This window comes from Pelophylax lessonae, assembly GCF_965119305.1.
Source record: "Pelophylax lessonae genome assembly, chromosome: 3".
Lineage (NCBI taxonomy): Eukaryota > Metazoa > Chordata > Amphibia > Anura > Ranidae > Pelophylax > Pelophylax lessonae.
Window position 1 is genome coordinate 218218985 of NC_138770.1, and position 72089 is coordinate 218291073.

The window sequence follows — 72089 nt, forward strand, 5'->3', positions numbered from 1 at the left end:
TATACGTTGGGCTGTTTGCTTTCCAAAATGGGGTCATTTTATGGGGGTTTCCATTGTCCTGGTGCTCCAGGGCCTTCAAAAGTGCGATAGGTTGTCAGGAAATTATATGTGTAATTTGTGCTCCTAGAATACCGGACGCTGCTACTTGGATGTTAGGCCTCTGTATGTGGCCAGGCTGTGAAAAAGTCTCACACATGTGGTATCGCCATACTCAGGAGGAGTAGTAGAATGTGTTTTGGGGTGTAGTTGCAAGTATACATGTGCTGTGTGAGAGAAATAACCTGTTAATACGGCAATTTGTAAAAAAAAAAAAAATAAAAAAAAAAAATCTTCATTTTGCAAAGCATTGTGGGAAAAAAATACAACTTCAAAAAACTCACCATGCCCCTTATTAAATACCTTGGAATGTCTACTTTCCAAAAAGGGGTCATTTGGGGGGTATTTGTACTTTCCTGACTTTTTAGTGTCTAAAGAAATGAGATAGGCCTTCAGTACATCAGGTGTGATCAAGTGTGATAAATCTTCAATGATTCGCACCATAGCTTGTGGACTCTATAACTTTCACAAAGACCAAATAATATACAATTACTTGGGTTATTTTTACCAAAGATAAGTAGCAGTATAAATTTTGGCGAAAATTTGTGAAGAAAAATTACTAATTTGCAAAATTTTATGACAGAAACAAAGAAAAATGTGTCATCCGCTGACATCCGCTGACATCTGCAATGCCCATAGACATACATTATGTCCGTATATCATCCGCAAACGGATGGGACGATATGCAGACATACGGAGCGGATGACACAAGTGTCAACCGCTCCGTGAAAAAAAAAAAGTGCCGGAGCGGATCGCAATGCGGTCCGCTCCGTGTGAAAGAGCCCTAAGGTGTACGTTTATAGACTACTTGACCTCCCTAAGATCCCCCCCACTTTCCTGACCAGGCCATTTTTATTTGATAAGGCATTGCGCTACTTTAACTAACAATTAAGCAGTCGTGCGATGCTGTACCAAAATAAAATATATGTCCCTTTTCCCCATAAATAGAGCTTTCTTTTGATGATATTTGATCACCTCTGTGGTTTTTATTTTTTGCACTATAAACAAAAAAACAATAGTTTTTCTGTCTGCTCTAAAACACATCCAATAAAAAAAATTTAAAAAAAATTTAATTTCTTCATTAATTTAAGCCAATATGTATTCTGCTACATATTTTTGGTTAAAAAAAAATCCCTATAAGCGTATATTATTTGGTTTGCACAAAAGTTATAGCATCCACAAACTATGGGATATATATTTATGGAATTTTTATAATTTTTTTTTTTTACTAGTAAAGGCAGCGATCAACGACTGATAATGGGACTATGATATTGCGGCGGACAAATTAGACACCTGACACTTTTGATGCTTTTTTGGAATCAGTGACACTAATACAGTGATCAGTGCTAAAAATGTGCACTGTCACTGTATTAATGACACTGGCTGGGTTAACATTGGGGTGGTCAAAGGGTTAAATGTGTGTCTAGCTGGTGACTCAGTGTAGTGGGGGAGGTGCTTTTAATAGTGGAAGACATGGATCAGTGTTCCTACTTTACAGGAACACAGGATCCATGTCTTCTGTACTGACAGAATGGCAATCTGCCTTGCTTACATAGACAGATTTTTTTTTTTTTTAAGCCCGTGGTGTGTGAAACACACTCAAAAGACTTACACCCGGTGCATAAAAAAGTGCACACACGCAAAACGTGAGACACACAAAAAGTGCACAAGGCGTACACATGGCCCTCCTCCGAAGAGGAAGGGCCCTGACCCTGATCCCCCGGGGCGTGAAGCTCCTGACGGGGACTGAGGTACTCACTTAGGTCCGCCCAGCCGAAGCCAGGCAGACCCCGTTCTCCAGGGGGACTACCGAAACAGCCCACCCCAAGTACTAGGCGGGGCTCCCCCGAAGAGAGACCCCATGAGAGAGGGCGAACTAAGCCAGAAGGCCATATCCACCCCCTCCCAAGACTTTCAGGGCAGGCCCGAGGACCTACGCCCTACTAATCGTGCAAAGTGACAGTACAACCAAAAAGGGACAAACGTGAACACACGACAAAGAAAAACAGAGTGGGGAAAGGGGAAGTGGAGAAGTGCTGGGTAGTGCCAAAGTGCGAGACCTTGACAGGCCCCCCGGCCAAGAATAAAAAATTCCTCTGGTGCTGGCCAAAAGGCCCGCCCCAAGAGGCAGGTGCAGAAAAAGTGTGATGGTGCAGTGACCAAGGTGCCAAAAAACTCAGATGAGCTGCCCCTCACCAGTGAGAATTAAGGCACCCCTGGGCTGCCACCCCAGGGGCACGTACACCACGGGCTTTTTCGGTCTCAGCCCCCTTACATAGACAGATCGGCATTCTGCCTGTGTACAGAACAATCAGAGAGTCCCGGCAGATTTTGGTACCAGGGGACCCGTTGATCAGCTCCGTCTATGTAGACTCACAGCGGGAGCGAGCCGCTGGTGGCTATAGGGTGGTCGTTTAACTGAGAAGTTTTCTCTCAGTTCAGTTCCTGGCAGTTCTGAGAGGAAAATTATCTCCTCCGCAGCCTGTTTATGAAGCCAAGAACTTCTGTTCTCAGAGGGAGAACAGAGGAGAAGTTTTTCCTTTGAAAAAGGCTGAGATCTGAGTAAAAGCATGTAGGCTGCCTGTAATCCCGTGAGATATTGTGAGATTACAGTGCAGCCCAGTTTAAAAAGTGAAACCAATTTTAAAAAGAACACCTAATTACATATTAAGCATTATGCATTGTGTGTAGAGAACTATTTACCGTAGATTTAGGGTTTATGTGCATTTACCCTAGGACTCAGGTAGTATGTCATGCACTACCCCTCCGTCAAATTATGCAAGTTCCTGCTTGTGCGCCCACTGAGTGTTCTGTTTTACAGCCACGTTCTTGGAATTTTACCAGGGGTCACAGTGGGAGGCTCTTGCTTCTGTTATCAGTAACTTTTTTGTCCCATTTTAATTGGCTGCAACTATTAGGCCCCTTTCACACAGGCGGACCATTCAGATCCGCCTGTCTGTTTTTTTTTTGGCGGATCTGAACGGTCCCCCCATGCATCCCTATGGGGCATCGGATGTCAGCGGAGACATGTCTGCTGACATCTGATCCGATCCATCAAATCTTGACGGATGGAAACCCTATTCGTCCAGTGGACCGACCGTCCGTTCCCATCCGATTCCCCCATAGAGATGTATGGGGACCCGACAGCTGTGTCTCCGCACACAGCGCGGAGAACAGCTGTCATCCTCCTGCTCAGAAGGGGATCGGCGGATTGATCCCCCGCTGAGATAAACGGAGTCCGTCCGACGGTTAACCGGTAAGTACCTGGTATACCTGGTTAACCGGTAAGTAACCCTAAATAATACTTTTTTATACATAAACATTGTTTGCATTTTCATTTATTTTGTTCACTTGTTGCACCATGTTACAGAAAATATAAAAAAAAATATTTTTTTTTAAACTCTAAAATTACTTGATTTGTACCATAAACACACTTTGACTGTGATGCAATAAATGTGTCAAATCACAAAATGTATTTCTATACCGACGCTGTTCTTTTAAAACTGGGGATTCGATTTTAACCATGAATAAAACATGAAATAATTAGTGAATTCAATAATTTTAGAAGACAATACTACCAAACCATATACCGCTTAAAAATATATTAGTGTAGTATCATAAGTAATGAGTTATTTTACCATTAGATGTTAAAAAGTTGTTAAAACCCAACACAAGACATTGTGGATACAACTAAAAAGTTCAAATACCTCTGCCAAGTTTTTTTGTGACCCAGTTACAGAGAGTGTACTCCACTCTATGTCTCTGTGACAGCAGGACAAGAAATGAGAAAATTGGTTGTCACTGGCAGGGGTAAATTTACTAAAACTGGGGAGTGCAAAATCTAGTGTAGCTGTGCATGATAGCCAATCAACTTCTAACTTCAGCTTGTTCAATTAAGCTTTGACAAAAAACCTGGAAATTGATTGGTTTCTATGCAGAACTGCACCAGATTTTTTACTCTCCAGTTTTAGTAAATCAACCTCGCTGTCACAAAGGCAGGCCACACATGCACATGGTGCAAATTTCTTTCCTGCAACACATCAACAATACACAATTTCCTCATCAACACAGACCGTACTGACAGGGGAATCCCTCCTGCCAAACAATTGTCTGTTCCTGGCGGGGGCAGACACGGGAAGCTGTCCGCACCGAGAAAAGACATTGATTATTGCTAGCGGCTATAGCAGCCGCTAGTGATAATCGCAAGAGAATCCAGCAGGCTGGTTGTACCCAAGTTGATCGATCGATACATTCAGCCTACCCATTAATGGTTTGAATCTTGGCCGATTCCTGCTGAAAGGACCAAGATTCGAACCATGTATGGCCGGCAAAAGACAGGCAGTAGACAAATTGGGAGATGTTTCAACCTTCCCTTTGCTATTTTAAAGATAAATAAGTGTTTTGCTGCAGTCTGTGTCGCTACTGGAGACAGTTCTTTTTATTTCCTGTTTCAACAGAAAATTAGGGTAAAATTATTTTTTGGGGTAACAGTCTGCATCAAAAACCTGACATTCTATCTTTATCTATCCATACTATATCTATTAACATATATACAGTATCAACTTAAATTACCATGCATACGACATGGTAAAATCCTGGTATTTGTTGGGAACCAGATTAATTAACTGAGGGAGATATGTCATCCCAACCAGTCAATCAAGATGGCCACCGATAATAAACCCAGAAGAAAAATGGGCAATGATGTCTGGGGCAGCGGGGTAGCTTGTGGATATTGCATCATTGTTGCAGATGTAATATATATAAAAGTACATTTTCCCTTTAAAGACTTTCTTTGTGCACTTTGCACTTTGTCTCCACAGTATAGGAATTCTGTCCAACCAGATCCACTGAAAATACTGTTAGAAAGTAACTTCTTTATTACATCCTTCACACAGATACTGAAATTACCTGTGTTCATGTAAAATAGCTCTTAGAAGATTCCAGTGACAGAGCAATGCTGCAAAAGCTAACCATGCTATTTAGTGCTGCCTGAAACCTAAAGTGCCACTAGAACCTACTTGAAAAAATGATGAGACCTTTGTGGAGTAAAATAAATACAACCCAAATCATATGCATAAAGGTTATAAAACTGACATATCAAGAGCAATGTAAATGAATGTTCTACACAAGGGTGCTTTTAGAAGCTAGCTTAATCCACCCCCTGCATCGCGGTGAAGGCCCTGCATAACAATAGAGGAGATGGATTTCCATTAGAATTTCAGTCTGTCAGTTGTTCAAAGAAACAACTATTTCCTAAGCGAGAAAACTTCCTCAGAATGCCCCCACTAGTGTTGAATAATGGAGAGTTGACTTTGTTCTTCTTAAGGAAAATTGGTAGGAAGAAAGGTGGACTTAGGCCACAGGACCCCTACCAGTTTACCTTGCAGTGTATTACCCATGCAGGTGTTAATATAATTGAAGGTGTGGTAGCAGATAGCTTTTCCTATATGGAGATTACCTAGGTAGAGAATACCAGAGTACCTGAAGAATAGGCATGTGAGTACCTTATTAACATATCACCATTCAGAGGCAGCTGCATATCTGGAAAAAAAAAAACTCTTTAAAGAGCCTATTCATCTATGTTAATGGGCCCATTGCACAGCACATTGTGTGAGAAATTAAGTCTCTAGCTGTGAACTTCCTGTGCTATGCAAGCTGCCTTGACTCTTTTTTATTGCTTCAGTGTTATTATCTCCTCCTGGAAATAAAAACAATCATGTTCTCACATTTGAGAAGCCAAAACATTCCAAGATAACAAACTGGTAATGCTGGCTGAAAGTTTCTCTTTGTCTCCCTTATTAAGTGAAAAATATGTTTCCAAATTAAAGCAACCCCTAAATTACCTTCCAAGCACATCAAATTAACTGAACAGTTATGTGCATGACAATATTATTTTTTAAATATGCATTTAAGCACACATGCACACACACACACACACACACTACTTTGTGATATATGATGTCTTTGCTTAGAATTCATTTACTAAGCAAATATGTTAATTTATGCTAATGACTAAACCTTTTTAAATGCTTTACATGCAAATACTTTATTTTTTGCAGATATTATAAAGTATAAAAAACAAAAACAACTTGACTTATGGAACTGGGAAAATGCTTTGAAGGATACGCTGCATTTATACCACTGCATTCTGTGACATGAATACCATGTTAAAACAGTAGTAAGGTTCTATTAAAAGACTGTGGTTTGATGCCTCACAAAGTCTCGTTGTTACATTTTCATTAACCTAGGGTTTTCATTTGCTAATGAAACAGACTTTCTTCTTTGTCTGTACATTTAAAATTTGCCACACTGCATTATCATTATCATCATCATTATTTTGAGTCTAAGAAAACTAGTGCTTAATGCTAACTGATTACCAGGCAAAAGACAAAACAATAGTTTTAACAGCAATTTTAATAGTGTTTTTGAATGTATTTCCAATTTACATTTTTCAGAGTTTCAATAAGTTAAGTTTAATGTTGTTAATGCTGGGAATAATATTAACAATAAATATAATAATACTGTACCTAATACTATTTTTATTGTTAGTGGTAGTTCTATCGTTCTTTTTGTATCCTGTGATTGGTGGTGACCGTGGTGTTCTTTGGATTTTTGAATAATGTTTGTTAAGTTACTATCTAAAGCAAGCAATTAAAAAAAGAGGGATTTATGAATGCACAACTTAGACATTTTAAAAGACATGGGTATGGGCAAATTACCTAAATGCATTAATTCAGGTTCTACAAGGTTCATTTTTGTTTTACTGAATTTAATGAAAAGTGTGTCTCTGTGGATCTCCGTTTTTTTTTGTAGTTTTCTTACATCTATTATACCCTTTGTTATGAAAACTTAACAAAATAGCAAATAGATTGTATATGTGTGATACATAAAAAAAAAATAAGGAAATAAAAAAAAAACAAATTAATAAATAATATTATTAGTGATCAAAATATCAGTTACATTATGTGTGTGAGTGTGTGTGTGTGCGTGTGTGAGTGAAGCTTCACATAAACAAAAAGCCTGGAAGATCATGAAACCCATTTTAAACAGCTCATTTGCTGAATTATGTATTTGCCAGTGGGTTTTCCTTAATTTAGCCAATTAACGAAGAATAGCGTAAGTAATTTGGAATTGTCCTCTCTGCTGCTAGTGTGTTTCACTTAAAATTGCAAAAAAGAAAAAAATGTTTTCTTGAAAATTGAGTTATGCAAAAATCCTGTGGGTGACAATTAGGGTCATAATTGGGCAGCAGAAGAAGACAGTTCCACTGTTCTTAAATTTTACTTTTTCAGTTAGTGTATATATACATATATATATACAAAACCTCATGTCACTAAAATATAAATACATGTTTGCACCAATGAAAACATGTTTCATATGTACCCCTGATTAATATTAGATTAGATTGCATTTTCCCACAATTTTGGGGCTTTGTATTATGCATTTGTAGGATTAAAGTGTAATTTAAAGTGTAGTTTACTTTCAATATGTCCTCTTTGATGATACCTGTAATAATATAATATATAATTAAAAATATAAGAAATGTAAAAATCTTGCCTCTATTTTGGCTTGCGCTTACTAAGTAATTTGTACTTTAAAACTAACAGTAAGCTGTGAATGGTAAATGCAGAACCCATTTTGCCCATTACCTATTCTGTCTCGGTCTTGATTTTGGTGGCTATTGGCATGTGTTTAACTCTTTAGACAATCCCTCAAAGATTCACAGAAGTTCAGTCAAGGAGGTTGCTTAATATTTTCAAGGGGGTTTACTAAACAAAGAAAGTTCAATACAAATTGTGTTCCAATCAAACTTACACAATAAGTTAAAGTATTTTTTTAAAATGTTTGTTTTTATTTAACAAGCCGTAATTATCAAATACAAATTTGCTAGCCTGACATAAAACTGTTACCACTTTGTAAATCTGTCATTAATTCATCTCTCAATATATTCATGTACAATAATGGACACGTGAATAAGGGAAAGTCATTTTTTTCGAATGCTTTTAATTAGAATTAATTATATCAATATAGAAATTATGAAATTATACATTACATGACTTGTGTAGGTTATTAATGTAAAATATATATATTTGCTCTCATAAGGCATAATATTACTGTCAGATGTATAGAAATGTGTTTTACATAGGTGTATAGTGAAACATTCCTAAATGTCCCTAACCTCATTCTCTGGCTTCCTTAGAGTACTGCTTACTCTGTGACAGGAACTTTTTGATGAGAAGAGAAAATCCATGGCAATTTGATCTGGGCACCAAATATCACTAATTAGCCAGTGTAATCATTCATACAATTTGCTAATTGGATAATTGAACATGAGCTTTAATTGGACCCGTTGACATGAGTTCACAAAGACAAATACATTTTGGAATGATGAATCAGTTGAGATAGTCTAAATGGGTGACACTTGCTTAATTGTTTTTTTTAGAGTTCAAATTTGACCTTTTTGCATTTTTTTAAATTTTAATGGAATTTCTCAATGCACAATCTTATTAGATCTACATTTTGTGTATAGGTGTGGCTAGGCCTTTTGATAAAAAAAAAAAAAAATCTTAGAAACTGGTCAAAACATGACAAAGTATATAACATGCTGTGCCATTAACACTGAAAATGTAATTTAGACAATCAACATCAACACCATATTGAGATGCACAATGTGTGTTGTTTGTTTAATAAAAACACTTTAACAGAATGCAGGTCATTAAGCATCCTCAAAGTCAGTTTTGTTTCCACAAAGAAAACAACAGCATTATACAATGCACAGTGCTCATACATACACTTCTGTCTAGCTAGACTAGTTTAATTAATTCATTCTTTAAATAGTGTCTTGATGGGTAGAACCAAAAGAGACTCATGGATTTTTCCCAGAAGTGAGCTTGTGATTCCTAAATTACCCAGTGATAGATGGCTACCAGCTCTGTAGAAAAATTCTGAGCATGTTGAATGTTAAGCCCCGTGCTTACGTCCCGAATGTCGGCCGAACGATCGGCCATCTTTTGTCCGGTGCTGTCCTGTCGGCTCAAAACTGCAAAAGACTGCACATGAATTTTGTCGGCCAACAACAGCCGACTGCAGAAGTGATGTCATGTGATGGTTAACTTTCCATGTGTTATTTCTTTTCTGAGCATGCCCAGTCTTGCTAATCGGCTGTTTGTCGGCCGAATTCTGTACTGACTGGCGAACAATCGGCCGTTCTGGTGTTGGCCAACAAAAATTTTAATGCCTGCACAACAGATTCTGTTCGGCCAGAAAGTCGCTGTCGGTTGTCGGAAGCATCATACTAACAAGCCAACAATCGGCCGATCGTTCGGCGGCCGAATATTTACGGCCGACAATCGGTACGTGTGTACGGGGCTTTAGATTTCATGGACTGTTTTTCATCCAATTCTTTTTATTTTACACTATACACAAAGTGTACTGAAGAAACAATAAAGAGCATGTTTTTTAATCTTTTGCTTTAAACTCTGGACAATGTATTCATTTATGGTGGACATAAGATATATTTTATTGAGAATATTTAACTTTTTGTACATTTAAATTGAAGAGATCTGCCTTCTAAATCTAACATACAGGCCACCAAATCCCCAAATAATCAGCAATAGCTTTTTACAATAGCAATGGCTCATTTAATGTGAGTTCAGGGGAAAAATGAAGAGCTGAATTCAGAGAAAAGATGACAAGGCCAGATAGTAAGGTATAAGGAACAATGGAAGATAATGTACAGGAAATAGGGCAGATACACACAGATGAATGGAACCAGGGTTCACAGTTGTCATTAATTTTAAAAGAAGAAATATAAAAGATATATCAGTGGGATGAATCCCCACAGAGAGGTCCATGAGGATAAGAAGCAGTGACCTTGTACCAAAAAAAAAATGAAATGGAAACTCACTGAACGGACCCACCAGAAGTATTGCTGCATTATTTACATCTTTGGATCCAAACCTCTTCTGCGGATGCTGTAATTAAAATTAAAAAAACACATTTTTGTATCTACAAAGAATGAAAAAAAAAAATGAATGCAGCTAGAAATAATAACAACACAAATATATAATTAACATACAGTACATACAGTGGTCCAAATAAGTAAGGAAATCAATAAACAATTACATGAACACATAAATCTGATGGTAAAGAAATACAAAAATACTGTGGGCTCCATTCACAGAAACAGATCGCATGCGGTATTTACGTGTTTTCCCAAATACTGCATGTGATCCTGAAAATGTCAATTCACTACTGCTGTATGCGATATTTAGCACATAAAACACTTGGTTAATGCCACATAAAACAGGAAGGAAAGTCAATTTAAAAAAATAAAATAAAATAAAAAAATGCATGCAGTAACTAAGTAGTGGTTCTGGCATGCAATTTTGAAAGAACTGACATTTTTAGGCAAACTTGTTGTTAAGGAGCAGGCGGCCGCCGCATCCCTAACAGCGAGCCATCAGCTGTTTATCTGTCCTATTTCCTAAATATAATATATATATATTTTTTAAATGGCATGGGGTCCCCAAAAATCCATACAGCCTTTAACCGAGCCTTCAGCCTGGCAGGTCAGGAAAGGGAGGGGACGAGCAAGTGCTTCCCTGTCTTGAGTCATAATAGGCCACATGCCCTCAACAGGGAGGGGTGATTTAGGGCAGGGGGGCTCAGCCCCCCAAAGCACCTTGTCCTTGTGTTGATGGGGACAAGGCCCTCCTCCCCACAACCCAGGCCAGTGGGTTTGGGGGTCTGCAGGTAGAGGGCTTATTGGAATCTGGAAGCCCCTTTAACAAGGGGGCCCCTAGATCCCACCCCCCCCCCATTTTAATGAGTATGGGGTACATAGTAGCTCTACTCATTCACCAAAAAACAGGGGTAGTGTAAATAAAGAAATTATACAGTTTTTGACAAGTCCATAATTTAAAAAGTAAAACTAAAAAATAAATGTCCCCTGGTGTAGATTTATCGTCAATCAGAATGCCCGCCGCCACAGCTGAACTAAAAAAAGAGAAAAAAAAGCTCCACTCGCACCAAAGGCTTCCTCCGCCTGACAGTTCTTAAATACCTAAGGGGCAGGGTTACTCAATTATATCAACGGGTGATCCCGCCCCCTTGTGATGTCATCAGCCAGGGGAATGCTGGGTCGATAGCATCACAAGGGGGCAGGGTCACCCCCCATATTGAGGCCATGTGGCCTTGTATTGTTTGGGAGGGGGGCTGCTCACTCATCCCCTCCCTTTCCTGACCTGCCAGGCTGCATGTTCAGATAAGGGTCTGGTATTGATTTTGGGAGTACCCCATGCCAGTTTTTTTTTTTTTAATTTTGGCATGGGGGTTTCACATCAAAATTCATACTAAACCTGAAGAGTCGTTTTATTTACATATGTTTTAATTGTCTGCCATTTCTAGGTTGCTTACTGGTTGTTAGGGATGCCAGAGACTGCCAGTTTCTATCAGCGCCTATTTTTTAATGTTAATAAATATGCCGGCTACTGCATGTGTTCCCTACTAAAATACTGCAAAACTTCATAAAATAATGCATGTAATATTTTAGTAGCGTTTTTTAGTGAATACTAAAAAAACTTTTTTAAAAACACTAAGCAGTATCTTATCGTAAACTTTGATTCTGTAAGATCCCGCTTTGTGAATAGAGCTCTGCGTTATATGTATTTATAAAGTTCATCTCAAACTTTTTTTTGTTTTAGATTGCTATGCTTTGTGCTGGCTGATGGGGGTTTAGACACCCTTTTTGGGTTTTTATTGCTGTTTTTTTCTATGTTAGGAAAATGTACAATCTTGTCTGGTGATTATTTTCACTAAGACTGAACATCTAAAATATTCAGGTTTGGTGATAATGATCAACAAGGATGAACAGGAGTACAAGGAAAATTTTCCAATGTAGACAGGGGGTTATTTACTAAAACTGAAGAGTGATAAATCCAGTGCAGCTCTGCTTTGAAACAGATCTAATAGTTCTCGGTACTCATGCCAGTTGCTTCTTTTGTAGCTCTTGATTAGTTTGACAATTTAATTTCATGTATTTATATAGTGCAGATCATTTATGAAGCACTTTACATTCATATCAGTCCCGGCCCTTAAGGAGCTTACAGTCTAAGATCCCTATTTTACATAAATACATACATGCATACACACTATTCCCAACTTGGAAAGGAACCAAATAACATACTAAAGTGTAGTCAGAGTGTGGGAGGAAACTGGAGTACTTAGAGAAAACCTACTTAGAAACCAACTTGTTTGCTTAGAGCGGCACTAAGTATAAGCAGGTCATTTGGAGAAAACTCACACATGGACAGAGAGAACATGCAAATTCTAGGCAGATTGTGTCCTATCTGGGAACTCCAGTACTGCAAGGCAGAAATGCTAACCACTAAACTACCATCCATGAAGACTATTGTTCTGTACATCATATTATAGTTTATTCATTCAAAAAATGCTTCAATGCACCTTTATCAGTGTACATTTTTTAATGCAATAGCCTAAAACCTGATACACAAAATTATTTACTAAATTTTATCAATTTGTTTTTTTTTGTTTTTTTTTTCAAAAAAGTTTATTGAAGAAACATGGTATAACAATAACATAACATTACAATGTGAACATTGTGGTAAGTACTATCAACATAGATCATGGAAGTACAGATAGTAATATATCACGAAGGTTGACAATAATAATAATGCAAATGATTGAGTCCAAGATGAGATAAAGTAAGGGGGGGGGGTAATAATACATCCCTGTTACCAGCACAAGGAGGGAGAGAGGGTGGGAGGGAGCAATTCAAAAATCTGACATTCTTCATATTAAATATAAATTTCAGTTAATAAGAAGTGAAAGAGGATATACAGAATAAAGGGCCTTTGTTAAAAAAAATTCTTTGGCGGAAATCAAATCAATGCAATGGGACATCAATCAGGTTTTGAAAATCAGGTGAGTTACGAAAAGAGATCCAATCTTTCCAGGTAGCAGAGTAGCAGGTAGGGTTATCGTGTGCGGTGGCGATCAGTTCCTCCATTTCTGAAATCCGCTCAATTTGGAGTAGCCAGGTTTGGAAAGAAGGTATTTTGTGGGAACCCCATAATCTGGGGATACACAACTTTGCTGCATTAATCATTATCATGGGTAATGATCTGAAATAATTAGGTGGTGGAGCAGAAAAGTGATGCAGGAGGAAATGAGCAGGTAATAGTTCTATGGATTGTTATTGGTTATTTTTGCAATATGTTGACGGACCATGTTCCAGAATGGTTTGATGGACGGACACTCCCACCAAATGTGGAGCATATTTGCAGAGTGTGTTTTACAACGCCAGCACAGATCAGATATCTTGTTATCAAATTTATTTAATAAATATGGGGTGCGGTACCACTTTGTGAGGATTTTGTAATTATTTTCCTGTATGGAAACATTAATTGAGCCTCTTAGGATATTCCTATAAATTTTTTCCCAATGATGTTCTTGGATCTCTATATTTAGAGCTTTATTCCAATCATCACTCAGTTTGCCGAGGTGTGTAGGACATGTGTCCCAAAGAAGGGTGTGAATTTTGCTGTTGTGGAGAAGCTGCAACACATCATTTTTCAAACTTTGTGAAGATTGATGGAAGGGAATTTGATTTTTTCATTATTGGAGAGATGAAGTGATGTAGTTGGGCGTATTCCCAGAACGATAAGGAATTGTTTTGGAGCTTTTCTTTTAATTCAGGATGTGATATTAGTTTCCCATTATGTATTAAATGGAATATTCTTAAACCCATTTCACAAGAAGTTTTGTGTAGAGAGTGACGTGTTTGGCCTGGAGGAAATAGAGGGTTATGTAGAATCGGGGTCAAGGGACCAAGCTGTTGCATACTATATCTTTTTCAAACAATCCCTATCCAACTTCCCTCTAGTTTCTTCTCATCCGTCAAGAAAGCAATTAGAACATTCATTTGGCAACATAAATCCCCACGCATAAAATTCGCCACTCTAACCAGACCAAAGGCAAAGGGAGGAATGGGAATCCCTGACATCCTAATCTATTAAAAAGCATCGCACCTCCTAAGAATCGTTGACTGGCATACTCAAACACAAAAAAAAAGACTGGGTTGCATTGGAAAACACCTTCACTAAACTACCGATCCAAAGTATCCCATGGTTACCATACTCCGAATTAACAAACTTGTTAAAACTTCATCCTCTCATTGGTCCAAACCATACGCTGCTTTCATTCTTCCAACCCCAATCATTCTCTTACAAGACAGCTTGTTTTTTAATGTATTTTAAAATTGACACATCAGCCCCAAACATAATCTGTAACCCAACACAATTTGAGCTCAGTTTTAAATGAATTGGACATTTCTCATCCACATTATATGAGTTTTTCTCCTATCGAACTAATAACAGTAGCTGAGCACAGCAATATTGGAACTACTCTTAAGGACCCAGTGACATAGCCCGTGAGTAGGAGCTGGATGACATCAGTACGCTTAACCAGGAAGTAACAGGATCAACTATCAGGAGAGAGAGAGACAATCGCTGTATCTATACAGGGGGATAAGCAAGATGCATACCCCTGTGCCCCAGTTTGTGTACAGATCTACATTCAAGTGTGCCACATCACATGCAGATTTAGGACATCCCCCCAAGCATGTTAATAAAAAAATTGTGTATTTTTAATGTTGCTCTTTAAACTCTTTATTATAAAAAAACTTGCTCCTTCTTAAATTATACTTTTACACTTTTTCTTGGAGTGCAAAGCTACCTGTGCCCTTTTATAACAAAAGTTTGCAAATTGACCTTGAAAAAGTTCACTAAAACATAACAATATTTAACCTTTGATCACAATTAATTTAGGTGTTTCAAGTTTACAGATCTGAGTTTTCAGCAAACCAAACTTTCCTCACTTCATCCATCGTTACTATAGACAGAGCCTAGAGGAGACAAGCTGCACCCTCTATTGCCTATATTGACCATGGTCTAGATACCTCTAAATTCCCAAATTCTAAATACAGTTCACTGATTCCCTAAAGCATCAGGTGCTTGCAATTACATAAAGCCCAAGTCATTTTTCTGGTAAATACCAGCTCATCTTGCAAAATGGAAAATTTACACTAGTATTTAAAAGTTAATAGCTAAGTTAAAGAGGAAGTAAACGCACATAGAAAAATGAGGAAAAAAAACCTCGTTACTATGCAAAATGTTTTGAACCAAGTCGCTTTTGTAAAAGAAGAATGTAGATACTCACCTTTTTGTGACTAGTGCCACCAAACGCTGTGCCAATCCTACAAAGATTGCTTTTAAAGTCCTCAACACTTCTGGGAGTGTTTGATCTCCCTCAAAGCTCACTGGTTCATCTCTCTAACTTCCATTTTGTAAAAGATTAAGTACAACGTAATGACGTGGAGGTTAGCAGGCAGAATCTAAAAATCTGAAAGAACTATAGGGGATTTAGGAGATGGACATGTCATTAGATGAAGTATCACTTTCCTTGTGGACTTCAGCAGATCATTTCTCAGGGTTGGGGTTGTAGTTGGCAGCACAGGCAACAGGATAGGTGAATATGCACAATCAATTTCTAATACAAACAAAAACAACTCTTTGATGGTTTATCAAAAACATTTTGGAAGTATTTTTTAATTGCTGCATTGGGAGATACACTGTCACTTCCAAAATTATTAAGGATCAGAGGTTCCGGAAGTTTGGATAGCTTTTTCACTGTAGATATTATGTGTGTACATACCTGTGGGTGTGTGGTATTTTGTGTGTGTAATATTGAATTTTGAAAAAAACACTGCCTTATAACAAAAGAGACCCTAGCAATCTCTTATGTCATTAACACTTCTCTTTGCCTGTCAATGGTAATGTACACTGAGCTGCTCATGTGACGCAAGATATCGTTAGCATCAGTTAGCGTCAATCCCAGATAGCGTCAGTTTGCTCACCACATATTTACTATCACATTTTAACCCCCTGATCGCCCCCCCCCCAGTTAACACTTTTACTGCCTTGTAACAGTGTCATTAGTACAGTGTACAGATTTTTTTTACTGATCACTGTATTAGTGCCACGGGTGACGCAAGATATCGTTAGCATCAGTTAGCGTCAATCCCAGATATCGTCAGTTTGCCCACCACATATTTACTATCACATTTTGACCCCCTGGTCGCCCCCCCCCAGTTAACACTTTCACTGCCTTGTAACAGTGTCATTAGTACAGTGTACAGATTTTTTTTACTGATCACTGTATTAGTGTCACAAGTGAAGCCAGATAGCGTTAACATCAGTTAGCATCAATCTCAGATAGTGTCAGTTTGCCCGCCACATATTCACTATCACATTTTAACCCTTTGATTGCCAGTAACACTATTACAGACACACTATAAACCTCAATTACTAGTATAGTGTCTGAACAGATCAATGTCTTTGATCAGATCACAACTATACTAGCGTCCCAAATAGTGTAGTGTCCCAAAAAACACAGTGTTAGCAGAATCATTCCCAACACCTGCCAGCACCTGCATTAAGTCCCTCCGCCCACCCCCCAAAAAGTGCACTGTCGCATCTGATACATACAAAACCGCAGCATTAGCAAGATCAGACCTGAACTCTGGTAGCACTAGCAGGTACATTTTTTTAAGAAAAGGAGGAAGGGTGGGAGGCGCCAAACTGAGTGTAGTATTAGGGTAAGATTTTTTTACCACAAGGTAAAAAACACTTACAAGATTAAGGATTAAAGGTGCTCATAGATAGGTACTCTGCCGGGGGGTCTAAAAAGTGTACCTGTGTTTCAGCTCTGTAGCATGTCCAGAACTAGAAAAAAAAGTTTGTTTGTATTAGAATTAATATAGAGCAGGTTAGTAGCTTCGCTACTTTTACACCCGGCTTTTTGTTGCAGGTGTTTTTTTGGGCTTTTTTGAGGACATGTTTGGAGTCAGGCATGACATCAGAACTTCTGTGTAGGGGTATATATACACACACACATGTATGTATATATACACATACACATATATAGGTGTGAAAGTAGCAGAAACCTATGCTTGCGCTAATGAAATAATTAACAGGCATATGGCTTCTCTGCTATAACACCTATATGTGTATGTGTATAAATACATATAAGTGTGTGTGTGTATATATACCCCTATACAGAAGTTCAGATGTTATGCCTGCCTCCAAAGACCCCCAAAAAATGCCAAAAAAAAACGCCTGCTGCAAAAAAAAAACACCCAGGTGAGTTGTTGCAGGTGTTTTTTTGGGGAATTTTTTGGGGGTCTTTGGTAGGGTCAGGTAGGGTTTGGAAGGGTTTTGTCAACCTGCCATAGCAGTCAGAGTCAGTTAACCCTACACTACACTACGGTAACCTTTACACTTAACACTTTCCCTACAGAAACTAGATTATTAAATCTAACTATAGTGGAAAATAGTACCCTAACTACACTAGATATTCCTTTCCTCACACTAATAATTGCTAAATGACACTTTGAGAGCAGAAGTAACAGAACTGCTTCCACATCCCTGTATTAAAATGGTAGAGATTTGGCGGGGCTATCTTATATACTGGGGGGCGTATTCACTAATGATTGGTCTCTGGACACCCTAGTCACTCCAATCACATTCCTAGCATTCTCCTGCCCCCTCAATTGGCTTTTACTGATGGTTCTGGTCCAATCACGGGCTTTTAAAGCCCAGTTCCTGTCCCATTGCATTTTGGTCGGTTCTGGTTGACGAATTCCGAACTTTTTCAGCAAAAAGTTCGGAATTCGGCCAAATTTCGAACATTCAATGTTCGGGTCGAACCGTTCGATCATCCCTAATGCTTACCAGCGTAGAATGCAATAGCCAGTAGAAAGCGTTGTGAGTTCTGAGCTCATTGCCCTTGTCTACAGCCCTAACTTTCAATCCTCTGGTGATATCACTTCTACCTGTGCTTTCCACGCTGGTCAGCTTGAGACTTCAGAGAGCTGCAGAAAGTTCCTGTCTCCTACCATCCACGGCCACACTGCCAATGACCAGGACAGCCTGCAAAATTAGTCTACACCCTGGGCAGGGTACCTATCTATGAGCACCTTTAATCCTTTATCTTGTATGTGTTTTTTACCTTGCATTAATACAATTTTACTCTAATACTACACTTAGTTTGGCATCCACCACCCCCCCCTTCTCTTTCCTATGTCTTCTCAGAGTTAGACACACTCTTAGGATGGCTGCCACTCCCATGTTAATGATTCTTCAATGATTTTTTGATTGGGCTCTTGGACTGATTTTTCTTTTCCTTTTAACACAATTATTTAGAGACTACCTTTGTATTGGGACACACACCCTCTATGCACCAGAACCTAACACTATTTCTTAGGTACTTTTTTTTGTAGTGGTTCAAGCAGGCCCTGACAGCCAAATGATCTTTTTCCAGCGTTAGGCACCTGTAAATTTAGTGGCCAACATGTATAATGAAAGATACACTAGTGAAGAGGCCTACAGGATTCTGAGTATGTCAGATGAGAGTGAAGGGGAAGCTTCATTGAATCAGGGTCAAAACATGAATATGTAGAGAGCAGCAGCACCCTGAAAGATAACTCAGATGATGGAGAAGAGGTCTCTACTAAGGTGACCCCATGCCCAGGTTTTTGAGGTGCTACAATCGCAAGATGATTCTCGTATGCAGCAGAATGCCAGTAGTAGTGCCGCACCACCTTTTATTGAACTTGCAAGCACCGGCGGTCTAGTACATACTGATCTTTACACACCAGCACTGGAGTATCACTTAGTTGTGTGGTGAGTCCCATAAGTGCTGGTGTGGTGGCTAGCACAAGTAGTGTCCCGCAGCCACCAAGAATTTTAGAACACAAAAAAACTTTATTGAAAAGTTTTCATAATATAATACAAAACAAATAATGATATATATATATATATATATATATATATATATATATATATATATATATATATATATATCAATCTCTGTATATACTGTGTATGTATATATATATATATATATATATATATATATATATATATATATATATACGTGAGGAGTAAAGCAAGAACTTTTTTGTTTTGCTGGAATTCTAGGAGGAATAAGGGATAGTAATGCCAACAGGTGCAAGCTATCATAGGCAAAATACAGCACATGTACGGCAAAAGTGTTGGTAATGATAAATAAGTAATATTTTCCAATCTCTCAAGAAGGTCTGTTTCAGAGGTTTTTATTGGGGGGTATTAGGGGACAAAAGCAGATAAGGTAGGTATGGTTGATAGGAGGAACAAAGAGGGGCATAGAAGGATATAGAGGGTTGGATAGGGTGAGAAGACAATGAAGGGTAGGGCAACAGGGATCCTTTGTCAAAAAAGTGTTCCACATGAACCTGGGAGTAAGGCCAAGTCTCAGAAAGAAATTTGTCAGTTATTCCTGGGGAGAAGCCTGGATTATGACAAATTGGTGTTAAGGATCCAGTCAAGGGTCCGATCTGTCCGCCGCAATGTTGCAGTCCCGCAAAAAAAATCACAGATCGCCGCCATTACTCGTTAAAAAGAAAACAACAAAAATGCCAAAAATCTTTCCCTTTGTTAGTAAACGCAATAACTTTTGCGCAAACCAATCAAAATACGCTTTTTATGATTTTTTTTACCAAACATATGTAGCATAAACCAAATTGGCCGAAAATTTTAAAAATTTAGATTTTTACATTTTTTTGGGGGAATTTCATATAAAAAAATGTGAAAAATATTGTTATTTTTTGCAAAATTGACGCACTTTTTTTGTTTATAGCGCATGATCAAAAAATCGCACAGGTGATCAAATACCACCAAAAGAAAGCTCTGTTTGTTAGAAAAAAAGGACACCAAATTCGTTTAGGTACAGCGTTGCATGACCGCGCAATTGTCCGTTAAAGTCACGCAGTGCCGAATCACAAAATAGGCCCTGGTCAGGAAGGGGGTAAAATCTTCCGGGGCTTAAGTGGTTAATTACAATTAAACCATCTGAAAAGGGTGGGAATATTGTCCTGATGGATCACACAAAGTCTGTAACAATGTGCAACAAAATTCTAAAAAAAATCTAGAATGGTATCGTCGTATCAGTACAAATATAGTAGATAGGTGCAACAAGGAATACTATGAGCTCATAGATATGGCTTACTTAAAAGGTACCATCACAAAACCCACTTGGGACTTCATCAGGACAAATTTCCTGACCACTCCAATGTTTTGTGCCCTTTCCAAAACCCACAAAAATGCCTCCAACCCACCTCTTAGACCTATAATATCCAGCAGGGGAGCACTAACTGAAAATGGCAGTAGGTTAGTCGACAAACAACTCAGGTCACATGTAATATGTTTACCGTCATATGTACGGGTTACCATCCATTTTCTTCAAATTATAGATAACCTGTACATTACAGAAAATGCTTACTTAGTAACAAGAGATGAAGAAGCACTCTACAGTTCCATTCTACATGAGAAAAGTTTAGCAGTCATCAAACATATCCTACATTAATGAGGTGAGAAAGATTTGGCCTACAACAAATTACTTTGATCTCTTTTGGACTTAATTCTCTGACATAATATCTTTACCTTCAATGTGTCCCAATACCTCCAGGTACAGCGTGTAGCGATGGAAACATGTGCCCAGTGCTATGCTAACTTGTACCTGGGGAAGTGGAAATGCATGTTTCGCACAGGCGAGACCATTTCAATGTACAGGGACCATATATCCCTATGGTACTGATACATTGGCGATGTGTTTGCTGTGTGGGATGGACCACAATATCTACTACTACAGTGTGTGGAAAGAATGAAAAAAATTTATTCAACCTTACATTCACCATGTCAGACGAATTAATGCGCATTGCTTTTCTGGATGTGGAGGTATATAGAGGGGAAGACAATGCGCTCTGCAGCAACCTATACAGGAAATCAACAATAGTCAATGCCATACTGCATGCTTCCAACTTCCATCCTAAACCCTTAGTCAACTTCCTTATAGTCTTTAATTAGAATAAGACATAATTGTTCAGATGATAACATGTTTATGATTGAGGCAAACAAACTCTGTAAGGCTCGGTTCACACTATTGCGATGCGGGAAGGCTACGAATTCGCAGCCTGTTCCCGCATCGCACACGCACCCCCGGCAGTTCACACTGCCATATGCGATCCGCTGGGGGTGTCAATGTAATCTTAACGACACCCCCAGTTTGATCGCATATCGCAGTGCGATCGTGCAGTTCGCACAGGATCGGATCGCACAAGTGTGAACCGCTGTGCGATCCGATCCTGATGCGGCAGCAAAAATGCCTCCTGTGCGTCTTTGCTGCGGGTGCGGTGCGAATTTAGCCATACAAACTGTATGGCTAAACTCGCACCGCACAGCTGATCGCATGTCATGTCGGAGCAGTGCGCTCCGACATGACATGCGAACCCGGCACACGCAGAAGTGTGAACCGGGTCTAAAAGGCTGCTGTGGAGGGGATACTCCCGTACTTCCTTAAAAAAGGCATACAGACAGGCTTTTTCATAGACTAAACATGATCTACTATATTTAAAAAAATAAATAAAAATGATGATAACCAATTGAGAATAATTTCCAAACATTTAAATGAACATGAACGAGTAAAGGGGATTATAGGGAAGTATTGGCACATCCTAACCATGGATCTATCTCTTGGCCATTTTATTCCAGAAACCCCTTTCAGAAATCCATCTCAATTAGAGATAAACTTGTTAAAATTGAGTTTAAGGGGGAATCCTGGAAAGATCCTTGAAAATATAGGGGCACTTATACGTGCAGATCATGCAAATATTGTAAATATATGTATACCGAAAGAAAACCCTTCCTACCGAACAGTCAGGTTTTTAAACCAAAACATTTTGCAAACTGTATGACCTTTGGAGTCATCTATATGCTACTCTGCAATTGTGGATGTTATTTCATCGGCAAAACAAAGCTGGAATTCTAGAAGGCATACAGACATATGAGTAGTATGCAGACTTGTAATTCAGACCTACCTCTTGGTCTCCATACAACACTTGTTCATATAGGTAAATTTCCCAACATAAAATGTATAATCTTAGACCGCATCCATCCAAGCTCCAGAGGTGGGGGGCTGGACTAAGAATCCTCCTTCAGATGGAGCTTAGATAGATTAATAGTTCAAAAGCCACTCAACCCCCAGGATTGAATGAAGCAGTGTGTTTCAAACCTCTCTTAGAAGGGTTCTCATGGGGGGGGGGGGGGTGAAACAATAATCCAGGGATATGGAGAGCTATTATCTTTGCTTTTGGAATTGTCATCATTTATATGTATATCATGTATACCAAACAATGTACCTCATTTTTATGCCAGTATAGAGTTTAGACATATATTATTTTGCTGTATGTACACATTGTCTCAAAAAAATAATATAGCTTTGACCACTAGATGGCAGTCGGTATATATCTTTTATGTAAGACTGACTCTAGCTTGCTAACCAGGCCACCCGACATGGTCAAACGCCCCCGGATTCTTTCATGGCTGTTGTGAATTGAAGAGCAGGTCATTAGGACCTTGCAGCCAGCTCTCCTTCCCTCCATATTGCTCCCCATTGGACTGCCTTCAGGTGTCCTTTAGAGGTCCGGTTCGGACTCTGCTGAACAATTCTATAACTCTGATCAGCGGATTACAATTAACCTAAAATGTGACTGCCCCCCCCCATGCTGCCGCTTCTCTGTCCCCAGCCTCTATTCCTCCACTCCCTGTCACCCAAAACTACTCCCCTCACTCGCCTTTTCTATCCTCTTCACCCCCCTTCCTGCCCCCCAGCACTGATTCCCTCCCCCACACCTGACTTGACTTTAGAAGTCGGCATCCCTCCCTGTCACTCCCGCCAGCTTCAGGTGCTGCATGGGCTTAGAAGGGATCCAGAGATGTCCCACCTGCCTTTCTGATCACCCCTTGTACCAGCCCCCATATGGCGGCATCCCTCCTTCCCCTCATGCCACCTGCAGCTGCTGCCTGGCACTGAGCTCCAGTGAGCTGTCAGCCTGAGAACAGAGGGGGGGGGGTGTGGTGCAGGTGTAGTTAAAGCTGGGGCTTGGTAAACATGTGTTTGCCAGCCCCCCTCCCTGTAGAACAGTGGACCGAGGCAGCGATCGGTACCAATCGCTCCTAAGTCCACTGACAGCTGATCATAGTATAACGAGAGTTTACTATGTGTCAGACTGTCAGTTTATGAATAGATAAGTAGTCTCTATACAGACTCTTTATTTTATTTGTGTAAAGTGCTGCAGAGAAAGGGACTTTAAGTCCTTTCTCTGTCTCAAAAAAAAAAGGTCTGATTGGACCTCTGATATCTCACTAAAGACCCCCTGACCCCCCCCCCCTAAAAAAGGAAGTACCTCAGTTTTGTAGCAAGCAATAAAGACCCCATAAAGAGGGGAGGGACCTCTGTGTCCCATGATGTACTTCAAGAAATGGATTTTACAAGTAAGTCTGTATTAAAAAATCTATTTCATACATCACAGGACACAGAGCCATAAATCAAAATGTATGGGATGTCCAAAAGCAATGCATCTGACCCCAACAAAAAGGATTACACTGCTGCCTGCAGAACACTGTGACCAAATGCAGATTCCTCCTGGGTCCCAACATCCACTCGATAGAAAAGAGTGAATGTATGCACTGATGACCAGGTCGCGGCCTTGCAAATCTGAGCCATAGAGGCTTGATGGCGATGTGCCCAAGAGGCACCTACTCCTCTGGTAGAATGTGCCTTCAAAGGAAAAGGTGGAACTTTCCCTACTAAATCATAGATGAAATTAAATCATAGATTTAGATGCTGCTAACCCCTTTCTGGGGCCTTCTGGCAGCACAAACAAGCTCTCAGTTTTACAAATCCGAGATGATTTCTCTAAGTAAAACTTAAGTGCATGCATTACATCAAGAGAATGCAATGACATTTCCTCCTCTAAGTAAGGATTTGGAAAAAAGGAAGGTAGTCTTGATTCAAATGAAAGGCGGACACCACCTTGGGCAAAAAAACCTGGGTGTGGGCGTTAAATCACCCTAAATTGATGAAATATCAAGAATGGCTCTTTACAAGAAAGAGCTTTTAGTTCCGATACCCTTCTAGCTGAACTTTCTAGCTGAACTTATCGCAATCAAAAAGACCAGTTTTCTGGTCAAAAGAACTAGGGGAACTTGTCCCAGTGGCTCAAAACTGCAAAACTGCCAAAACCAAATTTAAGTCCCAAGGACATAAATGTGGCTTCACAGGCAGAAGCAAACGTAACATTCCCCGGACAAAGGTCTGAACCAATGAATGGGAAGCGATTGGTTACTGGAAGAAAACCGATAAGGACATGGATCCATCCAGAGACTGAACCTTTCTGTTCCAGGCAGACAGAATGTTTTTCTGTATAGGTCTGGCATGGAATTGAGCATAGGAAATTGCCTCGAATGCGGATACCATCTTCCCTAGTAACATCATGCAAAGGTGTATAGAAGGATATCTCAGCCTTACTACGGACTGAACCTGATCCTTCAGGTCTGTGACCTTTCTTGCGGGCAAGAATATCTTTTCCCTTGCTGTGTCCACAAGGAGACCCAGATATTCCAGATGCTGGACCAGCTGTAATGCTGACTTTACCAGGTTCAGTATCCAACTGTACTGTCTGATGGACATATTTTGGCTCAGAGCCGAAGCCGATCAATCTATTATTAATAGATTGTCCAGATATCCTATTATAGTTATCCATCTGGACCTTAGAACAGCCAATATTGGAGCTATGATCTTTGTGAAAACTCTTGAAGCTGTGGCTAATCAAAAGGGCAGGGCCACAAACTGAAAATGACGGTTCTCTATTGCAAAGCGTAGGAACCTTTGATGAGCCTGGAATATAGGCACGTGAAGAAATGCATCCTTGATGTCTATGGATGCTAGAAATTCCTCTCCCTGCAGGGAGTCCATGACTGAACAAATTGACTCCATATGGAAAGTACCAATTTTCAGAAACTGGTTTAAAGCTTTGAGATCCAGACTAGGTCTCACATCCCTGTTTGGTTTGGGGACTATGAACAGGTTTGAGTAAAAACCATTGAACTTTTCACCCTCTGGAACCTCTGTTATAATTTTTTCAGCCTTCAGCTGGTCCAGTGCCAGAACAAGAGACCTTCTTTTTAGGGGATCTGTCGGTAAACTTGACCTTATAAACCGGGGATATGGGAACACCCAAAATTCCAGCTTGTACCCCTGTAAAATGGTGGAGAAAACCCAGTTTTCAGGGATAATTTCTACCCAACCCTTTGAGAACTGCCGCAGCCTTCCCTCACCCACGTGAGTGGGGGTGCCTCTTCACAGAGAGGGCTTAGTAGAAGACTTGGCTGATTTCTGGGCCCAGGGCTTTTTCTGACTCTGCCCTGAAGGCTTGGTTCCAGATCCAGATGGTTGAGGCCGTCTCCACTGTCTGGAAGTAGAAGCACTGGTAGTATGAATGCTGGGGATTTTGAAAGACGCTTGCTCTTCCTTTTTACGGGTAGCAACGTACTCTTCCCTCCCGAGGTCTTTGGGATATATTTATCCAGATCATCACCAAAAAGGTGTTCTCCTTGAAAAGGGAAGCCAGCCAGTAATTTTTTACATGGTAATTCTGCAGACCAATTTTTTAACCAAAGGATTCTGCGCATATGCACTGATATTACAGCAAATCGTGACATTTGTCTTTATGGAGTCATCCAATGCAAAATATAAAGTGCAAGGTAGATCTGATAGATCTTCCACAGACTCTCCTTGAGAAGGAAATGTCTTGGCCACTCGCTTCATACGTTCTTTCAAAGACTGACAAACTCCTATGGCTGCTACTGCTGATTGTATCGCAGAACCTGCAACCACAAAGGAGGCTTTCAATAAAGATTCCAACTTCTTATCTGCTGGATCTTAAAAAAGCTGGTCATTATCCACAGGACAGGTTAAACTCTTGTAACAGCAGAAATAGAAGCATCCACAGAGGGTATATTCCATTTCTTAGTAATCTTTTCCTACATAGGATACAATAATGAAAACCTTTTGGGAGGAACAAAAATCCTATCAGGATGGTCCCAATCTTTATACATTTCTTGCTCCAAGTGCGGATGTATGGGAAACGTCTGCAGACTAAGAGTAGGGCGCAATGAGCCTAGAGAGGAAAAAGAGACTTCAGCTGTCTCTAGGGGAGGAAATTTGTATCCAGACCGGACCATTTAGTAAGAGACTGAATAAACAATCTCTGGGTCTGAGAGGTAGATAGAGACTCCTCTGACTCTGACCCCCTGAAACCTCAGCTTGACCTTCCATAGGGTCATCATCAGCTACTTGTTCCACATCCTCTGCCCAATCCTGAACTGACTCAGCGGGTGGCTCAAATGAGGGAGATCTATCACACTTCTTCCCTTGAAATTCTGCAATGATAACAGCAATCCTACCCTCAAGGCTAGCCAATGCCACAGCAAAATTGTCCTTAGTGAAGTAAGTTGCGGCGGAAGTACTAGGAGTAGCTACTATGCCTGACAACCGTAATGGCTCAGATTGGCAAGATGCCTCTGGCTCTTCAGGAGGAGTAGACACAGTGGAAACATGGCTAGGACCTTCAAGGCCTGGCGGAGGCATCACAGTGCCGTTTCCAACTGTGCCCCCTGGCCCTTTTTCGTTGCTTTAAAGCAAGACAAACTTGAGGTACTATCTTGAAGTGTACTCAAGGCTAGTGCCAAGCTTATACAGCCTAATGAACACAGAACTGATTATCCCCAGATACAGGACCTGTTTGTGCCAGTAACACAATTCCACAGTGACTCACGCAACCCAGCTGCTGCTGCTCTGTGTCCCTTTCAGCCTATGACAGAGGCTAGAGTGTTGGAGACAGTTCCTTAAAGAATGCCCCCATTTATGCATGTGCAGAATGGTATGTGGCGTCCACGTGCACGCCAATTGCGTTAGAACACGCCCTCCACGCAGCGTACGCCTGTACTTAAAGGCGAAGATACCTACACACGAGCAAATAGGCCTACGCCATAGACACGCGATCAAGGCAGAGACGAACATGCAGATGCTTATGCGCCAGGGCGAACACAACAAACATATGGGGTGAGAGCAGCTTAGGCTGAATCTTGTTTGTCACAGCTGATACTATTGAAGTGATCAGCTCAAGGTAAAACACAATGTGAAACAATAAGCAAAGAAATAATGATTTAAATCAAGCTCTGCAGCAATCCCATAACAACCTCAACAAGATGAAACTTGTAAGCATAACATCTATCTCATGGAGGGATACATATGGTACATGGTCTCTGTTATCTTTTTAAAAAGAACAGTGCATAAAATATTTACAATTTGCCATTTTGCCAGCTATTTTTACCTTTAAGGTTTGCTGAATAAGTGAATATTTTAAAATGGACTCACCAGTCCTGGAGCAGAATTCTGTTTTGAAACAGAAATCCAGTCTTCACCCATCATGGCAAGCTTTGTCTTGGTGACCTTGAAGGACTGGGTCACCTATATAAGAGGAGCCACAGCCTTGGACCTATAGAGCACCCTGCACAGAGCGCATTTGGGGTTTGGTATTCCAAGGGTCCAGATCCCAGGGTCCAGGGCCTAAAAAAGACAGCATTGCAGGCTAAACCCTGTATCTGCTCCCCAAGGCTCAGTGTACCATCTTTTTAGTCCATTGACTGTTTAGGATGGATCTGACTGATAGCTTAACCCCTTAGATTCAATGATCTTTGATCGGGGTAAACAGTATATCTTCTGTCTTCTTTGAAGAGAAAATAAGAAAAATGTGGAGAGACTCTCCACAGTGACCATCACCTTTAGGCTCCATTCACACCTGGGCGTTTTTGAGTGTTTTTCAGCTCCAAAAACGCTCAAAAAAAACGTTCCAAAACGCCCAACAAGTAAAACCCCATTCATTTAAATGGCCCCTGTTCACATCTGAGCGTTTTGCAAAACGCCTGTAGCTGAAAAAAGTACATGAGCTTCTTTTTGGGCTGATTACCAGCGTTTTTGATAGATGTCAATGCCTGCCTCCAAAAACGCCTGAAAAAAACGCCTGAAAATCGCGTGAAAATCGCGGTAAAAAACGCGGTAACATGCTACGCTCAAGTGTGAATGCAGCCTTAGACACAAACTGAGGTACTTCCTGTGGAAGGGTTATATAGGGGGGCATCAATTCTGATTGGTTACCAGTGTCCTTCACCTAAAGGTGGCTATATACACATATTTACAAGGTCTCAGATGTGAATTGGGAGCAGGTGTTTTCAATTTGGTGTTATCGCTATCACTCTCTCATACTGGTCACTGGAAGTTCAACATGGCACCTCATGGCAAATAACTTTCTAAGGATCTGAAAAAAAAAATGTTGCTCTACATAAAGATGGCCTAGGCTATAAGAGGATTGCCAAGACCCTGAAACTGAGCTGCAACACAGTGGCCAAGACCATACAGTGGTTTAACAGGACAGGTTCCACTCAGAATGGGCCTCCTCATGGTCGACCAAAGAAATTGAGTGCACATGCTCAGCATCAAATCCAGAGGTTGTCCTTGGGAAATAGACATATTGCTGCAGAGGTTGAAGGGGTGGGGAGTCAGCCTGTCAGTGATCAGGCCATACACCGCACAGTGCATCAAATTGGTCTGAATGGCTGTCGTCCCAGAAGGAAGCCTCTTCTAAAGATGATGCACAAGAAAGCCCGCAAACCGTTTTCTGAAGACAAGCAGACTAAGGACATGGATTACTGGAACCATGTCCTGTGGTCTGAAGAGACCATGATAAACTTATTTGGTTGTTATGGTGTCAAGCGTGTGTGGTGGCAACCAGGTGAGGAGTACAAAGACAAGTGTGTCTTGCCTATAGTCAAGCATGGTGGTGGGAGTGTCATGGTCTGGGGCAGCATGAGTGCTGCCCGCACTGGGGAGCTCAGTTCATTGAGGGATATATGAATGCCAAAAGAAGATGAGTGCTATATAGCACCCCCTTTTTTCCTGCGCTCGGAACCTGGTCCTCAGGCTGCCTCAATCCCGGAACTCGTGCTAATATTAGGCATCCATGATGGCTAGGCTTTGCTGCCCCTTACGACCAGGGCGGTCGACCAAACACTGAAAATACAAAGCAAAGAAGAGGGCGCACCAGCCTAGCGCATTATCCTCAGCGAGTTTATTTAAATAAAGATAAAAATCAGCTACTCACAAACAATCGTAAAATTCAGGCACATCAATTCCATACATCCGGCTCTTGCCAGAAGATCAACGTCCTTTACTGGAAGCAGAGGGCTGACGCGTTTCGAGGCCGTGCCTCTTCCTCAGAGCCTCAGAGGCTCTGAGGAAGAGGCACGGCCTCGAAACGCGTCAGCCCTCTGCTTCCAGTAAAGGACGTTGATCTTCTGGCAAGAGCCGGATGTATGGAATTGATGTGCCTGAATTTTACGATTGTTTGTGAGTAGCTGATTTTTATCTTTATTTAAATAAACTCGCTGAGGATAATGCGCTAGGCTGGTGCGCCCTCTTCTTTGCTTTGTATTTTCAATATATGAATGCCAACATGTCCTGTAATGTACTAAAGCAGAGCATGATCCCCTCCCTTTGGAGACTGGGACGCAGGGCAGTATTTCAACATGATAACGACCCCAAACACACCTCCAGGATGACAACTGCCTTCCTAAAGATGCTTAGGGTAAATGTGATGGACTGGCCAAGCATGTCTGCAGACCTAAACCCTATTGAGCACCTGTGTGGCATCCTAAAACGGAAGGTGAAGGAGCGCAAGGCCTCTAACATCCACCACCGTCATAAAGGAGTGAAAGAGGACCCCAGTGGCAACCTGTGAACTCCATGCCCAAGAGGGTTAAGGCAGTGCTGGAAAATAATGGTGGCCAGAATAAAATGTTGACACTTTGTGCCCAATTTCGACATTTTGACTTAAGGGTGTACTCACTTTTGTTGCCAGCGTTTTAGACATTATTGAGTTTTTTTGAGGGGACAGTAAATTTACACTGTTATACAAGCTGTGCACTCACTACTTTGCGTTGTAACAAAGTGTTATATATAATAAAATATTTGCAAAAATGTGAGGGGTATACTAACATTTGTGGGACATTATATATATATATATATATATATATATATTGTGACAGGAAGTCAGGTAAATCTGTGGATGTAGTCACAGGCAGGAGATACATTTCCACCTGATTTAGAAAGTTCACCAATTACTATAGGGTGTTGGCTACAGAGCTAGCCAGCAGGAAGTTGAACAGACTTCGGCTGTTCAGAATGAGGAAATGAAGGCCTCTATAATTTGTCCAAAGGAAGTCCTATTGATTGCTGCCTCCTGTCGCCGTGTGGGCTGGGAGAGGAGGACAGACAGATGTGTGCCTCCCGACGCTGAGGAAGCCTGGGAGAAGGACTGCTGCCTCCTGTCGCTGTGTGGGCTGGGAGAGGAGGACAGACAGACGTGTGCCCCCTGAAAGCTGTGTGAGCATGGGGAAGACCTCCTAAAGCAATGTGAAGCTGAGGAGGGTAACAAGTGTGAAGACTACTTGAAGTGAGGTCTTGGATCGTTTCTAGGTGAAAAGAAACCAATGGACATTTCCTGTGTGAAGGGGAAATTAAGTAAGACTGAAGACTTCTCAAAGGTGAGGACATGGACTGTTTTTCTATGTGGAGAGAAAACAAAGGGACATGTTCCATATGAAGAGGAAAAGGGACATGTTAAATGAACTGTTTGCTGTGTGAAGAGATTATAAATGGACTATTGATGGTCTGCTGTAGGATCAGCAAAGTCTGCCAACAGTAGGTTGGGGACAGACTCTTAGGTAGGTTCCAGTGTGAGAAGGTAGCCGCCCACAGAGGCAAGGATTTATTTAGTCTTTTATTTTATTTTGCTGGTTTTGACGCTTGCAGTCTGGTGAAGAAAAATGCATTAATAAACCACACTGTTGTTTGCAAGCATTTCTCGGCTATCTTCTTGTGAAAACGCACCCCCCCAAGGGGTCATCCACACTAGCCACCGAGCTAATCCCTCACATATGGTGGAGGATGCAGGCAGAAGCAGAGATCCCTGCAAGGAAGTGCATATGTTTGATGAACTTTATCTGGTGCATGAGATTGCACAATCTATGTGTACAGGAGAGAAGATCCTGAAAGAGAAAAAACGTGTTTTAAAGAGACAGCGGTCTCAAAATTTTTGATGAACTTTGTTGTGTCTGGTGCAAGGGACTGCACAAACTGTGTGCGCAGGAAAAGAGATCTTGCAAGAGAGAGAAAAACTACATGTGTTAAAGAGACAGTGGTCTGAAAATTTTTTGCTGGACTGTGAAAAATTTGTTTGTGGAGTTATTGAAGATGGGGCGATCAAAACGCCTGAAAAATGCAAAGATAGATGAAATGAGAGACCGGATTCTATGGATGGAGGGGATGTTACCGTCTGAACGAGCCCCATCCATGCCTAAAGAGAGTCTACTAAAGAGGAAGGTTGTTGTCCCTAGCAACACTGATGAAACTGCTATGGAGAAGCAGTGTGCTCAGATGAAAAGTAAACTCAAAATGGGGGAGATGCTGAAACAGCGGAGCTTTGCAGCTCAACAAAAGGCTCACCAAGAGAGCATGGCAGGCTGGAAACAGAGACGCCAGCAGCCAATGGAGGCCATCGGTTTGGAGGAAACCGAGTATGTGTGCAGGGCTGAGTTGGATACCTTGCAACGGAAAATGTAAGAAAAGGAACAAGCCTTGGAATTGCTTAAGATGGAGCATAGAAACTTGCAGGAAACAAATGAACTTCTCAAGTCTCATGTGTCACAGTGGGAAGAAACCACTGCTCTTCTTTTGGTCGAGTTGCAAAAACGTCAAGACGCTATAAAGGAGAAAGATACCATCCTTATGGAGAAGGAAATTGAAGTTAAGACTTTGCAGGAGCAAAGTATGTGTGAAATGTTGGAGTTGCGTAATCAGCTGGAAAAAAAGTCTTTAGTGTTTGGAAGCTACAAAAATAGACCTGCAGGGGGTGCAGGAACAGAATGTCGCTCTGAAAACGACATTGTCTCTCAGTGACAACGAGAAAAGTGAAAGAGAGGCTAAATTACTGAGTACTGTGTATGAGCTCACCACTTTGAGCAATGTGGTAGATGAATTACGTGCAGACTGTGGAAGTTGGAAAGGTGAAGCCCAACATTTCCAGCAGCAGTTAAAGGAGAAAGAAGCCTGTGTGGCAGAATTACAGTCTCATTCCCAGAAGCTAGCCAATGAGGTGAAAGCTCTTATGCAGGGAAAAGGAGATTGTGAACATAAGAGGGAAAAAGTAGAGGCACAGCTTCTGGAATCGCAAGTCAAGGTGTCAGAAGGTGACCGAGTGTGTGCTAAGCTGTCAGAGAAGGCAAACCGACTGCAGGTTGAGCTGGACAATGTTACAAATCAGCTTTCTCAAGCAGACAGCAAATCTAGAGAAATTGCGGAAGATTTTTCTATCTTGGAATCGCAGCTGCAAGACACGCAGGAACTCTTACAGGAAGAGAGGTGTCAAAGGCTGAGTTTTAGCATAAAGCTCAAACAAATGGAAGATGAGAAAAATGGCTTCCTGGAACAATTAAAAGAGGAGGAGGAAGCAAAGAAAAACCTATCAGAGCAAGTCGCAACATTGCAAGCTCAGATAGCGGATATGAAAAAACGCATGGAAGAAAGCGTTGGTTCATTAGAGTGTGTTGAAGATGTGAAAAAGAAGTTTGATCAGATGCTTGGTGAGGAGAAGACTGGGTCTGCAAAATATGCAGAAGAACGCGACCGTGCAAAAACGGAGGCGCGTGATAACGAGAGCAAAGCCCTGTTCTTGGCTCGCTCCTTGGAGGAAGCTCTAGAGTGTAAGGCTGAACTAGAAAGTGTTAACAAACAGCTGCGTACAGAAATGGAAGAATTGGTCAGCTCCAAGGATGATGTGGTGAAAAGCGTTCAGGAGCTAGAAAAGTCTAAGCGAGCCTTAGAACAGCAAGTAGAAGAGATGAAGATTCCGTTGCAGGAACTGGAAGAGGAATTACAGGCAACAGAGGATCTGTCCCAAAGAGGGGATAGTGTGCCTGATGCAGTTTTTAAAAGGATCAGTGTTTTGGGGTCTGTCCTGAGTGAGCCTCAGAAATGTGATGACATGTGGCTTGAATCACCCCTTTGGAATAAACCGTTCCTTCAAAAACTTCAAGCATTGGAAAATGTATCATTAGAGCTTCAGCAAACAAAGGAGCTGTGTAAGAAATGTGATGAGTTCTCAGTTCAGGCTGAAAACCTAGTGGAGAAAACTAAAGCGGAGAAACCTAAAGCAAGTGATATAAATCTGGGAGGAAAAAGCAAACACCACCTAGTGGAGAAAACTAAGGCTGTTGGTGAAAACGTGAAGCAAATGAATAAGTGCCTTTCAGGGAATATTTCCAAAATGGAACTGGTGAAAGACAGGTGGCAGAAGTTTGAGCGTGATCTTGAGATGCATTCCATGTGGAATTCAGATAGAGAAAAGGAACTAGGTGACCTTGAGCGGTCAAATAGTTCAGCAGAAAGTGCATTGAAGAAACCTGTAAAAGAATGTGTTGCAGTTCCATGCTTCTTCACTGATGCAGAGAGGAGGTCTATAATGGATACCACCCAGATCGCTGGGTTCAACTGTGTTGTTGCCTTTGACCCATATGTTGGTGGAAGGAAAGTTGATGATGTCGCTGGAAAAATGAACAGGGGTCACTTTGAAGAAATGTGTGACAGCCTGTTGTGGCAAATGGAAGGCCCTCTGCACAGCATCTTAGAGCAAGCTAAGCTCAAGAAACAAAGAGTCAATGATTGTGTACAGCTGTATGGAGAGGCAACTCAAGTCACAGAGGGACATCAAGAGTCCCTACTTGGAACAAAGCTTAGTGAAGCAGAGGTTCTCAAAGTTTTGGGGAAAACATTTATGGATTGCAGAGAGAGGCGGCTCAAGAATGTTGAAGACATTAAGACTAGCCCAATTGAGTTGCCTATGAATCACGGTCCTCCATGGCGGATAGGACAAACTTGTATGCAAGACAAACTTGAGAAGGAGCGAAATGATGCCAAAAATACAGTTGAGGAATGTGTATATGAGATGAGAGACAAACTGTTTGACATTTATGAGAAATCTGTCAATGAAGGTGACAGAAACAGTTTCATTCGGAAGCTTGAAGATACTAAGAGGCGTATCAGTGAGTGTCAAGAGCAGTGCCTGACACATGCGTGTCTGGAAATCTGTGTCCCAACCCGAGGGTTGAAACAAGAGGGGGGGGTATGTGACAGGAAGTCAGGTAAATCTGTGGATGTAGTCACAGGCAGGAGATACATTTCCACCTGATTTAGAAAGTTCACCAATTACTATAGGGTGTTGGCTACAGAGCTAGCCAGCAGGAAGTTGAACAAACTTCAGCTGTTCAGAATGAGGAAATGAAGGCCTCTATAATTTGTCCAAAGGAAGTCCTATTGATTGCTGCCTCCTGTCGCCGCGTGGGCTGGGAGAGGAGGACAGACAGATGTGTGCCTCCCGACGCTGAGGAAGCCTGGGAGAAGGACTGCTGCCTCCTGTCGCCATGTGGGATGGGAGAGGAGGACAGACAGACGTTTGCCCCCTGAAAGCTGTGTGAGCATGGGGAAGACCTCCTAAAGCGATGTGAAGCTGAGGAGGGTAACAAGTGTGAAGACTACTTGAAGTGAGGTCTTGGATTGTTTCTAGGTGAAAAGAAACCAATGGACATTTCCTGTGTGAAGGGGAAATTAAGTAAGACTGAAGACTTCTCAAAGGTGAGGACATGGACTGTTTTTCTATGTGGAGAGAAAACAAAGGGACATGTTCCATATGAAGAGGAAAAGGGACATGTTAAATGAACTGTTTGCTGTGTGAAGAGATTATAAGTGGACTATTGATGGTCTGCTGTAGGATCAGCAAAGTCTGCCAACAGTAGGTTGGGGACAGACTCTTAGGTAGGTTCCAGTGTGAGAAGGTAGTTGCCCACAGAGGCAAGGATTTATTTTGTCTTTTATTTTATTTTGCTGGTTTTGACGCTTGCAGTCTGGTGAAGAAAAATGCATTAATAAACCACACTGTTGTTTGCAAGCATTTCTCGGCTATCTTCTTGTGAAAACGCACCCCCCCAAGGGGTCATCCACACCCGCCACCGAGCTAATCCGTCACAATATATATATATATATATATATACATATATATATATATATATATATATATATATATATATATATATATATAATATAATTGTAAAAAAAATTTAAAAAGTGAAAAAAATAAAAAAATAAAACAAATATGGAGTGGACTCTGTCAAGCAGAACTGCCTGCTCAGCGGGGATCTGTCTGCTGATCCCCACTGAGCAGGCGAATGACACGCCTGCATCCGCTTCACTAATGCTGAGGTCCCAAAAAATAGATATGGGGGTCTGTTTAGACCTCTGATATCTCAAAGACCCCCCCCCCAAAAAAAAAATAAAAAAATAAAAAAATAAAAATAAAATTGTAAAAAAATTGAAAAAGTAAAAAAAAAAAAAAAAAAACATGGAGCAGACTCTGTCAAGCAGATCCACCTCCTCAGCGGGGATCTGTTTGCTGATCCCCACTGAGCAGGTGGATGACACATCTGCGCTAGCAGAGCAGACAGGGACACAGCCCGCTGCTCTCTATGGAGCGGTAGGATGGAAATGGAATGCCTGTTCATTTCCATCTGATACCATCCGATCCAATTTGCTAGATGGATGGTGAATGGGATCCCCATCCGTCTGTTTTTAATGTTTTTAGTGGACTGGATCTGATGCAGGTGGGTGTAAATGGACATATGTCATGTAAATTTAAAATTTACAAATATTTGTTATTTATTAACTCAATACAGGTTTAGCTTTTATATTTAGAAGGAACTTAGCAGGAATTTTGGAAATGTTCCTTTTTTGTATCTGCTAATAATGATTTTAGTGCATTTCTAGCGAAAATATTGTTTAGGTAAACTGTTGCGCAAATATAACGGGGCCTCTAAAATCAGTAGCACCTTCCATCTACTGGCCCTTTCTTTTCAGAAAATGTATAGCTTTGGGGGGGCTTTTAAAAACTCTGAAAGCTGAAAGTAAAAAATAAAAACCGAGAGAAATATGGTTATTTATAGTTTTGTGTACGTTCAGTTTTCACAATTTTCGCAAAAAGGTGCAATTTAAAAATTTAAAATATTTATTATTAATTAACTCAATACAGGTTAAGCTTTTATATTTAGAAGGAATTTAGCAGGCATTTTGTAAAATTTGCTGTGTTTGTATCTGCTAATTATGATTTTAGTGTATTTTTAGCAAAAATATTTCTTTGGTAATTATTTGCGCAAATATCGTGGGGCCTTAAAAATCAGTAGCACCTTCCTTTTATTCTACTGGTCTTATTATTTCAGAAAATATAACTCAATACAGGTTAAGCTTTTATATTTAGTAGGAATTTAGCAGGAATTTTGTAAAATTTGCTTTGTTTATAGAGTATCTCACAAAAGTGAGTACACCCCTCACATTTCTGAAAAATATTTTATTATATCTTGATGGCTGTGTTGACAAATTTACACTGTTATACAAGCTGTACCCTGACTACTTTACATTGCAAAGTGTCATTTCTTCAGTGTTGTCACATGAAAAGATATAATAAAATATTTACAAAATTGTGAGGGGTGTATTCACTTTTTGAGATACTGTATCTGCTAAAAATGATTTTAGAGAATTTTTAGCGAATATATTGTTTTGATAAACATTTGCGCAAATACCGCAGGACGTTAAAATCAGTAGCACCTTCTTTTTATTCTACAGGTCATGTTCTTTCAGAAAATATATGGTTTGGGGGGTGTTAAACAAACTCTGAAAGCTGTAAGGGAACAATGAAAAAGCAATGGATAGTTATGTTTAAAAGTGCACAGGGCCTGGCAGCGAAAGGGTTAAAAAATTAAAGAAATTTTTTAACAAGGGGGTCCCCAGATTCTGCCCCTCCCAAGTATACAAAAAAAATAAACACATGCACACAGTTTTTGACAAGTCCTTATTTAAAAAAAATATATACTGTATATAATGCCCCCCAATGTAAATCCATCTTCAATCATGCCACCCACCGCACCCGACAACCCTAAAAAAAAAGCTCCACTCTTGTTGAACGCTTTTCCCTGGTCTGCCTATTCGCTGTTTGACATTTCTTATATAGGAAATGGGTGGGGCTACTCCGGGGACATCACTAGTCATAGGCTGGTGCATTCTGGGTTGGAGATGTCATGAGGGGCAGGGACATTACCAATTTGGCCCCGCTCATTCCCCATATAAGAACTGTCAATCCGCAAATAGGCAATTACCCCACTCACATAAGGGGGGCTGGGATCTGGGGGCTCCCTTTGTAAGGGGGCTTCCAGATTGCGATAAGCCCCCCCAGACCCTGACAACCACAGCACAAGGTTGTCTGGAAGAGGCCCTTGTCTCATCAACATGTGGCCTGGAATGGTTCAGGAGTGGGTAGCGCTCACTCGTCCCTTCCCCTTTCATGACCTGCCAGGCTGCGTGCCAAGGAAAAGGGTCTGGTATGGATTTTGGCGTGGGGTTCCCCTTAAAACCCTTACCACACCCGAATTGCAACCACAAATCATTTTAAATGTGATTTGACTCACTTTTTTTCTCTTTAGAAATGTCATTTTTGCTGTAGTAAGATCTATACACGCTACAGATGCCCCACTTTACAGGCACATTAAGGGGACCCCCCAAGCACTATCTTTGAAGGAATTTTTCATTTTTATTGTTGAACTTTAGGCATCATTAAAATCACTGCTCCTGAAAAACGATTGTTTTTACAATTAGTTTTTTTTCCCATGTCCCCCAGGGCAGTACCCAGACCCCCATACCCTCTTTATGGCCAATTACTTGCATATAAGCCTTCAAAATTGGAACTTTTTTATTTTTTATTTTTCCTGTTTGGCTCCGATAGACTTCAATAGGGTTCGCTGTTCCGGTTAGAACATTTCCCCTGTTTGGAAGTTCTGCTGCGAACCAAACATCGGGGTGTTTGGCCCATCCCTAGCAATGTGCTGGGGAAGGCATAAATACCCTTTAGCCTTCTGTAAGATGTATTTAGAACTGGCCATGTTGAATGTACTTTTGACACTCACAGAAATACTACATTGGTTTCATGCCAGATGCATACTATTTTATGAATATGCTATTTTGTGGCATGTATGCACATATGGGTATTTTGTACATTGTGAGGTCGTTCCACCCCATAATGGGTTCAAAGATGCAGGTAGGCTTGATTATCTCCAAATATGTCTTTCATATATAAGCTTTAGAAATCCCAGGTCAAAATGACTACTTGATATCTCTTTGAATTATAGGACCTTGTCTGCTAGGTCTCAGCGTTTCCTCCTTTTTCCAAGTTAAGTGCAGCACTTCTTTTTATGCTCCTTTTCAATATCGACTTGCATTCAGGATAATACACATTACCTCCAAGGTTGGGCAGAAAGGCAGGAGATTTTGAGATTTTATTTTTAAATAATACATGGAATTATCACCGTTACACCATTTGAGTAATTGCAAGTTTGAGACTTAGTAATTCATATGTGTATGTATTGTTAATCCATGCATGTTTCTGACTTATGTACTTATATTATAGACAAATTATACCTCCTATACCCCTGATGAAAGAGTTGCATAGTCTCTGAAACACGTCGGGTAGAGGATACTAGTCTGTAATATCATTGCACACTCCAGTTGGTGTATTTTCAGCTACTGAAACCATGTATATTTTGTGATTCTTGTCTTTTTTTGATGATTTATAAATAAAATCTGTTTTCATGAATTTATTTGCTATATGAATAAAGTGCCTACAAAGTCCCACAATAGGGGAATTTCCATTTCTATATTCACCACCAAATTGAGGACAAGTGCCTGCTGTGCCAGCTGAACCACCAAATTGAGGACGTGACACATGCCTTTGCTATACTGTCATCCCTGTCAGTGGAAGCTGCTGAGAGGTCATGAGATATAGTGGGAGTAGACATGAAAGGTGAGGAGTGAGGAGGACAAGAATTGTATCCCTTGTGTGTGGCTTTCAGGTCTCTGCGCCAAACGGGCTGAGTGGTGGGAGATTAAATGCCTTATTAAACATGTAGTACCCAAATGGCTGGTGTTTTGGCCACACTTGATCTGCTTGCAGCAGATATTGCAAATTGAAATAGTGCAAACGACTGCACATGTGCTAAAAGATCCCACACAGCTGATCACTGGGAAGTGGGCTGGAAGACAACAGCTTCACAATTTGATGGAATAGGGTGGCTACTCTCTACTCTTCCATAATGGCTGCCTCTAGATGACAACCCGCCTCATTGGAGTTGTTTCTCCCCCTCACTTTCTTCCTCTGCTCTACCTGGCACCCAAGTCACGTCAGGGACCTCATCATCATCATCAATGAAGCCTACTTGGCAATTACTGAGGCTGGGGGGAACATGATGTTGTTTCTCAGTGTTCTCCCCTCTCTGTAGGCTCCTGTTCCTCCCTTCCTCTACCTCAGAACCAACATCAGACTCAAGTAATATCTGTGCATCCTCAAGATGCAAGTGGCTGATGCTGTGTTTAAATAATTAAGCTGACTCCTCTGTGCCTGGTGCTGGGGCTATAGCAGGAGTAGCTGTGAACAAGGAGACAGAATAAGCAGCTCTGGCAGCTGCAGTGGGCTATTCACTAGCGTCAGCTTGGGTCACTGGGGATGAGGAGAATGAGGATGGTTTAGTAAGCCAGTCCACCACCTCCTCTGCATGCTGTGGCTGAATAGTACGGGCATCACTAAACAGAGACAACCGTGCACTGCCGGAGGATGGACCACGTCCACCTTTGCCTGTGGACACAGAAGCTGCTGGCCCCCTCATAGTGCCATGGGAAAATCTGCCTCTCTGTGTTGACTTCCCAGACATTATTGAGGGGGGGTTATTACCCAAATGTAATAGAAACGTGTCCTTGGATGCATTTTATTGGATGAAAAGTGGTGTTTGGTGCACTTTAAATTGAGGACTGACGGTAACAGAAATGTAAAAACTATTAAAAAAAAGTAAAAAAGGGGAACACCAGTGTCGCAGTCAAAAAAACTGTGGCTGACAATTTAAAAAAGGGGGCAGGCAGGGGACAAAAAAAAAAAAACACAAAAAAATTCAGCAAAAAAAAAGAAAAGAAAAGGGTATACAGCACTGAATCTTATTTAATGCTGTGTTAAACACTGCACTGCACTACACTAACACACTACACTGACACTACACTATCCTGACACATATTTCACTCACTATATGGACACACTATACCGATACACTATACTGACATACTATACTGACACACTATACTAACACTATAATAACACTACATTAACACTCTGCACTCTGCGTTCACAATAAGGTAACACACTACCTCACTAGTAGCAAACTGAGCCTTGCTCTATCTAGCTCCACTCCAACAACACACTGCAAAAGCTTCCTATGGGATGGAACCTTTTATAGTGTGGGGTGGGACTACGAGCACTGAGCTGTGATTGGACAAAATAATCATCACTTTGTCCAATCAGGGTTCTGACAGTGCTCTGTGCTCTAATTGGCCAAGCCTTGCACCTGACCAGGCGGTCAGGTGCAAGGTTTCATCCAATTAGGCTCCTAGAATGCACTGTAACTTGTGCAGTGCATTGTGGGGCGCTCAGCGGGTGAACATCCCACCGAACACCCCCTAAATTTGGATGTTTGCCAGATGAGAAAACAGGCTTTGTTGGGGACCAACTTTTGCTTGGCCTGAATCGTTCACCTAACACTAGTGATAGACAATCAGAAAGTAAAAGCTGAGTAAATTCCAGTATATATACCAGTTTGTAGTTTGTAGAAGCTCTAACTTTCACACAAACCAATTATTATTCCCCTTTTAGGATTTGTTTTACCAAAGACATGTAGCAGAATACATTTTGTCCTAAAGATGTGACAAAATTCTAGTTCATTGGATATTTTTTTTAACAAAAACTAGAAAATATACTTTTTTTTTACATTTTCAGTCTTTTTTCATTTATATTGCAAAAAAAAAAAACTCAGTAGTGATCAAGTACCACCAAAAGAAAGACTTTTTTTGTGTTAAAAAAAGGACATATATTTTGCTTGCGCACAGCGCTGCATGACCACGCAATTACCAGTTAAAGTCACGCAGTGCTGAATAGCAAAAAAGTGTCCTGCTCAGGAAAGGGGTAAAACCTTCCGGAGTGGTTAATGAGGAGTAAGGGCATACAAAGGTAAAAAGTCATTGATAGCTGTAAGAGTTTTTATTGCAAGATAACACAATCAATAATGTAGCTTTTTATTTATGTTAGTTCCAAGTTACAGTTCACTTTGTGACATGCAGTGTATGTACTACTAATGCAGACACTCAGAATTTGAGAGCAATAGATACGATTTTTTTTATTATTAATATTTTGTGGATTGATTTGTCATCACTTTTGAATCTTACTTAAGTAGATTTTCTAAAAGATGTTTTATTAGATTTGGTATGTGTTAATTCTTTAGCTAGAATTCATAAGGTAATATAGCATATCATTATGTAAACCATTGCAAAATGGATGACAAAAGACAATCCTGAGCTTCATTTTTCTTGACAAAGGCCTAGGAATTTGCACAAGAGGCTTTCTGCAGTCCTATTAATATTTAAATAGTAGGTTCTTTGAAAATGTTCAACCTCTTTGTGACAATTTTAGGCCTGTGTTTTCCCCTATGAAATAAAACAGTTGCTAGATGCATCTGATACTGAAGGATCCAAGTTTCAACAAGTATAATGCAATGGCCATTAATCTTTATACTGGCAGTGGGATATTTATTATTTAATCTTTGGCACAAATACACTAGCATGGCTGCAGTCTGGTATGTTCTTTTAATACTGCTGCAGTTAGATCAGTTCAATTTTATATCCAGTGTAACTCTGATCATCTCAGTACAGACATTTCAAATTACCTATAATGAAAATATGAAGATGAGATTAACCTACTGCTACACAATTTAAAGAGTAACATGTAAAACACAAATCAGTATCAGGTCAATGTCTTTATTTTTAGTCCACAGCACAGAGTATGATTGTGTTAAGGACATATTTTGCAAGGCTTCCCAATAAGTAGAAAATTTCAATTTATATTCCTTTGGAGATAGCCTTGGGTATCTAATTAATGCACAACAATTAAGGCTCATTTATCTGAACTTGGAAACATTGAACTGTGTCTTTTCTTGCCAAGTTTGATATTTGTATGCGATTTCAAGTATAGGACAATCAGTATATGTAGTTCGGGACATACTGTATGTATTCTTTCTTTTTTTTTTTTTTTTTCTTTTTTTAAAGGCTCCAGGCAGCATACAAATAACACCAAAAGAGGAAACATCTAGATAGCTGTTTTTTTTTATTATTATTAAAAGCTCTCAGTGGAATACACTGGAATGGGTTCTATCAGACTATCTAACTGATAATTATTTAATTAGCAAATTACGATGATAATGGGATTCTACCCCCTACCAATTCATCTTATGTGTTAAAAAAAAAAAAATATGAGTAGATAACCTTATATATCAATATGTAGCCTGTGATTGCCAATAAATTTATGTCAGATCTGCTGAGTTATCTTGTATTACAAACACTACTAGTCTAGCAAAACCTAACTTTTTAATAATGAAATGAGAAGCTGTAATGTATAGATAGTGGTTGAATTTATTCAAATAGAAAATGGACCTAATGGGGGTAGACACCTGCTTGCCCTACATCTATTTAATACAGCTGTTCCTACCAACAATCTATGGCTGAGCAGCACATGATCGCAGTTAATTCTACACTGAAGACAATTAAAGAGCACTTTCCTTTGCTCACATTGTGGCTGCAAGAGATTCTAAATTAAGAAAATAAGATATCATGCATTTGGCTTCCTTCACCAACCTCTACACTCAATAAGTATGAGCACATGTATTGTCTTTTGTAAAGCCATTTCTCCTTTCTGGGCTACACTTCCTAAATGCAGCACATATGGAAGCTCCACAGGAGCTTTTAACAGTAGACATTGGATATTAACTGTATTGTGATTGCATTTTCCTATTGTCATTTGGTAAACTGAAAAGATGTGTCTTTTTTATGTAACTATATAGCTATAAGTGTGAAAAAAAATAACCAGACATTCCTATGCTATTGTTATATTTAAAGTTATCAATAATAATCACAGTGATGTAGAAAAAATTCTCCTTTCTTGGCTCCTTTCTTGGCTGTGCTTACTGAGTGAAGCACACATTAGCAACTCTCATGGATTTATGCCATATTGTAACTATATTGTTTTTCTAATTACAAAAACAAAATATAAGTGCCTATAAATATTTTTTAGACATGACACTGTAGTATGTACAGTAGATTTGGGAGGTATCCAATTGCCCTTGGAGATGAGGAAAGATGTTCTTTTTAATTGGAATGTTATTTATTAGGGTTTTTGCCTTCCTTTGTAGGTTTTTAATCAATAATGAATTTGTGACATTCGACATGGCTAAACATGACAACTTTTGGCTGTCAATGGTTGCTGAGGAAGCAGCAAGTGCTTGCACCTGTTGAGTCCTTACCAAACACTGATGTTGCTCCACTGTGACATCATTATGTCACACATGCAGCGTACCCACACAGCTGACATCATAACGCACACTGGCACCTGATGTGAGCACACCAAAGGCAATACTGTGTGTCAGGAACAGGTGTGACTAGAAATGTGTGCACTGCCACAGAGAAAATTAGGCACAAGTACAGTGTAAAATATTTAAATTTATTTAAAAATAAGTGAACAACATAAGTGTAAACACACCTCCAATATACCAAACTCTGTAAAACAAACCAGAAAACCCAACAAACAGTGACACACAATGAATACCTGCCCAAACCCAATATATACAGCAAGCAGGGAATGCAAAGCTTAGTCATAACAGAGCCAGGGTCATATAGAGGAGATCAAGCAGAGGGTGAAAAACAGGACAGGGAGAGGGTAAAAGGAGACAGAAAGAGCAGGTGGGAAGGGATCAGGCTGCAGGGTCTGGATCAGGGTCCAGGAACAGGAAGCAGGATGCAGGAACACATGTCAGGGGCACATGGAGACAGAACACCAAAGCAGAAATGGAGAGCATCAGCATGGATTAAATAAACATCCTGCAACAAGCATCAGGTGATGACTGATAACATGAGATGATCATCTTGCTGCTAAGAGACACCCATTGGTGGACACCAGAACGGAAGCCTACGGATCTCAGAGCCAAAGTGCCACAAGCAAGTGAGCCCTTTCCTGACAGTAGCCCCCTCTAAGGAGTGGCCTCTGAACTTTCCAAACAGCCATAGCTGAATGAGTCCATAAAAGATAGACATCTATTACACAAGTCTAGAGCAAATGTTTCTTGTAGGTTGAAGAAGTGCCGGGTTCCAAGTGAGATGCCTTACCGCAAAGATCCAACAATAGGCAAAGTGTCCCACCACCTGGGTTAGGTGACTGACTGTATACCCCACTGCTGTAATGCCTTACTCAGTAAACAGTAGTTGGATTACAAAGGGAGTGTTTTGGGAATGTTTCTAACCCTCTACTGAGGATAGCTAGGGATGGGGATAGAGTTGACAGCCAGTGACATGCGCTATTAAAGTGAACACTTAGTTCTAAAAACTTCTTATGTTTGAGCATTCCAATAAGATGTGGGGAAGAGATCTGATTTGTGAGCAGCCTCACCAGAATTTATTATACATTAGTGAACTTAGCTAATTGAACAGGAGTAAGGTACCATCTGTGGTGGAATTTCTGGGACAATTCCCAGTAATTGACAGATTTGGAACAACTGTGGTTGTAGTATATGGATATTTGCCTTTGAGTGTCCGTGAATGACATATATAGTTCTGTTCCCCCTTTTTTAAGGGCCTGGCTCTTCACAAATGTGTATTTAGATTGCATGAGGTTTTACAATAGCGTAATATCTTTCATTTTAAATGATATAGAAGTCCAAAAGGAATGAGCTTCTGGAAGATGCAAAGAATGAGCAACTTTGGAAGATGTAAAGTTGGGGAGAGATTTTTAAGTATATAAGAGGAAATTTGATTGTGAGCGAAAAGACCTTGTGTGGGTATATTGTATTGTGCTTGAAGATTTGAGAAAGCAGGGAGCTTATTGTTGTGCACTAATCGCGCTAGGGGAGTATGGGTGAGAGTAGTCCAATGATTAAGGGAAACCTTTGGTATTAGGAAATGTAATATTTCCAGAGGGTTGGGAACTTTTGTGCTGGCTGCCCTGTCTGGGTGGAAGTGATGAAATATTTCTACGTTGTCACTGCTGCAGCAATAGTTAGGTGAGGGTTCCTAAATTGGGAACTTAAGATGGAATGAGCGAGCAAAAGGGTGCTCGGTTTCTCTTGGGAAACAAAGAATTGTTCTATGTTTCACCATTGTTTGGCAGGAGTGGGTGTGAACTAGGGATGATCGAACGGTTCAGGTCGACCATCGGTTCGACCCGAACATTGGGTGTTTGAAATGCGGCCGAATTCCGAACTTTTTGCGGTAAAAGTTCGGAATTCCATCACCAGAACCGCCCAAAATGCAATGGGACAGGAACTGGGCTTTAAAAGCCTGTGATTGGCCCAGAAACGTCAGTAAAAGCCAATTGAGGGGGCATGAGTCTGCTAGGAATGTGATTGGAGTGACTACGGGGTCCAGAGGCCAATCAGGAGTGAATACACCCCCCCAATATATAACATAGCCCCGCCAAACCTCTAGCACTGTAATACAGAGGCTGTGGAAGAGAGTGGAAGCATTTGTGTTTCTCCTGCTGCTTGTAAAGCTTCAGTGTCATTTTGCAATTATCTTCTGCTGTATGGAGCTGTTCTTTTAGTGTGAGGAAAGGGATATGCAGCGTAGTTAGGGTACTATATACCACTATAGTTAGATTCAATAATCTAGTTTTTGTAGGGATACTTTTAAGTGTCAGGGTGACCGTAGTGTAGTTTAGGTGACCTGACTCTGCCATGTCAGGGTGACCGTAGTGTAGTTTAGGGTGACCTGACTCTGCCATGTCAGGGTGACTGAACTCTGCCATGTCAGGGTGACCGTAGTGTAGTTTGGGGTGACCTGACTCTGCCATGCCAGGGTGACCGAACTTTGCCATGTCAGGGTGACCGTAGTGTAGTTTAGGGTGACCTGACTCTGCCATGCCAGGGTGACCGAACTCTGCCATGTCAGGGTGACCACACTATGCAGATTCTGGGTCAGGGGTATACATATATATATATATATATATATATATATATATATATATATATATATATAATATATATGTGTGTGTATATATATATGTATATGTATATATGCACACACACATATATATATATATATATATATATATATACCCCTATACAGAAGTTCAGATGTCATGCCTTAAAAAAAAAACGCCCAAAAAACGCCTGAAACAAAAACGCCCAGGTGTGAAAGGAGGGTAACACCATCCCTGCGCTACTGAAATTCTAAGAAAAATAATCTGTTTTCTCTGGTTGTGGACATGCTACAGAGCTGAAACTTAACAGGTACACTTTTTAGACCCCCCCGACACTAAATCCAAAGAAATCAAATTTTTTTTTTTCAATAATTTTTTCAATAATTGACTCTCTATCAAAAACGACAATTTTTAAGAACTTTTTTTTGCCTGATTCATAGTCCCTGGGGCATGACCCAGAACCCTTGGCACTTTTTAGGGGCATTTATTGGGTTTTAGGGCTTCAAAATGGTGGTTTTTGATTCCCGAAGTTCGGGTCCCATTGATTTCAATGGGGTTCTGGAATCCAAACCGAACTTTTGGGAAATTCGGGTGTTCTGGTCGAACCGAACTTTTCAAAAGTTCGATCATCCCTAGTGTGAACCAGTGACATGCCAAAATCTGGAATAATTGCTCCACTCCTTGGTAACTTTTGTGAAGCATTAAAATCACATCACTGGTATGACAGGATCATAAAGGTAACGGGTTTCGCGCTAAATTCAACGCTTACTTAAACCTCATATACACATACATTACATGAAATATATATATGTATGATACAAGTACGCACGGTATGGCAATTAATCAATTGAACAATTAACCAATTAATCAAATGAGATGCACTCCCACTACACTACTGAGAGCCTATTCTCCTTGCCTTCCCATACTAACTGTCATATAACACATAAATCAAAAAAAAAAAAAAGGGGGGGGGGGCGTGGCGACCACCGATGAACATGGCCGCATAATTGCAGAGCTCCGCTCCACTCGGGATTAAATCAACTCACATCAAGCCTCCTGCTCCCGCCCAAATCACTGCTACTTGCTGCCGGACTCCCTCCATAGACCGCCGCTCCAGGCTATGAGGAGACGCCGCCTTGATCCACCGCCGGTCCAGAAGCTCTCAGCCTCCTTCCCCCCTATGCAGCGTGGACGCAGCCAAGATGCCGCCACGGCCAGGCCTCCACCTCCGGCTCCGCATCTTCATCCTTCCATGGACGGACCTGAAACCTGAGTGGATCAGGTGGAAGAACAACTCACAGATTTTGCCTCATCTTTTAACACTATGGTTGACGCTCACACGGCGCACTCAGGCGACATCTCCTGGATAAAGTCAAAATTGGCCGATCTCGTGGATCAGCAATACTGACGTAAGCTGATATAAACTAAAGTGCCTATATATATATATATATATATATATATATATATATATATATATAAATATATATATATATATATATATATATATATATATATATCTATCTATATATATATATATATATATATATATATATATATATATATATATATATATATAAATAACTTTGATCTCAACAAACTAAAAATCTCTTTCTCACTGCTTGGGATTCGATCTCACAACCCTTGCCATTGCGATGGTATTTTACCAGCTACACCACCACCAAGTGCAGATAGGTTGAATATACTTTCCCTGCCTAACTACCATATTTTTCGCCATATAAGACGCACTTTTTCTTCCCCAAAACTGGGGGGGAAAAGTTGGTGCGTCTTATACGGCAAATACACATTTTGCCTGCTGAGTCCTCACGTCGCAATGGGGGCGGTGCCGGTGCGTGCGTCAGTCACGCACCGTCACCGCCCAATCTCCTTCCCGCCAAACCGAGAGAGCCGCCGTCAAAGAAGACAGAAGAGGACGAGAGGAGCAGCGCCGTGGACGGTTCCCGGAATCCCACCGCCGTCAGAAGAAGAGGACGAGAGGAGCAGCGCCGTGGACATCTCGCAGGCAGCCCAGGAGAGCAGGTAAGTGATTGAAGCCGACCTGTGCCATGCCTGTACCATCATCTGTGCCATGCCTAAACCACCACCTGTGCCATGCCTAAACCACCACCTGTGCCATGCCTGAAACATCACCGGTGCCATGCCTAAACCACCACCTGTGCCATGCCTAAACCACCACCTGTGCCATGCCTGAAACATCACATGTGCCATGCCTAAACCACCACCTGTGCCATGCCTAAACCACAACCTGTGCCATGCCTGAAACATCACCTGTGCCATGCCTAAACCACCACATGTGCCATGCCTATACCCTCACCTGTGCCATGCCTATACTCTCACCTGTGCCATGCCTGTACCATCACCTGTGCCATGCCTGTACCATCACCTGTGCCATACCTATACCATCACCTGTGCCATGCTTGTACCATCACCTGTGCCATGCCTATACCATCACCTGTGCCATGCCTGTACCATCACCTGTGCCATGCCTATACCATCACCTGTGCAATGCCTGTACCATCACCTGTGCCATGCCTATACCCTCACCTGTGCCATGCCTGTACCATGCCTATACCATCACCTGTGCCATGCCTATACCCTCACCTGTTGATATAAAATATTTTACTGCAGTATTTGGTTCAGAATCTTTTTTTTCTAGATTTTCCTCCTTTAAAATTCGGTGCGTCTTATATGCCAGTGCGTCTTATACGGCGAAAAATACGGTAACTAACTCCTATCTCACCCTACACACAGTGAATGAGATAAAAGTTAGGAAGAGTATGTTTAACTTAAGCAGTCTTGGTGGCATAGGTGGTAGAATAACAGGCTTGTAATAATAAGAGCTATGAGTTCAAATCCCCCAGCCAGTGATTTACTTATTGGAATTCAGAAGTCAGAGAGTCCATGATAATGCAGGAACTCAAAGTTCCTGCGAAGAAGCCCATTTGTTCGTCATTCAACGAACAATGTTCGACTCAAACTCAAAGCTCATTCCTACTCCTGACTAGTGATGTTTCGAACATAAAATTTAATGTTCGCGAACGGCGAACGCAAACATCGGCAAATGTTCGCGAACCGGGCGAACCGCCATAGACTTCAATAGGCAGGCGAATTTTAAAACCCACAGGGACTCTTTCTGGCCACAATAGTGATGGAAAAGTTGTTTCAAGGGGACTAACACCTGGACTGTGGCATGCCGGAGGGGGATCCATGGCAAAACTCCCATGGAAAATTACGTAGTTGACGCAGAGTCGAGTTTTAATCCATAAAGGGAATAAATCACCTAACATTCCTAAATTGTTTGGAATAACGTGCTTTAAAACATCCAGTGTGTATATACGATCAGATATGATGTTGTATCGATCAGGTAGTGTAAGGGTTACGCACGCTTCACAGTGACAGACCAAACTCCCCGTTTAACGCACCGCAAACAACCGCAAACAGACCAGAACCGACCAAAATGGGACAGGAACTGGGCTTTAAGGGTTAGGGTTAGGTTTAGTGTTAGGGGCTAGGGTTAGGGTTACGGTGAGATACTTAGGGTTAGAGTTAGTAACCCTACCCCTACGCCTCTAACCCTAACAGTCTAACCCTAAGCACTAAAAATAACCCTAACCCTAGCCCTAACCCTAACCCTAGCCCTAACCCTAGCCCTAACCCTAATTCAAATTTTTTTTCTGGTTCTGGACATGCTACAGAGCTGAAACTTCACGGGTACACTTTTTAGACCCCCCAGACACTAAATTGCACAAAAAAAGTTCTTAAAAATTGTCCTTTTTGATAGAGAGCCAATTATTGGAAAAATTAAAAAAAAATAAAAATAAAAAAAAATAAAACATTTCTTTGGATTTAGCGTCTGGGGGGTCTAAAAAGTGTACCTGTGAAGTTTCAGCTCTGTAGCATGTCCGGAACCAGAAAAAAAATACGAATTAGGGTTAGGGCTAGGGTTAGGGTTAGGGTTAGGGCTAGGGTTAGGGTTAGGGTTATTTTTATAGCTAGGCTTAGAGGGTTAGGGTTAAGGTTAGAGGGTTAGGGTTATGGTTAGAGGGTTAGGGTTAGGTTTAGTGTTAGGGGATAGGGTTAGGGTTATGGTGAGATACTTAGGGTTAGAGTTAGTAGCCCTACCCCTACCCCTCTAACCCTAACCCTCTAACCCTAAGCACTAAAAATAACCCTAACCTTAGCCCTGACCCTAACCCTAGCCCTAACCCTAGCCCTAACCCTAATTCTATTTTTTTTCTGGTTCTGGACATGCTACAGAGCTGAAACTTCACAGGTACACTTTTAGACCCCCCAGACACTAAATCGCACAAAAAAAGTTCTTAAAAATTGTCCTTTTTGATAGAGAGCCAATTATTGGAAAAATTAAACAAAAATAAAAATAAAAAATTTCTTTGGATTTAGCGTCTGGGGGGTCTAAAAAGTGTACCTGTGTACAGCTCTGTAGCATGTCCGGAACCAGAAACAATTACGAATTAGGGTTAGGGCTAGGGTTAGGGCTAGGGCTAGGGTTAGGCTTAGGGCTAGGGTTAGGGTTAGGGCTAGGGCTAGGGTTAGGGTTAGGATTAGGGTTAGGATTAGGGTTAGGATTAGGGTTAGGGTTATTTTTATGGATACTTAGGGTTAGAGTTAGTAACCCTACTCCTGCCCCTCTAACCCTAACCCTCTAACCCTAAGCACTAAAAATAATCCTAACCTTAGCCCTGACCCTAGCCCTAACCCTAATTCTAATTTTTTTCTGGTTCTGGACATGTTACAGAGCTGAATCTTCACAGGTACACTTTTTAGACCCCCCAGACAATAAATCCAAAGACATTTTTTTTTGTTTTTTTTTTTAAATTTTCAATAATTTATTTTTTAATTTTTAAGAACTTTTTTTGTGTGTGTGATTTAGTGTCTGGGGGGTCTAAAAAGTGTACCTGTGAAGTTTCAGCTCTGTAGCATGTCCAGAACCAGAAAAAAAGATAATTTTTCAGTAGAGCAGGAATGGTGTGAACCCCTTTTACACCTATATGATCTTTTTTTTCTGGTTCTGGACATGCTACAGAGCTGAAACTTCACAGGTACGCTTTTTAGACCCCCCCCCCCAGACACTAATCCAAAAAAGTCATGCCTGCCACCGTATATATCAGTGGTGGGTGGGCAGTGGCACTGCAGTGGGCACAGTACACTCTGTGGACCTGACAGTCACTGGCACCCAGGCAACTGCAATTATAAAAAATATATATATTTTTTTAATTTGCAAGCTGCTGTGCCACCGTATATATCAGCGGTGGGTGGGCAGTGGCACTGCAGTGGGCACAGTACACTCTGTGGACCTGACAGTCATTGGCAGCCCAGGCAACTGCAATAATAAAAAATATATTTTTTTTCAATTTGCAACAAGATGCTGTGCCACCGTATATATATCAGTGGTGGGCACTGCAGTGGGTACAGTAAACTCTGTGGACCTGACACAGCACTCACTGCAATTATGATAAAAAAATATTTTTTAAAATGCAAGGTACTGTGCCTGTACCACCCAAAATGTGTGTGGTGTGCACACAATACAGTCTGTGGTGGGTCTGTGGCCTCTCACACACAGCGGGCAGGCAACTGCAGTGCACAATATATATATATATATATATATATATATATATATATATATATATATATATATATATATATCACAGAACAAGAAAAATTACACAAATACCAGCCCTAAACAGGGCTTTTTGGGGACAATATATATATATATATATATATATAAAAAAAACTCAAATACCAGCCCTAGGAAGGGCTTTTTGGGGTGCTGTCCTTACAGCAGGAGTGTACCAAGAACACTGACTAACAAGACCGGGAACACTGACTAACAACTGCCCCTAGCTATTAACAGCAGCAGCAGCACTCTCCCTGCTCTCACTAACACACTGCTTCAGAAATTATCTAAGATGGATGCTGCCCTTGCTTATTTATAGGAGGTGGGAGGGTCTGGGAGGGAGGTATGCTGATTGGCCTGGAATGTGTCTGCTAACTGGGAGGTTCAGGGTCAAAGTTTGCCTCAATGATGATGTATAGGAGGCGGACCGAACATCGCATATGTTCGCCCGCCGAGGCGAACGCAAACATGCGAAGTTCGCCGGGAACTGTCCGCCGGCGAACAGTTCGGTACATCTCTACTCCTGACCTTGCACTCTTAACCCTCAATATTGACACTTTCCCAATAAACGCTAGATGGGTGGTAGCACATATACTAATGGCGGCCAGAGCCACTATCACTAGACGATGGAAATGCACTAAAGCCCTTAATCTTTCTGAGGTAGTTACTTCCCTCAATTTAAATAATTTTTTTTTTTTAAATCAGAAACAAAGTTTATTAAAGAAAACAAGAATTTACAGGCTTCACAAAACATAATCTTTTGCAAAAAGAAAGTAGACAATCAAATATCCTGAGTAAGGCACTCCCAAAAGAACACATTTTCAGCAAAATACAAGCAACTATGCTGTGAAGTTTCCAGGGCCCACCATGTAATCCCCCCTCCCTCGTCACTCACCCGACAGCAATTAAGGCAGTGCATTACTGTAACAGACGGTCAAGAATCAGGTCTGAGGGGGTCAAACCCGGCTGTGCCAGCCACCTACCCCAAATTTTTTCGTATCTGAGTGGTACGCCTCTATGTTGGTAAATCATGCATTCACATCACAAAGTAGCACCCATGGCATGCACCCACAGCTCCAGCGAGGGGGGGGGGGATGGGGATGTCCAGTGCTGCAAAATAAGCTAAAACAGTGCCCTAGACACTGCCAATCTAATGTTGACATCTGGCGAATATTCCTCCACCATACCTAAAAGGCACGGCTTTGGATCCACCAGTACAGACAGGAGGAAGGCAGCATTAACGGTCTGAACCACCACCGTCCAATACCTGTGCAGCTTGGGGCATCGCCACAGGAGGTGAATGAGATCCCCACAATCCCTGTTACACCTGGTACACAATGAGTCCGTCCTTAGGCCCATCCTATGAAGTCGGAGGGGGGTGCGATGCACCTGAGGAGTATGTAAAGTTGGGAGAGTCGCTGCGCAACGCTTAAAGAGAAATGTCGCACCGACTCTAGCGATTTGTCCCACTGATCGTTGGTAAGGACCCCCACATCTGCCTCCCAGTGCATTTTAGCCGGGCTAAGAAATTTATCCAAATAGTCACTCAATAGCATGGAATAGCACTCAGAGATGAACTCCTTAGTAAAATCATAATATTTCATCATGGAGAAAATTGAGGACAGTTCCGGGCACAGCAAAGAGGGCTGGGCCCGAACTGCATGCCTCAACTGTAGGTAAGGAAATAGCATGCCCGGGGGTAGGTTAAACCTGGCCCGCAGCTGTTCAAAGTCCAGCAACCGGCCATGTTCAAACACATGTCTAAGGTGGGTAACCCCCCTCGCCATCTATTGACCCGCACACTGCAACTTGGCCAATTCCGGATATGTCAGGTTATGCCAGAGCGGACTGTATTCTGTGAAGCCAGTAGCCTTCTGGAGCTGTTTTACCTTAACCCAGACATTATGTATTAATCTATAAGTGGGAAACAGTTTGGAGGACTTTAGAAACAATTGTGATTCCAGGGCCCCAGGCAACCTCATGAAGCAGGACTCGCAGGGTAGAATCCCCACCTCCCCGATCCTGCACCCTGAGGGTTCCCAGCAGGTGCTGCATCTGCGCCGCCAGATAGTAAATCCAGGGGTTGGGGAAGGCAAGCCCTCCCCTATCCTTGGGCCTGTACAGTTGTTCAAACCTAATTCTAGCAATGCCTGACCGCCACAGCAAGGAACGAAAGATGGAGTTCACCAGCCGAAACAATTTCAGTGGAATAACCACCGGCATATTATGGAGAAAGTACAATAGTTGGGGCATTAAGATCATTTTCACCAAATTTGCCCTCCCAGCCACGAGAGCCATAGTTTAGACCAGATAGCGACCTTGTCTCTAAACCGCGTCAGCAGTGGGAATATGTTCAGGCGACAATAGTCAGAAATGGTGGCCAAGATCACTATACCCAGGTATTTAAATTGCTGCACCACCACTAGGGATGATCGAACTTTTGAAAAGTTTGGTTCGACCAGAACACCTGAACTTCCCGAAAGTTCGGCCCGGATTTCAGAACCCCATTGAAATTAATGGGACCCGAACTTCAGTAAACAAAAAACACAATTTTGAAGCCCTAAAACCCAATAAATGCCCCTAAAAAGTGCCTAGGGTTCTGGGTCATGCCCCAGGGACTATTAATCACACAAAAAAAGTTCTTAAAAATTGTCGTTTTTAAAAGAGAGCAAATTATTGAAAAAATTATTGAAAAAAAAAATGAGATTTCTTTGGATTTAGTGTCTGGGGGTCTAAAAAGTGTACCTGCAAAGTTTCAGCTCTGTAGCATGTCCAGAACCAGAAAAAAAAAAAAGTTTGTTTGTATTAGAATTGCAGTAGAGCAGGGATAGGGCTCCGCTATTTTCACACCTGGCCGTTTTTGTTGCAGGCGTTTATTGGGCTTTTTTGTGGACGTCTTTGGAGGCAGGCATGACATCTGAACTTCTGTGTAGGGGTATATATACGCACACACATGTATGTATATATACACATACACACATATAGGTGTGAAAGTAGCAGAACCCTATGCCTGCGCTAATGAAATTGTTTGCAGGCATAGGTCTCCGCTCCTATCACACCTATATGTGTGTATGTGTATAAATACATACAGTGCCTTGCAAAAGTATTCGGCCCTCTTGAACTTTTCAAACTTTTGCCACATTTCAGGCTTCAAACATAAAGATATAAAACTGTAATTTTTTGTGTAGAATCAACAACAAGTGGGGCACAATCATGAAGTGGAACGAAATTTTTGGGATATTTCAAACTTTCTTAACAAATAAAAAACTGAAAAATTGGGCGTGCAAAATTATTTATCCCCTTTACTTTCAGTGCAGCAAACTCTCTCCAGAAGTTCAGTGAGGATCTCTGAATGATCCAATGTTGACCTAAATGACTAATGATGATAAATAGAATCCACCTGTGTGTGATCAAGTCTCCGTATAAATGCACCTGCACTGTGATAGTCTCAGAGGTCCGTTTAAAGAGCATAATGAATAACAAGGAACATACCAGGCAGGTCCGAGATACTGTTGTGGAGAAGTTTAAAGCCGGATTTGGATACAAAAAGATTTCCCAAGCTTTAAACATCCCAAGGAGCACTGTGCAAGCGATAATATTGAAAGGGAAGGAGTATCAGACCACTGCAAATCTACGAAGACCTGGCCATCCCTCTAAACTTTCAGCTCATACAAGAAGACTGATCAGAGATGCAGCCAAGAGGCCCATGATCACTCTGGATGAACTGTAGACATCTACAGCTGAGGTGGGAGACTCTGTCCATAGGACAACAATCAGTCGTATACTGCACAAATCTGGCCTATATGGAAGAGTGGCAAGAAGAAAGCCATTTCTTAAAGATACCCATAAAAAGTGTAATTTAAAGTTTGCCACAAGCCACCTGGGAGACACACCAAACATGTGGAAGAAGGTGCTCTGCTCAGATGAAACCAAAATCGAACTTTTTGGCAACAATGCAAAACATTATGTTTGGCGTAAAAGCAACACAGCTCATCACCCTGAACACACCATCCCTACTGTCAAACATGGTGGTGGCAGCATCATGGTTTGGGCCTGCTTTTCTTCAGCAGGGACAGGGAAGATGGTTAAAATTGATGGGAAGATGGATGGAGCCAAATACAGGACCATTCTGGAATAAAACCTGATGGAGTCTGCAAAAGACCTGAGACTGGGACGAAGAATTGTCTTGAAAAAAAAAATGCCCAAAAAAAACGCCTGCAACAACACGCCTGGGCGTTTTTGTTGCAGGCATTTTTTTGGGCATTTTTTGGGTGTCTTTGGAGGCAGGCATAACATCTGAACTTCTGTATAGGGGTATATATACACACACACATATATGTATTTATAAACATACACACATATAGGTGTGATAGGAGCGGAGCCCTATGCCTGCAAATAATTTCATTAGCGCAGGCATAGGGTTCTGCTACTTTCACACCTATATGTGTGTATGTGTATATATACATACATGTGTGTGCGTATATATACCCCTACACAGAAGTTCAGATGTCATGCCTGCCTCCAAAAACGTCCACAAAAAAGCCCAATAAAATGCCTGAAACAAAAACGGCCAGGTGTAAAAGTAGCAGAGCCACTACCCTGCTCTACTTCAATTCTAATACAAACAATCTTTTTTCTATGGCGGTCACCCTGACATGGAAGAGTTTGGTCACCCTGCCATAGCAGTCAGAGTCAATTCACCCTACACTACACTACGGTCACCCTGACACTTAACACTTTCCCTACAGAAACTAGATTATTGAATCTAACTATAGTGGAAAATAGTACCCTAACTACACTAGATATCCCTTTCGTCACACTAATAATTGCTAAATGACACTTTTGAAGCAGGAGTAATAGAACTGCTTCCACTCTCTTCCACAGCCCTGTATTAAAGTGCTAGAGATTTGGCGGGGCTATCTTATATACTGGGGGGCGTATTCACTACTGATTGGCCTCTGTACCCCCTAGTCACTCCAATTACATTCCTAGCATCCTCCTGCCCCCTCAATTGGCTTTTACTGATGGTTCTGGTCCAATCACGGACTTTTAAAGCCCAGTTCCTGTCCCATTGCATTTTGGTTGGTTCTGGTTGCCGAATTCCGAACTTTTTCAGCAAAAAGTTCGGAATTCGGCCGAATTTCGAACAGTCAATGTTCGGGTCGAACCGATGGTCGACCCGAACCGTTCGATCATCCCTAACCACCACTACAGGGCAAAAGGTGGCTAACTGGGGATCCAGCCCCTGGTCCAGTGGCAACAAGGCCAATTTAGACCAGTTGATGGTTAGATCAGAAAAGCCACCAAAAGCGGTAATGACATGTATCACTGTCCGCAAAGAGGGTCCCGTGTCTCCCAAGAGCAGCAGCATATCATCAGCATACAACAGTATCTTTGCAGGGTCCCATACTGAAAGCCCACCATGAGGCACTGGCTCTAATCTGTGCCCGCCAGGGGCTCTATGGCCAGGGCAAACAGTAAAGGGGACAGAGGACATTCCTGCCTAGTCCCCCTATCCAGATGAAATGGTGCAGATTGCCTGCCCCCCTCCCGAATCACTGCCCATGGAGCCTGGTAGAGGAGGTGAACCCATGCAATAAACATGGGACCAAAGCCAAATTTTGCTAACACCGCCCATAGGTACTCCCATTCCACACTATCAAAAGCTTTGTTAGCGTCGAAGGACAAGAGGGCTCTGGAGCCCACATTGTCGGCCCTAGTCTGCATATTAACATACAATCTGCGGAGATTGACAGCCTTTGGACTTGTTGGGCATGAACCCCGCTTGATCATCGTGGACAATGGTAGCAACCACCTTGTTCAGCCGACGAGCAAGAACCTTGGCCCGGATTTTAATGTCTGATTGCAATAGGGAAATCGGTCTATAGGAGTTAGGGTCCAGGTGGGGCTTGTCCGGTTTCAAGAGCAGAATAATACTAGCCGCAGACATAGATGGAGGCAAACGACCACAACGAAGAGCCTCATTAAAGACCCGCAACAGTCGCGCCAGTAAAGTGTCGGTAAGGTCTGATATACCTCCATAGGTAGCCCATCATCCCCCGGGGCCTTAAAGGTAGGAAAAGAGCTGGCCGCCTCCTGCAACTCCTCCAGTGTAATGGGAGCATCCAAGTTAGCCCTATGTGCGGCCGACAGAGTAGGGAGATCCACCCCTCGCAGGTAGTCAGCCAGCTCCTGGGCACCATAGGTGACACTGGAGGAGTATAACTCAGTATAAAAGCGAACCAACTCTGCCATAATCAGCTCCGAAGTGTTGACCAGGGTGCCTGAGGGCAGTCGTAGAGCTCCTATAACTGGAGCCGCAGGGCGCACATTTACAATTTTCGCCAGGAGACGACCAGTCTGCTCCCCCTCCTCATAGAAGGTAACCCTAGAAAAGAACCGCTTACGTTCCGCCCTGCATGATATAAAGCTAGTCAACGCATCCTGTGCTGACAGCCATGCAGCCTTAGATGCTTCAGTGGGCTGGCCCACATACTCCTCCTCCCGGTCCCTCACATGTTTATTCTGGCGTTCCTCCCACTCCGGAGTAGAGGCCCTAACCTTATTGATGGTATCAATAAACACTCCCCGCAGATAACACTTAAACACATCCCATTGGGTCAAAATATCCGGGTACATGTCATTGTCTAAAAAGAAATGAGCCATGGCTCTAGGTATATTACTATCAGAGGGGAGAAGTTTAAACCAGTATGCATTGAGATGCCAAGGGACCTTGGGCAGGGATGAGGTAGGTCTCAACTCGATCCAACAGACTAGGGGGAGTGGGCAGAGACAACCCGAGGGGCGTACTGAATCTTAGATACTGTCTCCAGAGACTGGGGGGTATCAACACACAAGTCTATGCGAGACAAAGACCCATGTGTCTTGGAGTAGCAAGAGAATTGGTTTGCAACAGGTTGTCGGATCCTCCACACATCCACCCAGGACATTTCTCCCAGAAAACGGGCCAATGGGGTGCCACGGGCACCCGGCCCTACACTAGGAGGCGGATGTCTATCTCTAGAGGGATCCAGCACCCCATTGAAATCCCCCATGACATACAACAGTGCATGAGGCTTGTCCAACGTAAACTTAACCAGCTCCCTCAACACAAACAGTGAGAAGGGAGGTGGGACATATATCATAGCCAACACACACAGATACGTGAATACAAGGTACAATGCAAGAACATAAATCTGCCTTCCGGGTCACACAGTTTTGACAGTTCATGATAATCCACAGACCTATGGACTAATACACACACCCCCCTAGAAAAAGAGGTATGCGTGGAGTGATAGATCTGTCGTGCCCAAGTATAACGAACACATCCAATCGTGTCTGCCGTGAGATGAGTCTCCTGGAGACCAATAATGGCTGGGTGGTACTTGCGCAGAACAGAGTTCACCATAGCCCTTTTCAAGGGATCACCCAACCCCCGGACATTCCATGAAACCAAGGGTACTTTAGACATAGTCCACATTATTCGCAATCACATATAGGGTAAGGAAAGCAAAATTGCGACCCACAGGGGTGCAAGGGGACAGGGTGCCTCGGTCCACATCCACATCAGGGGACTGTCCTCCTCTGGGTAGTGCAATCAGAAAAAGATGAAGCAAAGCCTGTGTAAAGAAAGGGATAAAAACGAAAACTCCCGGAGTCTGGACATCCGGGACAGGGTAGAGGTATGTCAGAGCAAAAACAAAACAGTGTCAATGGGGCAAAAAAGTCATCCACAGTTCAGTCAACTTGTGGGTGAACTCCTTCAAGCAACACGCTAGGTGCTGGGAAGCACATTTAGGTTCCACCATCGCATGCTAGTTGGAGCCAACCAGCCTTAATAGGCAAACGTTAAAAGTCTCTGGAAAAGTAGATGAGGGCACCCCCAGTATGAGGGTACACAAGTAGAGAGACAAACTGACATCAAGCTCAGGGTTAGCGACAACTGGGGTCTTCAGGGGTCAGCCACCTCACGCTGCCTCATCCTCAGGGACGGCTCGTTGACATCCAGCCAGTCCACAGCCTCTCCAGCCGTATTGAAAAAGTGAGTTTGACCCCGTGCAGTAACCCGCAGGCGGGCAGGGTATAGCATGGCAATTGTATAGTATAGTAGGGCGATTGGACCCTATGCAGGCGCTGCTTGACCTCCTGGAAGTTGGCCCTTTTCTTCTGCACCTCCGCTGAGAAGTCCCGGAAGATGGACACCCGGACTCAATTATATTTAAGTGCAGCCTTCTCCCTAGCTAGCCGCAGGGCCTTTTCACGGTCACGGTAGTGCAGCAAACGAGCCAGCATAGGATGGGGCGCATTGCCAGAAATAGCCCGCGTAGGGGTACGGTGTGCCCTCTCCACAGCAAATAGAGGGGAAAATGCCTCCCTGCCAAAGGTCTCCATAAGCCAGTTTTCAATGAACTCCATGGGGTTCCTGCCCTCCACCTTCTCAGGAAGCCCCACAATTCTTATATTGTTGCGCCTAAGGTGATTTTCAATGTCACTGGTTTTATCCCGAATGGCCCTGGCCAGGGATGATAGAGGGCAATCTATCTTCCACCTCACTAATGCGCCCCTTGACAGCTGTAGTGCGTTCTCGCATTTTTTGGAGATCATGTTGCAGCATGGAAACCTCCTCTGTGAGCCCCCCTGCCTCTCCTTCACTGTATTAACCGATGCTGTGCACTGCTGCACCGCTGCAAGTATCTGGCTCAGGGTGGGTTGAGGGCCTCCCTCCAGCATGTCCCTCTCAACACCCGTGTCCATTACGTCAGGGGGTGCACAAAGAGTTAAATCAGCATCCATGCCTGGTTCCGTAGACTGCACAGCATCGCTTCCCTCCATCCCCGCAATTATGAGCATTGGTCACCTGGGCGTATGTGAGCTTCTGGGCATAGTACAACATGTCCTTAGTGCCCTCCTTGCGGGTTTTGCCAGTCTTACCTCCTTGCTCCTTTTTCTTGACCGAGGCACGCGGCGCCCCCTTCAGCCCGCCATCTGCGGCGCCATGTTGGGCCTCCAGGGCCGCACCTTCTTCCTGGCCTTTCAGGGTCATCATGGCTCAGATCAGTGCGCTAAATGTATCTGGCAGTTCCCCGGAGGGTGAGGAAGAAGTCTGCAGCAGGCAGTGGTGAATCGGTAGCCGGAGAAAGGATCAGTGAAAGGGTGACACGCGGGAGCTCCGTGATGCGCGTCTGCTCACATGCCCTGCTTGGCCACGCCCCCCCCCCTCAATTTAACTTTTGAATGTGAGAAATCACTGGCACTTCATACCAAATCTCTCCATAAATTCAATCAACTCTGGGAACTGTGGTCCCTTTGGACCAGACGCTAATTGTTTTTGTGAACGTTTATCACATTTATTTCTCTATATGTTCATATACTGTTACACCTTTATGCTCAATGATGTTTTTGGCAAGTTGAATGCCTCTTATATGTACGTGTTTTCTAAAACTAATAAAAACTATTTGAAAAAAAAAATATGGATAAAGAATCAAAGAAAGATCAAAGTAATTCAACAAAAAAACAGACCCCTGGGAACCCCATACACAAAAGGTACAATTGGGCAAAATAAATGGTACAGCTGGACAAAACTGGGTGTGAAACAGTACCTATGCTGATCTAGTACGTCTGCTGAATAAGAATCCTGTATATCAGGGTATCCCATGCCCCCTGCTCGCTTATGGCGTATGAAGGTAGTGTATTTGCAACACGAATAAACCAGATCTATTTAAATGAACTAACATCAAAGGTATAGACAGTAGCGCGCTTAAATAAATGATACAAATGATGATTAAGAAACGTTATAAATACACCCATGACAGTGTGTTAAAAATGTATTAAATAAAAAGTCCAAAAAACAAAAGTTTCCAGAGTCTTGCTACACTTCCACCACACCAAGTGATTGATTGTGACCGCTCCCCTTCAGCTGGGAATTCACCAACTGCAGATGCCTAATACTTTCATATATAGGCAAAAAGTCAGGTATTCCCAAAATGGGTTAAATGAATCCACGCTGAACTCCTGGAGGCAACACCGTCTCAAAGGTCATAAGCATGTATATGCGGAAGAAAGGAGAGTATCCATAGCATAACTCAGTTTAGACAATTTATTAATAAATCAGTTCACACATAATGCACTCACATTTAAAAGCATAAAGGAAAGCATGTAAGCCAGTCTGGCAAGAAATCCGTCAGATCCTGGTTGCGGCGGACCTAATGATAAACGTTATAATCTCCCCCGACTCCTCTGAGCACTTCAGAGCATCACTTCCGGTGGGCGTGTATGAAGAAAGGAGGAGTTGCTGTGCAGCCACGTCCCAACGTTTCATCTTCACGACTTAATCATGGGAATCAATGGGCATCATTTATTATTTGCAACACGGTTTCTTATTTGACTAGACATACAGTATCTCACAAAAGTGCGTACACCCCTCACATTTTTGTAAATATTTGATTATATCTTTTCATGTGACAAGACTAAAGAAATTACACTTTGCTGAAATGTAAAGTAGTGAGTGTACAGCTTGTATAACAGTGTACATTTTCTGTCCCCTCAAAATAACTCAACACACAGCCATTAATGTCTAAACCACTGGCAACAAAAGTGAGTACACCCCTAAGTTAAAATGTCCAAATTGGGCCTAAAGTGTCAATATTTTGTGTGACCACCACTATTTTCCAGCACTGCTTTAACCTTCTTGGGCATTGAGTTCACCAGAGCTTTACAGGTTGCCACTGGAGTCCTCTTCCACTCCTCCGTGGCGACATCACAAAGCTGGTGAATGTTAGAGACCTTGCGCTCCTTCACCTTCCATTTGTGGATGTCCCACAGATGCTCAGGGGTTTAGGTCTGGAGACATGCTTGGCCAGTCCGTCACCTTTACCTTCAGCTTCTTTAGCAAGGCAATCGTAGTTTTGGAGGTGTGTTTGGGGTCGTTATCATGTTGCAATACTGCCCTGCGGCAGCCCACTCTCTGAAGTGAGGGGATCATGCTCTGCTTCAGTATGTCAAAGTACATGTTGGCATTCATGGTTCCCTCAATGAACTGTAGCTCCCCAGTGCTAGCAGCACTCATAAAGCCCCAGACCATGACACTACCACCACAATGCTTGACTGTAGGCAAGACACACTTGTCTTTGTACCAGTGGCATACAAACGGGGGGTGCGGGGGGTGGTCCGCCCCGGGTCCCGCACACTGGGGCATCAGGCCGGCCCGCATCTCCATGTGAAGACAGCTGCAGTAGCTGCACCTTCAGTCCACGCTGCTCACCCGTGCTGCTCACGGGGGAAGAAGGTGAGTGCCTGACTCCCGAGCAGTGGGGCAGCTGCATATAGAGGAATTGAACTTTCCATATTCCTCCTGCAGCTGCTGAATGCCTGATTCTCCTCTTCTCCCTCCTGCAGGCATTCAGCGGCTGCAGGAGGCATATGGAAAGATCAATTCCTCTACATGCAGCTGCCCCACCTCTCCTCCTATCCAAATTCTTTTGGTGGCCCCCCAGTGCTGTCCAGCCCCCCTCTCCAGCCCCCCATTCTCATCAGCCCCCCTCTCGAGCCCCCAAGTGCTCTTTAGCCCCCCACAGTGCTCTTTAGCCCCCTCAATGCTCCTTAGCCCTCCCAGTGCTCTTCAGCTCCCCACAGTGCCTTTCAGCTTCCCCAGTGCTCTCCACCCCCTGTGATCCCTGGCTCCCCACCTCAGTGATCTCCAGTTCCCCCCCAGTGCTCTCCAGCCCCCCCCTCCCCCACAGTGCCATTCAGCTCCTCCAGTGCTCTCTGCTTTCCCTGTGCTCTCCAGCCCCCCAAGTGCTCTTCTATCTTCTATCATGTCTGCAGTCTCTGACCATCTCTTGCATCATGTCTGCAGTCTCTGACCATCTCTTGTATCCTGTTCGACATCTCTAACCATCTCTTGTATCATGTCTGCAGTCTCTGACCATCTCTTGTATCATGTCCACAGTCTCTGACCATCTCTTGTATCTCGTCCACAGTCTTTGACCATCTCTTGTATCATGTCCACAGTGTCTGACCATCTACTGTATCATGTCCTCAGTCTCTGACCATCTCTTGTGTCATGTCTGCAGTGTCTGACCATCTACTGTATCATGTCCACGGTCTCTGACCATCACTTATATCATGTCCCCCTTCTCTGATCATCTCTTGTATCATGCCTGCGGTCTCTGACCACCACCTTTATCATTTCCTCGGTCTCTGACCACCTCCCGTATCATGTCCGTGGTCTCTGACCATCTCCTGTATCGTGTCCGCAGTCTCTGACCATCTCTTGTATCATGTACGCAGTCTCTAAACATCTCTTGTAAAATGTCCGCAGTCTCTGATTATCTCTTGCATCATGGCCTCAGTCTCTGACCATCTCTTGTATCACGTCAGCAGTCTATGACCATCTCTTGTATCACGTCTGCAGTCTCTGACCATCTCTTGTATCACATCCGTAGTCTCTGACTATCTCTTTTATCATGTTCGCAGTGTCTGACCATCTACTGTATCATGTCCTCAGTCTCTGATCATCTATTGTATAATGTCTGCAGTCTCTGACCATCTATTGTATCACGTCCTTAGTCTCTGACCATCTCTTGTATCATGTCCGCAGTCTTTGGCCATCTCTTGTATTTTATCTGCAGTCTCTGACCATATCCTGTATCATGTCTTCAGTCTCTGACTATCTCTTGTCATGTCCGCAGTCTCTGACCATCTCCTGTATCATGTCTGCAGTCTCTGACTAGCTCCTGTATCACGTCCGCAGTCTCCGACCATCTCCTGTAGCATGTCTCAAATCTCTTACTCAAACTTAAACACATTGCTAATAGTATTAGATACAGTATCTGTTTATGCCGAACGTAGGACTGTGCAGGGGAGGCAGAGAGTGAAGAGGGGGTACTGTGATTAGAGAGAAATGGGGGGGGGGCAGACTGCGAGGGGCACTGTGATGGGGGGCTGTGAAATGTGTGCAATAAAATTTTTTTTAAACATTACAAATTTGTGTGGGTGTTTTTACATTTTAAAGTTTGAGGGGGTGCCAGATATGGGATCCGCCCTGGGTGCCAAATGCTCTAGGTACGCCACTGCTTTGTACTCCTCACCTTGTTGCCACCACACACGCTTGACACCATCTGAATCAAATAAGTTTATCCCAGTCTCATCAGACCACAGGATATGGTTCCAGTAGACCATGTCCTTAGTCTGCTTGTCTTCAGCAAACTGTTTGCAGGCTTTCTTGTGCATCATCTTTAGAAGAGTCTTCCTTCTGGGACGACAGCCATGCAGACCAATTTTATGCAGCGTGCAGTGTATGGTCTGAGCACTGACAGGCTTACCCCTCACCCCTTCAACCTCTGCAGCAATGCTGGCAGAACTCATACATCTATTTCCCAAAGACAACCTCTGGATATGACGTTGAACACATGCACCCAACTCCTTTGTCGACAATGGTGAGGCCTGTTCTGAGTGGAACCTGTCCTGTTAAACCGCTGTATGGTCTTGACCACCGTGCTGCAGCTCAGTTTCAGGATCTTGGCAACAGAGCTGCTCATACCTCACAGCCCCCCCCCCCCCCAAGAAAATATTAATGCTATATTTCAATAAAAATACAATAAAATCATTATTATCAGACACAAATACAACGTAACTCACAAAATTCCTGCTAAATCCAAGTACTGGTTCACACATATGCGATGCGGGAACCCTGTGAATCCACTGCGGGTTCCCACATCACATTCAACTCGCAGGCAGTTCACACTGCCATATGCAAATTGCTGGGGGTGTCAATACAAAGTTAACAAAACCATCAGATCAGTTCGCATATCACAGTGTGAACTGTCAGTTCAGACATGAAACACATTGCATAGGTGTAAACACCCATGCGATCCGATTCTGGTGCGGACCCAAAAAGGGTCCTGTGAGAGTCGTGCCTGAATGTGATGCGAATCCAGCCAAACAATCTGTATGGCTGAATTTGCATCCCACAGACATTGCATGTGATTTGCAGAGCAGTGCGCTGCAAATCACATGCGATGTATGTCATTGCATATATGTGAACTGGCGCTAAAAGATAAAATGGAGTTAATAAATAATGCTGTTTGTGGATAAGGTCTTGGGGATCATGCACATGGGTGCTGTGGTCTGTACAGTGGGAATCAGTGGTTTATTTATGTGGCTTGAGCCACCTTAAGCTGTACAAACACAGCTGCAGGTCCTAATTTGACAGGCATGGGGATGCAGGTGTACAGCCCAATTACACCTGTCCAATTAGGGCCTGCGGCTGTGTTCATATGCTGCATCCCCATAGAATGACAGATGGCCCCAGCCCAAACTCCTCCTGTGTGAATGAGCCCTTAGTTATATTTTCTAATTATTTTTGAACACCCCTGTTGGGGGGGGGGCAGACTTTGGTTGAATATTATTATGACAGACTTACCTAAAAACATATCTCTCTAGCAGCTATGACGGTGTCAGGGAGACAGAGCAAAGGGGGAGAGAGATGAAAAAATGTACAGGCTGGGCAGTTGGAGATCCAGGATCAGAGATACGGGAAAGATGAGATGGGAGGAACTGCTGGGAGAGAAAAAAAGTTACAGAAGATAACCTAGCGGAGCTAACATTAAAGCCAACAGGGGGCCCGCACAGGGAGGGAGATTAGTGACAGATGACAATTGTGTCTCTCTCTCTTCCTTCAGCAGCTAAAAGCTGGCAACAAGGAGAGGGGTAGAGACCAGCTTTGATCTGCTGGAGGAAGAGAGGCAATTGTCATCCTTCACTAATCCCCCTTCCTTTTTGGACCCCCCTGTGTGCTGGGCCCCCTACAAAAGGACTGGTGGTCCTCCCCTATCAGCGGTCCTGCTTGGCAATCTTCTTATAGCTAAGGCCATCTTTATGTAGGCAACAATTCATTTTTTCAGATCCTCAGAGAGTTCTTTGCCATGAGGTGCCATGTTGAACACATTTAACACACCTGCTCCCCATTCACACCTGAGACCTTGTAACACTAACGAGTCACATCTCACGACTTGAGGGAAAAATGGCTAATTGGGCCCAATTTGGAAATTTTCACGTAGGGGTGTACTCACTTTTGTTGCCAGCGGTTTTAGACATTAACCACCTCCCTACCGGCCACTGTATATATACGTCCTGCATTTAAACTTAAATACCGGTGTTATGGCAGCAGATAGCTGCCATAACCCCGGAAATTTTTTTAAACTGCAGGCGATCGGCTTTCCGATAAGGGTGGTCCCAGCGGCGGATTCGCCGAGGGATCACCCTTCCGGGATGGCGGAAGAGGTGCCCCCCCTCACGCCGCGTCCCGGTCCTTTTCCCCGCTTAGCGGACCCGCTGGCAGCGGGGAAAACGATCGGGTCCCGGATCCTCACAGACAGGATGTCGAGTGAGGGAAATCTTGCCCTCACTCGACTCTATGCTCTTGGAGGACGGGAGCGACGGCAAATGTCGTTGCCTAGCAACCGGCCTAAAGGTCCCTTTTTTTTTTTGTCATTTTTATTTTTCTTTCTATCTTTATTAGTGTACTTGTGAGATCTGAGGACTTTTTGACCCCAGATCTCATAAAAAAAGAGGTCCTGTCGTGCCTATTTATATTACAAGGAATGTTTACATTCCTTGTTATAAAAATAAAAATGATCAATTTTATTTTTTTTTAAAAACGGTGTAAAAATAAAAAATAATAAATAAAATAAATAGTAAAAAAAAAAAAATTAAAGCGCCCTGTCCCCGTTAGCTCGCACGCAGAAACGAACGCATATGGAAACCCAGCCCACATATGTAAATTTTTAAAGTGTCGCCTATGGGGATTTTTAAGTACCAAAGTTTGTTGCCATTCCGTGAGCGTGCACAATTTTGAAGCATGACATGTTGGGTATCTATTTACTCGGCGTAACATTATCTTTCACATTATGGAGAAAAATTGGGCTAACTTTACTGGATTCTTATTTTTTAATTTAAAAAATGAATTTTTACCACAAAAATTGCGTTTGGAAGACCGCTGCACAATACGGTGTGATAAAAAATATTGCAATAATCTCCATTTTATTCTCTAGGGTCTCTGCTAAAAAGAAATATATAATGTTTGGGGGTTCTAAGTAGTTTTCTAGCAAAAACAACTGAATTTAGCTTGTAAACACCAAATGTCAAAAATAGGCCTAGTAGGCAAGTGGTTAATAGTGTGTGGAGTTATTTTGAGGGGACAGCAAATTGACACTGTTATACAAGCTGTACACTCACTACTTTACATTGTAGTAAAGTTTCATTTCTTCATTGTTGTCACGTGAAAATATATAATTAAATATTTACAAAAATGTGAGGGTAGTACTCACTTTTGTGAGATACTGTATGTGTTCAATAATTGTTTATGGGTGGCAAAAAAAGGAGGTGGGACCTTTATTGGCAGAGCTCTAAAGATGTAAAGGAGTTTAGGAGGAGTCAACATTTTAAAGGCCGCTGTTCTATCTGCCCAAGATAAATAGTGGTTGTTAAGTTTTTGGAGGTCTTTTTTACATGATTCTAGAAGTGGAAGATAATTGTAGGAGTATAGATTGGTGATAGGTGTCATTAAAGCGGAGTTCCGGTCACAAAAAAAAATAAAAAAAAAATTTCAATGAACATACCCCCGGGACAGTCAGGGCTAAAACATTCCACAATGTCCCGGTTCGCACTTACCTGCAAGAAGAAATACTCACTTTTAAAATTTCTTCTCCAGCGTTGCCATCTCTGTTGTGGGCATCTGAAGCCAGCGCGATCCTCTTCTGCGTCCTCTTCCGTGTCTTCTTCTCCCAGAATGCGCCTGCAGCGGCCCCTCTCGTCACTTTCGGTGCGGCGCCGCATTCCTCCACAGCTTCTGGGCATGCCCAGAAGCTGTTTAGCAGGGAATGTGCACCGGAAGTGACGATGACGTTCAGCTCCTAGGAATCATTGCAAACCGGAAGTGACGGCGCGGGCCGCGGCTGCCGAGGGAGGAAGTGGAAGAAAGGTGAGTATTTCTTTCTACAATAACAAGGTAAGTAAAAAAAAATCCTAACTATCCATTTCCTTTTCAGGTGAAGAAAAGCAAGCGGATGGCCACAAAATCGATTATGTCGATTTTGTGGCCGGGACTCCACTTTAAAGGAGTAGTCTGAAGCCCCATTCCACAAAATGCCAGAATTTAGCCAATTGAAATACCTTTTGAATGTCGCCACTTTCAAGAAAATCGGCCCAGCGGTTATTCTTTTATTCCCTCCCGAAGTTTTCAGCACTTCCGGGTTTTCTTCTATGGCCGCCATGATAAAACTAACTCTCCCAGCATGCCCGCTCATCTCTTCCGGTAATCTCCTGCCCTCCCCCTGTGACTCCTCTGCTCGGCCCCCTCCCTAAATTATAATATTACACGCCCCATCCTCTCGCACCTATTTCCCTATCCCCGCCTCGTAAAATACGTCCTCTTCTATTGGCTTGCCGAGCTCCAATGAGCTTTCGGCCGCCGCTGCGTGCGTGCGCACGCACGCGTCATCTAGCGATGTAAGCACGTAAAGCTTACATCGCTAGAGGTTGTAGTGCCGGAGCAGCAGCGGGCCGAAGGATCGGAAGTTGTGCACCAATCACCATCCCATAATGGTAAAATAAAGTACAATACACATACCCCCTTTCCATGTTAGTCCCCCAACCATCCCTTATCCAGAACTACAAGTCACAGCTTTCCCGTACATAAAAATACTGTATTGGCATGCTGTGACTTGTAGTTCTCCCCTTGATGTAAGCAGCATTTCATTATATGTATTTATATTGAAATGCTTATTACCTCAAGAGGAAAACTATAAGTCACAGCATTCCCTTACAGTATGTCTATGTATGGGCATGCTGTGACTTGTAGTTTTAAAACTTATTATATGTTTATATATATATAGTGAAATGCTGCATACATCTAGGTGCATACTACAAGTCAAAGCACGCCCATACATAAAAATACTGTACGGGCATGCTGTGACTTATAGTTTTTACTTAGATATATGCAGCATTTCACTATATCTATATATATATATCTTTATTTATTGAGATGCTGCATAGATCTAAGTAAAAACTACAAGTGACAGTATAATTCCCCCCACAAGGTTGGCAGTATAATTCCCCCCACATGGTTGGCAGTATAATTTTCCTCCACAAGGTTGTCAGTATAATTACCCCCCACAAGGTTGGCAGTATAATAAGATACTGTCTCCCTACGCTGGGAGAAAGGAGCAAGACGTGCTGTGAACAAGCGTACAATGGACTTCTGTAGAAATTTACTATCTGTAGATTTTTCTACGGTCGGACGTGCGCATGCGCGGTACGTAACCGCTGATTGGAGGACAGAGCTCCAATCGGCGTTTGCTGAGCTGAGCCAATGACAGCTCAGCTCAGCGCATATATGCATAAATTAGGTCAGGGGGAGTATTCAACTCCGGGCGTGGAGGCCGGCGCAGCCCGCAGTGACTCCTGGGATCGATGAGTCACCGGGCGAAGATGGCGGCGGATGAAGAAGAAAGAAGTCGAGCGTCATCAGAAGACCCAGCTTCTGGCCGGAGAGAAAAACGAGGAGAAGACCGGGAAGAAGACCATAAGGAAAACGTGAGTATATTTGAATGTGTTATAACTTTGTGTGATGCTCTATTTCCCCCAGAAACACTTTGCTTCAGACTACTCCTTTAAGGAGATACCTAGGTAGGGCATTGAGGAGGTTACCCACTGAAATTGGAAGTCATTTTCTTTGGCAGATTTTACAGACTCTGTTACATTAACACCAAGTATATTCAATTTCATTTCATACCTTATATTAAGAGCAAGCATTGAACATTGTAAGCACCTCATATACAGCTTGTATGGAAGAAGCTGGATCTTTCAACGTTAATATAATATCATCCGCAAACAAGATTATTGTATATTCTTTATCCAAAATAGGTATATCTGATATAGATTTGTGATCCCTTATTTTTTGAGCGAGGGAGTCGATCCACAGAGAAAAAAATCAAAGGGGAGAGAAGACACCCCTGCTTTGTGTCATTAGTCATCTTAAACTTGTCTGAGAACACTTCTTCCACAAAAACCCATGCTAATGGTAATGTGTATAAAGCTGCAATGGCCAACAGTATCTTGCCGTCAAATCCGAATTTTCTGGAGTGTCTGTTGGAGATAACCCCAGTGGTTTCTGTCAAGCTCTTTTTCAGCGTCGAGCACCAGGAATAGAGTTGGAGTTTTTGTAGATTCAAAGTGGTACAGCAAGTTTGTGATTTTGCTTGTGGCATGCTTGTGTGCCCAGAGTAAAACCCACTTGGTCTGCATGGACCAGTTGAGGCAGAAAAGGGGTTAATCCTTGTGCTATAATTTTGGCATACAATTTGATATCTGTGTTTAAAAGTGAAATTGGGTGAAAGTTCTAGGGTGATACTTGCTCCTTCCCTGGCTTAGCAAGTGTTATGATATTGGCTGAGAGTATTTCAGAAGGAAAAGTGACAGAGAACACAGCAGCATTGAAGGGAACAAAAAAATGGGGACCCTATTTTGAGAAAAACATTTCTAGTACTTGGCTAAGAAGCCGCTAGGACCTGGAGCCTTGCCATTGGGGAGTGTTAGGATAGCTTATTCTACTTCTTTATCCAATATTTGGGCATTAAAGCTTTCAAATTGACAATTGTAGTGTCATTAGTTGAAAGTTACGTTACAGAAGCTTCTTTGCTAAAAGTGTATAGGCATTCGTAATAAGTGCGGAAAGCGCTCGCGATATCATTGGGGTTATACAGCTTTCCCCCCAGAGGCCAGATGAATGAGGGAAGGAATTTTTTGTTTAGATCTGCATTGTTTTGGCCGTGTTGTTAATATTTTACTAGCTTTATTGCCCGAAGCGTAGAAGTTTGACTCGAACATTGGCTGTTCGATTGTTTGTCGATTGACGAACAAATGGGCTTCTTCGCAGGAACTTCGAGTTTCTGCATTATCATTGACTCTCTGACTTCTGAATTTCAATAAATAAATCACTGGCTGGTAGGGGGATTTGAACTTACAGCTCTTATCATTACAAGTCTGGTATTCTACCACCTT